This window comes from Schistocerca piceifrons, chromosome 2, assembly GCF_021461385.2.
Source record: "Schistocerca piceifrons isolate TAMUIC-IGC-003096 chromosome 2, iqSchPice1.1, whole genome shotgun sequence".
NCBI classification, from domain to species: Eukaryota; Metazoa; Arthropoda; class Insecta; order Orthoptera; family Acrididae; genus Schistocerca; species Schistocerca piceifrons.
The window spans coordinates 879,291,243-879,363,331 of NC_060139.1; the positions used below are offsets into that span (position 1 = coordinate 879,291,243).

General features: G+C 43.5%; 2 protein-coding genes across 2 annotated transcripts; one reads left to right on the forward strand and one right to left on the reverse strand.

Moving 5' to 3' along the window:
* Positions 1–27,738: 27,738 nt before the first annotated feature.
* LOC124777375 (cytosolic iron-sulfur assembly component 2A-like) lies at positions 27,739–28,366 on the reverse strand. The gene has a single exon (XM_047252763.1). It carries the CDS (start codon positions 28,339–28,341, stop codon positions 27,805–27,807), a length of 537 nt encoding a protein of 178 aa, XP_047108719.1. The 5' UTR covers positions 28,342–28,366; the 3' UTR covers positions 27,739–27,804.
* Positions 28,367–42,169: 13,803 nt separating this feature from the next.
* On the forward strand, positions 42,170–59,816 carry LOC124777033 (glutathione S-transferase 1-1-like). The gene is made up of 5 exons (XM_047252294.1): positions 42,170–42,282; positions 53,399–53,602; positions 53,837–53,978; positions 58,641–58,805; positions 59,503–59,816. The coding sequence occupies exons 2-5, from the start codon at positions 53,400–53,402 to the stop codon at positions 59,647–59,649; spliced, it is 657 nt and encodes a 218-aa protein (XP_047108250.1). The 5' UTR covers positions 42,170–42,282; position 53,399; the 3' UTR covers positions 59,650–59,816.
* Positions 59,817–72,089: the final 12,273 nt, after the last annotated feature.

Sequence of the window (72,089 nt, forward strand, 5' to 3'; positions counted from 1 at the left end):
TACCCCCTGCCCCCAATGGTAACGCGCATGGAGAACGCCTTGGTACTGCTAGCATTAAAGAGGAGTAATATACGAATATATGCGATACATATTAGTATCAAGGCGGTATAAGAAGAAGGTGTGTAAGACAGTCTTCCATTACTTCTGTTCAAACTGTACATCGAAGAACCAATGATGGGAACAGAAGAAAGGTTCACGAGAGGGAGTAAAATTCAGTATGAAAATATACCTATGGATTGAAAGTATACTGAAAAAAGTCGAAAATAATGGGGACCAGCAAATAAACTTTAAACTGGGTACCAGTGGACGAAGTGATGGAATCCTGATACCTTGGAACCAAAACAACGCTTGAGGGAGGAAGTAAGGAGGACATAAAAAGCAGAATAGCGCAGACAAAGAAGGTATTCGTTTCAAAAAGAGTGTACTAGTATCAAATGCATGTCCTGATGTGAGGATTAATTTCTGAGAAGGCAATTTTGGAGCACAGAATTATATGGTAGTGAAGCAGACATCTTTCGACGACCAAAAAAGAATCGAAGCGTTTGACACATGACGATATGGTAGGATGTGGAAAATTGGGACGACTGATAAGAAATGAGCAATTTCTCTGCATGGTCGGCTAGGAGAGGGAAAAAACTGATAAGAAGGGACATAATGATAGGATATGCGTTAAGACGTCAATGAATAACTTCCGTGGTACTACAGAAGCCATGGAGGGTAAAGTGGAAGAAAGAGATTGGAATATATAGAACATACAAGAATTGTCACTGAGGGCAAGTGCTACTCTGAGATGAAGATGATTACACAAGAGAAAATTCTTGGTGGGCCGCAACAAAACAGTCAGAAGACACTTGACACCCAAAAAAGTTCATGACTGCCATGGTGCTTTCATTTACTACTCCAGGTCTCATGGAAGCCCAGGTGAGTGTCTCCTACAGCATGACGCTGTCCCTACAGGTCTGCGTCCGTGGTATAGTACAAGTTTGGAGCAGCTATTCGACTGGACGACAACAAACGCGGACACGACTATTAACGTGGTGTAACAAAAAAGTTTCATCCGACCAGACGACACGTTTCCACTGATCCACAGTCCAGTTTCGATGATTCAGTGGCCACTGCCATCGTAACTGACTAAGTCATTGGATCAACGTGGAAACATGTAGGAGCTGTTTTCTGCAGCGTCAACGCTGAACAATATGCTCTAAAACATTTGTTCCTGCACCAGCACTGAACTCTATCGTTAGATCTGACACAGATCGCCGCGTGTACTTCTTTACAGAACGGTCAGAGTACAGGCCTCTGACCTCCACGTACTGTGATGAGGCGTGGGCGTGAAACACTTTACCGTCTACACATGGTTTCACCGTCCTTCAAACACTTCTCATAAACGCTCACGACATTGGCACGCGAACAGCCGATCAGTTTCGACGTTTCCGAAATGCTGGTTGCCAAGCGTCGGGCCATAACAATCTAGCCTTTGTCAACGTCGCTTATGTCAATGGATTTCCCAGTCTGAGGCCTGTATCGTCACTAGGCTCATTCCTCTGGTTACACACTTCCCTTGCTGTGTCACGTTCCGACAACCCCATCAGGCGGCATTATATCTCCCGGTGCGCAGGGGTCATAATGTCTTGGCTCGTCAGTGTATGTTCCGTAGAAAGCTGGATTTGGTATCCGCTCCTGCCGACAATGCCATGGGAACGGAGGACGCGGAATTGCCAAATAGCAGACAGCGAACTGGGTACGATGGCTGTCGACAGCGGGTGCCAGCGCCATGTGACCTGAAGAGAGCCTCTGGTTGCCGAGGCGCCAAGTCAAAGCGGCCGCCGACTCAAGCCAGTAGTGTGTTCACTAGCTTACCAACTTGACGTGTGGGTACTCGGTCACTTACAGGTTTGCGTCATAGGAAGAATCGCTTCTTGTTTGATCTCTTGATTGCATGGACAGTTGATGTTCTGGCTTGTGTTCTGATCTCAAACGCTTTTTGCTCTTCGGCCTTAAAATTCCCTCTGTTGGCGCCTCGATGCGCATAGGATATGAAGCACCTGTGATGTTTTACGTGGTTTCTGAAATTTTCTTATAAACGTATGGTTGAATTCCAGCTGAAGACGGTCTATGCGGCTCCAGTAGAGAGGCGCTACCACCATAGCCATGCCGGTCCTTTATGAGCAGCACGCAATAATGTGTTTAAAAGGCGTCCCGCTTGACCATCGACCAGCTACCAGCTTGAACACCGCTGTTTACTGAATACTATCTCACTCGGTTGTGCCCATCTTATGGATTCTTTGCAGTTCAGGCTTGGCTTGTAATTAGGTGCTCAGTTGACAGCTACGATGCTGTATTCAGACTTGCTACTCACGAAATGGAAAACTAGATTTGAATTGGTTGGTGATGACCTGTATGTTCCCAAGGACTTTACGTATGTACCAAGCCTTGTGTCGATAAACGGTGTTTTACACGTCTTTTAGAGATGTATTAGGAAAATGATACGGTGATTGTACTATGTCTCGATTTGTAAAGCGTCAGTCCGAAGTAGAGGGTATGGCATTGTTGAGCCGCTAGTATTTCTTGGTACTTGCACAGAAAACAGACTAGGACAGAATGGTACTACAGCATGCACGAAGGCTGGACAACTATGCGTCGAGAAGCCATGCAGTCTCATCTACATGATGCATCTAACGAACTGCTTTTGTACAACGAGTACTTATTATTCAATCTAACCTAGATGCTGCTTTCAGATGAATGTGTGGAACAGAAGCTCCTTTTCTCTATACGGTCAAAAAAGAACATTCGCTGTCATTCATGTGGTCTAAACGATGTGTGTCACACGCGATTCTGCTGCCCAATGTAATCGTTCCATGTACGGCAAAAGAATAATTATATTGGACGACCTCGACCGATCTCATAGATTACTACCTTCATTAATCTGTTTTAATAAAGGTCCCTAGCACTGCTTTGGCCCACGAGATATAGTTAAATAGAATCTGCTTCTAAACTACTTACCTTAACCCTGTTACTTTCTGATAACAGGTGGAATACTAGTGAATTAGAAATTATATTTCGCTTCTTATCTCAGCAAACATGGGTAAATGATCTCTCATGATAACAATTAAAAAGGATGAAAGATTACAATCACAGCAAGGGGAACACTTTAGTGTGCAAGAAAGTAACAGCATTTACTATTAGTTTATTAAATTCTAGCCGATTCAATTTTTTCGACCAAAGCCTTTTCCAGTAGCGTTTACTTTTGTAATCTGATTGACGGCTTCCATCGAGAAGCACAACACACCATGATCGGCTAACGTACAGGACTCGCATTCGGGAGGCCGACGGTTCAATCCCGCGTCCGGCCATCCTGATTTAGGTTTTCCGTGATTTCCCTAAATCCCTCCAGGCAAATGCCGGGATGGTTCCTTTGAAAGTGCACGGCCGACTTCCTTCCCCATCCTTCCCTAATCCGATGAGACCGATGACCTCGCTGTCTGGTCTCTTCCCCCATACAACCCAACTCCCACACCATGATCAAAATGTAATCACGTCCCTGCACTGCCCATTCCACATTAGCCCCCCTCTCCTCCTCCTCTAAGAGTTTTAGTCCTGACTGTACCTGTTCCTCAATATCACAATACTAAATTCCAAGACGCAGAAATAACCGAAAAACTAATCCACTCGACGGTTCAACCAGCCAATTTCTCTCCAGAATTCTGAGCCTGGCTCTTTGATATCTCTTGTCAATTGCAGCTTCTGAAACATCTTCAAGTGTAACCTCTCAGCCAGTCAGCATTACATTTACGATGTGATAAGCTCTTGTATGAGAAGAGACTCGTATCTACTAGGTGTTGTCCTCTGTTACTGCTGTTTGCATCATAACGTCTTGAGGGATGCTCCCTGGAGGAATAGAAAACCCACAAAAAACTAGAAGAGCCCACAAATCCTTACAACAGCATTTAGATTGGCTTGGCAACCTTCCAGAAAGGTTGAGAGTTGCTGGAGTATAAATTAGAACAGTCGTAGTTAATCACAGAAAATACTTTTCAGTGACTACCTCGGAAAAATATAAATCGGAGCATTGAAGTGAACCATGTAGCTAAAAACAGAAACACGAAACGATGGAAAACTACAAAACGGTAAGTTTTTTATGACATATCCAGGTGAAATGACTTCTGGCGTCTATGTCAGTTCTCGAGAACTGAAGGAAAAATATGTAAGACGAACTGTGCTATTGGTAATGCATTTAAGCACTCGTACAAGATTTCGAACATCCAACGAGTTACTCTATTATACTGTCGTGACTCTTATGAAGGAAATACTTTGAAATTCCAAGAACCAGTCCTTACGGAGCTTTGTAAAAGTAAACCCCTTTCCGGTCTGACGGTGTAACCCCACTGTGATTATAAAATGGCAGTGATTAAAGTGTGAAGAGAAGTGTGCAGGGAACCTGTGTTCACTCGCAGCTGTCTCAGACGGAACAAACAGGTGAGTCATGAGGACATGGAGTGAGAATAACACTGACTCTAGGCGTCTTCTGATCTTAGGAGACTGAATGCGGATGTGGTTTTGCAAATGGAACTGTTAGCAAACAGAAAAAAATGGCGGGAACAGTCTATCACCAATGTTAGAGGATATATCAGTGCTCTCTCTATAAATTTTAGTGCAACATCTTCATTCAGTAGAGAGCGCTCAAACATGTTGGAAATGACACGTCGAAGTCAAAGGCTGTAACGGCAGAACGTGAAGAGGCAAAATGATCGACCATGGGAAATGTGCTTTGCACATCGTACAAGGAGTGTTGCTACGTCATTTGATGCACATGTATAGATCCAGTGCTCTGAAGATACTGCACTGAGGCACTCAAAGCGAACGCACCACAGCCTGTTTGCCCCTAGTCATAAAGGACGATTTAGCTTCATTCACGGTGGTTGCTCGACGCTGGAACTTGATCAGGGACCTACAAACGTCTCAGTCTGGTCTGGGCTCGTGAATCCATCGCTGACGTGCTAAACTGAATTTTCAAACCAGTGTGTTGGACGCTACTGCAGTCTGGAGGCCAGCTGCGTTGAGCAGCATAAAACTTGCGATCTTGGTTGCTATGTCATGAAGGCAATCAAAAAAGCAATTGCTACATCAAGGAAGTAGGTCTCCTCCTCGGACAACTTAGTAGTGTGGTGAAGAACGTACAAGAACTGTCCGGACTCTGACGGATACTACCGCTTTCACATTCTCCTGGCTAGCATATGACTACTCGGCTGCTTGTTCGTACAGTCAAACAATCACTGTTGATAATTTATGGATTTAAATATAGTGAGCACTAAAAGACATGCCGCAGGAACATATCCATACCAGTAATGATTCATTATGAACTTGAAGGGTAAGACGTCAGCATATGGGGCTCCACACTATACTGCATTCTCAGAATCACAGATTATACACAGTTCTGTGATCTTATTCAAATGGAATCACGACGATGAAAATCTGTGCCCGACCAGGACTCGAACCTGGATTTCCCGCTTATAGCGAACGATAACCTTATTTGTCTATCCACGCCCGACTAACGGCCTGACCCAAAATTCCATATGTCGTTAACCACTTGTGTACATCCCGTACTCGTATAACCATTATGTACATCCTCGTACAGGGGAGAAAGTCACTTACCCGGTGTTGGCGGAAAAATACACACTGCAGTGCCTGTATTATTCCGAATTACGATGTAAAGTTCCTTCGGACATGCAGGCATGCAGTTTTGAATACTGGGCAAGCGACTTTAAAATAAATTGTCTCCTCTATACGGGATTGTACATAAATGATATACAGCTACAGGAATTAGACAAATGGTTGACGACATATGAAAGTTTGAGTCTGGCCGTGATTCGTGCTCGGATAGCCAAATGGTAAGCCTACCGCTCGCGACGAGCGGGAAATTCGGGGGCGAGGCCCGATCGGGCACAGATTTTCGTCGTCGCCACTCCATTACACAGCTGATGGTAGTCCATATTCGCAATAGCGAATACATTTCATGTATTTCATCACGGCTGCAGTCGCTGCAGTGCTTTACATCGTAATGCGGAATAACACAAGCACTGCAATGTCGCATTATTAGTAATTGGGTTTGTGGTACAAAGGGCGCACAGTTCAGTACACAGAATAGCCGCCTGTGGCAGCAACAATGACTAGCCTGGGTGATTGTCGAGTAGACGGCTACGTCATTCCGTGGTGCTTCCACTCTGTGGCAGAGTGTATCAGTCTTTGCCGTTGGCGAGGATAGTGCACCAGTCTCTCGACAACCAATGACCAAACGTTTTCGATAGTCATCTGGAAGATGTGTTGGCGAGTGGTATCGAGGTAGATGAGAACAACGTGGACAACATATGGTCTTGCGTTATCTCGTTGGAATGTAATATCACGGAGACATGGAAGACAGCGCCCCATCCTTGACCTTAACACGTCACTAAGGTAACGGCCGCTGTCCTGATTACCAGCAATGTAAACCAGAGTTTATCGCGTTATATACTCATCACGCCAGGTGCTGGGCGAGTATGTACTTGACGAAAGCAATGTCGCAATATTCCTACTCCTCAGAGTCTCCACAAATGGATACGTACATCGGTGAGGCTGTACACGGAAGTACCACTCCCCTGAAAGCACAACCTGTTGTTTTTCCAGTGATTAAGTTGGGCGCACCACTTTGATGGTGTCTTTCTCTGCTGCAGCAGCAACAGAAGCTGCAACAGTGCTAGCCGTGCTGAATGTGGTACTCTTCATGCCGTCACGTTGTCCGTGTGGCTACTTGTCCCGCTTCAGATAACTTAGTTTCACGACTCTAGTTACGTAACTTGGTCGTACACTCCTGAGTGACCGAGCAAACAGTATGTCTGACCTCGTAGGTGGTAATCACTTGGGGCAGCTGAAATCGGGCATAGCATTGGAAGATACCCTACTGAACCCATTGACCCCATGTCTATGACCGTCTTGGTACCCCTATCAATCCGAGCAGAAGCAACGCGGAAAGGAAACAGCATTCTTCATAGGCTACGATCCTACCGCTGTCGAAATCGGACTCCCGCTGTAGACATTTCCTCGTCTTAAACGCAGAATAACACAATCTTCACCACCAACATTCAAATGCAGTTCCCGAATGAAAAACTCACTGTGTAATACTCTCTTACACACAGAACATAGACAGTACTAAACCTACTTTATTTGGGCAGTTGAGCTGAAATTCTAGTGCTTTGCATATCCAAGTACGTAAAAGGAGATTATAATTAAAGCTCCATATTGAAAACGCTATAAAAAATAAACAAATAAATAAAATGCACTGCTCAGAATGACGTCAAATTTGAACGGAATATTATCGAAGTAGGAGAAACGTTATCGAAAAAAGAACGGAAAAAATAACGAACATTTTATCACTTTTGATCACTAAATCGCTCTATAAGACACAGAGCATAGGGCTGTTCCTCAGTTTGCGTCTGAGACGCCCAGCATGACTTTCTCAATGCAGGATCCCGTTCCATGCTGGTAAAGCTCTTTTACAATAACGGTGACTGTGATCCAGTAACTCTGCAGAATTCCCGAGCACTCAAGGGTATGAAAAATGCCATCGGAACGATGTGTACCAAGGGTCTGGAGAAAATGATTACGAAATTCGAAAGGACACGTTCTTTTAGACTGAAATGGGTCATTGGGTGGAAAACAATTGCCGACGTCTGTAGAAGATGTGGAAACAGCATTGCAGGAGGGAATTGTGTGCAGCCATGCAGTGATCTGGTAATTGATCGAACTTTGGACAGGAAATTCTACGAAATATCCTACAATGTTATCCATACAGTATTTCCCGTGTTCAGAAGTGTTTGCATGAGGACCTGACAGTAAGGCTCTAGAATTTCTTGCCCACAAGCAAGTGGAAAATGAAAGTCACGGACAGACGAAGCCTATCTCCATCTTCAGAGGTATGTCAATACACAAAACTCCAGAATATGGGCAACGGAAAATGCGCTTGCGAATTTACCGGTACCATTTCATCTTGCATAGATAACTGTTTGCTGTGCGTTGACAATATCGTTTATCAGAGGATCATATTTCTAAGAAGGGATGGGTTCTGCAAGTTCTTTTACGTGTATCGTCAGTGGTAAACTCTACGAAAGTCTTTTGCGCACCAACGTCATTCCAACGCTTCAATAGTGTAGATGTATAGATAGGATCATCTTTATGCAAATGGAGCTCCTCCGTATATTGCACAGCAAGTGAAGCAGCTGCTGCAGACGCATTTTGGAAATGCTTGAATTATCAGCCGCCATCTTTTTCCTACAGCCTGGCCATCCAGATCACCTGATCTTAATCCATGAGACTTCTGCCTGTGGAGTTAACTGAAAGATGCTGTGTTCAGTGCTCAGATTACAAATGTAGGCGAACTGAAGGCACACAGCCGGTCGCTGTGGCCGAGCGGTTCTAGGCGCTTCAGTCCGGAACCGCGCTCCTGCGACGGTCGCAGGTTCGAATCCTGCCTCGGGAATGGATGTGTGTGATGTCTTAGGTTAGTTAGGTTTAAGTAGTTCTAAGTCTAGCGGACTGATGACCTCAGATGTTAAGTCCCATAGTGCTTAGAGCCATTTGAACCAATTGATTTGAAGGCACACATTGCGCAATGCGTTCTGAACGTGACCCCTAAAAAACTCCAATCTATGGTGGAACATGCTGTTTCTCGATTTCAACTTGTGACAGAAAACGGTGGACAACATTTTGAAGATGTCTTGCGGCAGTCTCGCCACATTAAAAAACCGATTACATTGTTGCTTTTTACACGGTTTTTGGCCTTAGGACAGTTAAATTGTGATTTTTTCCACCCGATGTCCGACCTTTCCGTGGCGGATGGGCTTACGTAACTAACAGTGCCACAGTTATTGAGTGCCATATACGTGCAGTCATGCACATCGCACAGTTCGGTTGGTTTAATGTGCAACTCACACCTTAGCCATCATATTGCGATACATCTGTCATTTGTAGCCGGTGTAGCCGAGCTGTTCTAGGCACTTCAATCTGGAACCTCGCGACCGCTACGGTCGCAGGTTCGAATCCTGCCTCGGGCATGGATGTGTGTGATGTCCTTAGGTTAGTTATGTTTAAGTATTTCTAAGTTCTAGGGGACTGATGACCTCAGATGTTAAGACCCATTGTGCTCAGAGCCGTCTGAGCCATTTATAGCCGACTGCATTTACGTTATGACGCTTAGAGCGCCGTATAGTTGGCAATTTTCCTTAAATATTTTTTTTCCATAACGTTTATCCCTTCTTCAATAATATTCCGTTCCAATTTGACGTCATCCTCGACAGCAGTTTTTTTTACAGCGTTTTGAAACTGCTACTTGAATTAAAATCACCCTGTCGTATTATTCATATCAGTTCACGGCGTTGCAGTTTTTTTGGTCAGTGATTTCATTTACTAGTGTGTTATCCAAAATGTGCTTGTGTAACAAAAGATAGCAAATGGCAGCATTTGTACAGTTACAAAAAAGATGGCTGTGAGCACTATGGAACTTAACTTCTAAGGTCATCAGTCCCCTAGAACTTAGAACTACTTAAGCCTAACTAACCTTAGGACGTCACACACATCCATGCCCGAGGCATGATTCGAACCTGCGACCGTAGCGGTCTCTCGTTTCCAGATGGTAACGCCTAGAATCGCTCGGCCACTCGGCTGTTGCAGATGGCTATTAAAACGACAGCAGAGAAAAGGGTACTTTCATGTAGGCAAATGTATCCATTATTTCCTGGTGACACGTTTTACAATTTTCATTTCCAGCAGTGTAATTTAGTTGTGCATTATCCAAATATTACGTGTGTAGTAATAGTTAGGAAATGGTAGTATTTGTAGTGTTACAGCTGACGCTTTTGACGACAGTAAAGGAAAGAATGCTTGAGCATAGTTATTTGTCTTCAATACTTCTTGACGGACGACCGAGGCTAACGACTCCATCAGACAAGCTGATTACCATCAGTAATGTCAAGCTCCGTAATTGCCTACGACCGAGCGTTGTGACACAGCGGTAAGGCATACGATTCTCAAGGGGAGGAGTGTGACTCAAATGCGTACTCAACCTTCTTGATTTAGGTTTTCAGTCGTTTCTCTAAATCAGTTTTGAAGAATGCCGGACGGATGTAGTGAAAAAGTCACCACCGAATTTCGGCGAGCGGTTTCCTTGCCTGATCAGACAGTTCACGCAGCAGATCACAGCGGTTTCCTCCGTCTCCTTCCCTCTTCTACCTTCTTCACTTTCCGACTCAACCACTGCTCTGTGATTTGACTCCTTTGTACATGACTGCGGGAAGTAGCCTGACCGCTTCCGCAAAATAACTACACGCATATACTGTATATCCAGATACAAAGAGACTAACAATCGAGTAATCAGTATTTCCACGGAAAGAAGTGATACTGCTGTCTCTCAATAATCGAGGCTACGTAACTGAATGAGACATTTAGCTATGAAATGTCAGTAGTTTGATTTATTAGTTCTGTAAGTACAATCACTAATGGACACCGTATCGCAGACTAAAGGAAACAGGCGGGGAATTGTTTTAACCTCGACTTGAGCTGAAGCCGCCCACACATTCTTCGCGAACCTTGGAATTCCAATAGCACAATGGAATGTCAGGCGGTCGTGAGTGCCATTTCACTTCCTGCAACACAAGAGGAGAACCGTTGTTCGTCCCAGTATGTCATTAGCATACGTGAAACCGACGTACCTCCCAATAATTGGTACCTAGTTTTTGCCGCATATGTCTACGAGGCACGTGATCTACTGCTACGACTGAAATAAGACCAGTCGAAGATGATATTATTTATGATGTTAGACTCAGTCTTAGAGGAGTAGCTACACACAGCCAGCCCTCAACGAAATATTTTAAAGCCGCCGGAATCTTCGCCACCACAGGAAATGTAATCCGGCCGAGAGATGTGTATGACTAATTATTATCGTGGGTGGGATTCCAGGAGGCGCTGTACTGACTCACGCTATATGGGTGCCAAGCACAGATTTCCGTAACAGAAAAATAGCGTTTCACAGAAGCAATTTCCAAGTTTTTAGTTAACGTCACAACTGCGTTAGAGCGCATGGCCGAGTAGTAATTCGGGCTACAGTTATGTGCTTGTAAAATAAGATGTGAATAAAAAAAATGCTCTTTTCAAAGCTATTGGTCACATAGCTACAAAATTATTTCGTTAAATGGCCAACATACTATTAACAGTTCGTCACGTTACTGTATTTCCATGTTACTAGTGAAATGCTGTTTTTTATAAAGAATTGCGAGGCTCATAAGCTTCTGCACATCGATTTTGTTTTTAATTCAGTTGCGACTAGACATAAAATGAATCGTGCAAATGTTATAAAAATTTGAGTGAGAAGGTGCTACATTATTTACATAAAAAATTATTCAGCTGTTAGTCTAGCATTCAGTCGTATTCCACGTACATAGGCGACAATGTAATCGTTTGCAGCGGACATAATAAGGTAACTGATTGTTTATTTAAGACTTTCAATGAACTTCATGAAAAAATTAACTTCGCCTATGAACAAGAAACGAGAATCGGCATCTTAATTGCTCATAATTAAGATCTCTTTCGATATTTTTCTAAAGGAGACCAGTACAGATCAAATATTGCGCTCCAGCTCAACACATCCCCATAGTCATTAAAAAGACTTCTTCCATTCAGCTGTTCATCAGAGTGTTTCCACACCTTTACCTGCCGAAAAGTTTAAAAGCGTAATGATTTTAACAAAAACTATAGCAGTTTTTATAGTTATGAACCTGACTTAGTCTTTAATATTTTCAAAGCAAAAATTAACAGCAGAGTCATTACTATAGGCTGCATGCTAATAATGGCAGGGACAACAGCAAAAAATTTTCCTCGGTACCGTACGTAGGGACCATTGCCTTCAAAATTTGGTGTCTACTAGAAAAATTATACGGATACGAAGTCCCTTTTCCACTAATAACAGCAGAAAAATCTAATTCACAATTTGAAATCTTAGGTTACTTCTTTGCGTAATTCATGGCATCTTAAAATAATTCTAGAACATTACCTGTGACATTCGTCCAGTTTATTTCATAAGATAGATAAGGAAAGCCATCAGTGTCAGACATTAAGACCATTTATTAGGAAGAACAGGTACTAATGTACATAATTCGTCCTTTGCTGATGATGTGTTTATAACTGGCCACAAACCGAAGAATTGAAAATTTTTAAGCGTATGTCCGTTAATGATGCTCTGATTCTTAACGAAAAGCTGTAATCGCGAAATGAAATTTTTTTTAAAAATACTTGTTTTGTCCCGGCCGCGGTGGCCGAGTGGTTCTAGGCGCTTCAGTCCGGAACCGCGCGGCTGCTACGGTCGCAGGTTCGAATCCTGCCTCGGGCATGGATGTGTGTGATGTCCTTAGGTTAGTTAGGTTTAAGTAGTTCTAAGTTCTAGGGGACTGATGACCTCAGATGTTAAGTCCCATAGCGCTCAGAGCCATTTGAACTTGTTTTGTAAATAAAACTACCTTTTCCTGCTGCTAGTTATTTTATTTATCCCATACGCGTTTCGCCTTCTCCTGTTCTAAGGCATCATCAGTGGGATCTATAACAATACAGTTTCGTTAGTTTTAGATTATTAAACAGTTCACTTCGCGATTTTTTTGTAAAAAAATAATTACTCGCGACTTGCTGATCTGCGTTTCCTCCCATCTGGTCTAGAGGTTGCACTACCACTTTTATCACTGCCATACAATCACATCTTTGTGTTCTCGCCTTCCACACACTGTTCACCATGTTTCTCACTATTTTTTGTGGTGGACTGTTGTTCTTTTGTCAGTCGATACAACTATTTCGTCGTACACTGTTTTCACAACGTAAATATTGCGACTCCATTCCATTACGTGTTTCATCTTCTTTGATATATTTACCTATTTGTTGCCAACCTAACGAAGTATATGTTCGAGACTAACTTCTATTTATGACGTTTATGCCGTGTGTGTGTGTATGAGTAAGAGAGAGAGGGGGATAGAGCCGACGAGTTTTCTTTTTTGGTGACAGCTGATTTGACTTTTCCTTTCAATATTCTCTGGAGGGGTTCATTGATGAGTGAGAGTAAAGATGTTGGGTTCTATTATGATTATATTGGACAGTATCATCATATTAATACTTTTTGCGAGCGTTATTATATTATTTTATCTATTAGTGTAAATAATGAATTGCTTGGCACGTGTACTTGGTCATTCATCAGGATTTTACCCTCTGTTTTGGTTTTCTGTATGTGGTAGTTTTCTTGCATGGTTAGGAGGTGTTTTTTATTGTTGATTCTAATTATTTTCATGTCATCTTCTCTAGTGGTTGGTTTGTGGTTATTGTCTCTTAGATGTTCTGCAAGTGTGGAGTGGTTTGTCCCACATTTCCTGGCTCTCATGTGTTCCTTGTATCTGACATGAAATGTTCTCCCTGTTTGCCCTATGTGTGTGCCTTCACAAGTATTACACTGTTGCTGATATATACCTGCTTTCTGGTATATGTCTCTGTTTTTTGTCAGTTTTGGGGTGTATTTTTGTATAGAATTGTCTGTTGTGTATGTTGTGTTTATTCCCTGTCTTTTAACCGCTTCAAATGGCTTTTCGCAACTTTTTTGATATACTGCCGTTCTTTGCTTGATGGTCTTTATCCACAGTTCTGAAAAATCGTTTTCCTCCTCTTTTGATTGTATTAATTGCATTCCATGGCTGTTATTCCTACAACGTTAATTCTGTTCATTTCGAGAACTTTAATACTTTATGCACTAGACAGATGGCTAGAGGTGTACATGTCCCGCTTTTAACCCGCCCATGCTTGCCCGGTGGCCAGGCGGGCAGGCCGCCGCACGTTGTCAACAGAACGGGCAGGCTGCTTCACTCCCAGCCAAGCCAGGCAGAACCCAACCCGGGCAGGCTGCGGGAAACTTGCTTGCCTGCCCATATTACTGCTGAGCTGCGCTACGCAGCCGTTTAGTCTGCGCGCGTCATTGTCGTATTATGAACGTTAATCAAAAGTTTTTATTTTACCTGAGCACCAAAAGACAAACCCCAACATTATATATATATGTATTAATTTCAGGTAAAAAAAATATTGGTTTTATTTGTATATTCTTCCTTTACGCGTATATTTCGGGCTTCTTATCGATATAAATAAAAATTAATTGCCAAATGTGTTGATAAGCGTAAAACTCGAGAACGTCTGGACCAGTTCGGCAAAATTTTTTTTGCTGTGTTCGTAATTCTCAGGACAAGGTTTTTATGAAATAAAATTTTTCGAAAATCGACCGAAAAATTGGAAAATTTGACAAAAACTGAAAGTGCGTTTTCATTGTGTCCGTGTGTTTGTATTGCATACAATCTTGATGAAATTTTGCACACTATACCTTGAAACCAAGAGGAAGGTCACAGTCTACATAAAATTTCATATGGTGCATGGCAGAGGTTCCTTTACATAACGGAACTCGACAAATTGTACGTATTTATTCCGATCTTGAAGAAATTTTGCACACTTGACCATCAAGAGGAACATCACTGTCTACATAATATTTCGGACAGTACATTGAAGAGAGTACCTTACAAAAGATTTTGACATCGTTTGCAGGTTACCATGAAAGTTCACTATGTACGCATGTTTCCATGGAGAAGGTTTTTGAATATTTACATGTGCATGTATATGTATATATATATATATATGTTTATGTATATATATGTATATGTATATATATGTATATGCGTATATATATGTATATATGTACGTATATGTATATATATATGTATTTGTCTATGACTATATATATATATATATATATATATATATATATATATATACTCATAGACAAATACATATATATATGTAAGGTACTCTCTTCAAGATCATAGCCATTTCGTTTAAAAGAAATATATATATATATATATATATATATATATATATATTTCTTTTAAACGAAATGTCTATATATATATATATATATATATTTCTTTTAAACGAAATGTCTGTGATCTTTTTGAAATTTGAGAGCTGTCTGACACATTCACAGTCATCGTGTTGGACAATTCGCGCACAGCAAATGTCGTTTAACAGTTGCAAACCATTTTTGGTTGAGTGAACGTGTTATATTGGCTGCAAAAAACCTTGATGTTAACGAAATGAATTTTCAGATTCAAAATATGACACCTGGCGAATTGCTGACATACAAGTCGGTTTATTCCGTTACTAACCAAGATGATGTAGTCAACTATCCTACGGAATTTTTAAATTCGCTAGATTTCCCCGGATTACCGCCTCCCAATCTGTAATTAAGTCGGATTGGCAATCATGTTGCGAAAGGTAAACCAGCCACGTCTTTGTAATGGCACCCGGCTTGCGGGGAAGAAGTTAAAGAACAACGTAATCGAAGCCACAATTTTAAAAGGAAAGTACAAAGGTGAGGACAGTTTGATTCCAATATCACTAAGATTCCGACCGACATGCCATTCGACTTTAAACGGTTATAATTTCCAGTGCAGCTTACATTTGCCATGTCGATAGATAAATCGCAGGGGCAGTTGTTATATGTTTGTGGCATCAATCTTGAAAATCATGTTTTTCACGTGGCTATTTGTATGTCTTCATTTGTTTACGCACCAGAAAACAAAACTATCAATGCTGCGTATCAAAAAGTATTACAATAAATGCTACCTAGCAATAAACTTTGATTCACTGATCACCACAAAAGTTGACAGATATATATGAGTTTTCATAGATAGGTGAAGAGGAGATGAACTGAGGTGGCGGAATCCAACAGAGAGAGGTCGAGGAGAAGGATAGAGGGTGGCGGGGAGATGGGCCAAGGGATGGGTTCAAAAATGGTTCAAATGGCCCTGAGCAATATGGGACTTAACTTCTGAGGTCATCAGTCCCCTAGAACTTAGAACTACTTAAACCTAACGAACCTAAGGACATCACACATATCCATGCCCGAGGCAGGATTCGAACCTGCAACCGTAGCGGTTGCGCGGTTCCAGACTGTAGCGCCTAGAACTGCTTGGCGACTTCGGCCGGCCAAGGGATGGGGAGTGGGGGGGGGGGGGGTGGAGGTGATCAAAGAGATAGTGGGAGAGGACTAAATGGATAGAGAGAAAATACGGGAGGGAAGATGGACTACGAGAGTATGGAATAAATAAATGCCCAGGCAACGCAATGCAGTCTGTGCTGCACTTTTCAACACCGAAACGGATGGATATTTGTACTAAAGAAGTGAACCTCCACCCCCCAAAAAGAAGATTGGTCACCTCCCCAGAAGAATAAATTATCTACGCCCCTATTAACCACTGTACTGCAATGAGAACCAAATTAAGATTTTGGAAGTCTAGATTCTTTAACTTTAGTATGTTTCAGCCAAGTATGGCACCAATTATATAAATATTTAACTACGTTTCCAGGATGTATTTTACTGGTTCTGTGAATTCATTCGAAGTTGGAAAAATCATTCTAAATTGCCAAAATGCATTTCAACAAAATCGAAGGACATGTTTCGTATCCAGTTCGTCTAAAAACTATAGTACTAGGAATACAATGGTGACCCTGAGCCATTTTTCGCGGCTCCTACGTTTGCGTCATGAGAGTCCACACTTGTAGTCTAGGTCTGCAACATGAGGGACCATATTTCGGACCATCATGATGCAGACTAAGACGACGAGTGTTTACTTGCATGATGCAAATCTAAACGACGACTCTAGACCCTCATAATACAGACCTAAATGACGAGTCTGAATCCTCATGACGCAGATATAGACGCTGTGGAGAGTGGCTCAGAGTTTCCATTATATTCCTACTACAATACATTCATGGAAAAAGACGCTCTTCATTTTAGGAGTATTTGTAGTGTCTAGTGTGGTGTCACCGCCAGACACCACACTTGCTAGGTGGTAGCTTAAATCGGCCGCGGTCCATGTAGTACATGTCGGACCCGCGTGTCGCCACTGTGATCGCAGACCTAGCGCCACCACCAAGGCAGGTCTCGTGATACGAGAGAGGACTCGACCCCAGTTGTACGAGAACCAAGCTACCGACCAGTTGTACGCGAACCTAGCTATCGCCCAGTTGTACGAGAACCAAGCTATCGCCCAGTTGTACGCGAACCTAGCTATCGCCCAGTTGTACGAAGCCTTTCTCTCTCATTAGCCAAGAGACAGAATAGCCATCAGCTAAGTTAATGGCAACGAACTAGCAAGGCGCCATTTGTATCAGTGCCTATAGCTTACGAGTATTCAAGAGAGATGTATTCCAAGGACTATTAAAAAGTTAAGTAATAAGCATCTACATACTTTTCTTCTTATTCATTTATAAGTTCTCATGTTCCAGACTTCACGCCCGTCTGCTTTATGCCGTGCGTGCCCTATCGGCTACAGCGTTAGTCTAGCATTCATTTTCAGCCATCAACTTCACGGTGTCGGCCCAGCTCCCGACACAACATTTATTGGCGACGAGGGAACAGTGAACTTTTTCTGATTGCTTACATTTAATTGTGTCATGGCTTCGCCACATTCTCCAGATGTACTGTCCGAATTTTATCGTTTGCAGAATCAGCAGACGCAGGCGTTATTGGATGCCCTTGGACAGCTCGTCCAGGGTCAACGTACCATTCAAACCGATGCGGCCGCCGCCGCTTCTTCGCTACCGCTGCCACTAAACGCTGTTGCACCTCCCTTTCGACCATACGTGGCAGCCGATGAGACGTGGCAAGAGTGGTCTCGCCAGTTCACCTTCCACCTTGCTGCCTACAGAATTCAAGGTAATGAGCGGCAGCCGTTTTTGCTTTCTTGTGTCGGTGTGTCCACCTACCGAGTGATAGTGAAATTGTTTCCCCGACGAGACGTAGCAACTCTGTCCTACGAGGAAATTTTGTCTGCATTAGATGCCTATTTCAAAGAAACAGTTAATGTGGTTGCAAAACGGTATACGTTCTTTCGTACAAAACGTACGGCCGGTCAAACTAATAGGGAGTGGGTAGCAACATTGCAAGGACTTACTAGGGACTGTGCCTTTGAATGTGACTGTGGTCTTTCTTATTCAGATACAATGGTGCGTGATGCAATTGCACAGAACGTTTCTGATGTTCGCATACGGGAGCAAATTTTGAAACTAGTTAATCCCTCCCTTCAACAAGTGATAGACATATTGGATAGACAGGACACACTTGACTGTGCTCAGGACTCTTTTGAAACTTCGCCAGCCGTGTGTAACATTAACCGACCCGCTGGACGCGCTGCGCGGCCCGGTAACCGGGCCTTGCGCACGTCGACACAGCGACCGCCGCGTGCTAAGCCAGGTGTGCCGCGCCAGCCCACAAATGCAGTGAAATCATGCCCGCGGTGTGCTACTAGACATTCGCGTGAACATTGCCCGTCACGCCAAGCTATTTGCTTTTTCTGCAATAAGAAAGGACATGTTCAAAGTGTTTGCCAGAAAAAGCTCAGATCAGACAATCACAATCATTCCAGGCCCTTTGCTTCGCGCCGGAATCGAACCAAGGACACTCAGGCTCGTGGACCTTCGCCTATGGACATTCATGTCGTTAATTCCACTTCGTCCAGTGACACTTTCTCTAACTGTAACTGTGTTCGTCCCACAAAAACTGTGCGTCGACGTCGCCGGAAATCACGTCAATTAGCCAGTGATTCTGTACCAGTGTCTGTTCCAATTGCACAAAACAGTCGCTCTTGTCGTCAGCAGGACAATAAACTTTTTGTGGACTTAGACTTTGACGGCCAAGTGATACCATTCCAGCTCGATCCCGGAGCTGCAGTTTCATTGCTCAATCACGACACGTACATACAACTGGGCGCACCTCCGTTGCGTGCCGCAAATGTTAAGCTAACTACATATTCCGGACAGAAAATTCCTGTGTTAGGACAGTGCAGCCTTCTTGCAACATACAAGGGACAAACAAAACTTGTGTCATTTTACGTTCTTCGTTCTTCTTCTGCAGTGAATTTGTTTGGTCTCGATTTGTTTAAGTTGTTTAACATGTCTATTGTAAATCAGGTGCTCTCAGTGAATCAGACTGTGCCTACAGACAGTGTTTCTCGGCTGTGTGACGAATTTGCAGACATTTTTGCACCGGGCTTAGGTTGCGCTAAAAACTATGAAGCACATTTAGAACTGAAGGTAAACGCGCAACCGAAATTTTTCAGGGCGCGCAATGTTCCACACGCATTGCGTGATGAGGTCGCAAGAACGTTACACGATCTCGAATCACAGGGTGTAATTGAACGTGTGCAAGCTTCTCTCTGGGCCTCACCCTTAGTAATTCTGCCAAAACCTTCCGGAAAATTGAGACTTTGCGTGGACTTCAAGGCCACAGTGAATCCACAGCTAGTGACTGCTACTTTTCCTTTGCCCCGCCCGGAAGATCTTTTTGCTAAACTGTGCCCGGGAAAATATTTTTCAAAGTTGGACCTAGCCGATGCGTACTTGCAAATACCGGTGGACGACGAATCCCAGCGCGTATTGGTGGTTAACACGCATCTTGGATTGTACCGCTTCAAAAGACTGCCTTTCGGGTGTGCATCCGCCCCTGCCTTGTTTCAGCAATATTTACAAACTATTTGTGCGTCGGTCCCTACTGCAGCAAACTATCTGGACGATATAGTGATCTCCGGACAGACGGAAGAAGATCATCTTGCGAACTTACGAACATTATTTCAGGTCTTGCAGCAAAATGGTCTTCGCTTGAGGAAGGACAAATGTGTGTTTTTTGCTCGTGACTTACCATACCTGGGACATGTCATTAATGCCCAAGGCATACATCCGAGTCCAGAGCACCTCCGTGCCATACAAGATTTGCCTTCCCCTCAAAATCTGAAACAGCTACAGAGTGTGTTGGGTAAAATTAACTATTATCATAAATATGTGCGCAATGCCTCTTCCATTTCAGCTCCGCTTCATCGCTTACGCCGTAAAGGTGTTCCGTTCGTCTGGACGACGGAATGTGAACGCGCCTTTCGCCAGTTGAAATCGGCGTTGCTTTCTAATACTTGCCTTACGCCATTCGATCCCCAGAAACCCCTTTTGTTGATGGTAGATGCCTCGGATTTCGGGATCGGTGCTGTGCTTGCGCACAAAGTTGGCTCCCATGATCGCCCTATTGCCTTTGCGTCCAAATTGCTCTCGTCTGCGCAAAGAAATTATTCACAGATAGAGAAAGAAGCTTTGGCTCTCGTGTTTGGTGTTACTAAGTTCCATGATTTCTTGTATGGTCGTCACTTTACCATCATCACAGACCATAAACCTTTGACATCGCTTTTTCATCCGACCAAGCCTGTACCTCCACGTACAGCGCGGAAATTCATTCGCTGGTCTATTTTCCTCTCGCAGTACCGCTACGATATCTTGTATCGGTCCACTGCTAAGCACGGAAACGCCGATGCGTTGTCCCGTTTGCCTGTTGCTGAGGATAAAGCATTCGATTCTTCCGAACTTGCTTGCATGTTCATTGATTCGGAAACCGATGAAGTGGTCGAATCGTTTCCGATTGATTTTCGTCGTGTAGCTACAGCCACAGCTGCTGACCCTGTCCTTGCTACTGTTTTACGTTTTGTTGCTACGCAATGGCCTTTGTCAAAGTCTCGGATCGAGGATCCGTTGGTTCGCCGATTTTTTGCTCACAAGGAGAGGCTTTTTGTTCGACGTGGTGTTTTGTTGTTGCGTTCTGATAATGATCAGTCCAGAGTCGTGGTCCCACGTTCGTTACAGTCCTCTGTTTTACGGCTTCTTCACCAAGGACATTGGGGTATAGTGCGAACGAAACACCTTGCTCGTCAGCACTGTACTTGGTTCGGAATCGATGCTGCGATTACGACTATGTGTTCTTCGTGCCCGGCGTGTGCCGAACAACAATCCGCACCGCCGCGGAAAGTCTTTGCGTGGCCAAAAGCCACTTCCCCTTGGCAACGCTTGCACATTGATTTTGCTGGTCCATTCTGGAATGCTCGATGGTTGGTTCTGGTCGACGCCTTCAGTAATTTTCCTTTTGTTGTCCGGATGTCTTCCACGACGTCCTCCGCCACCATCCAAGCGTTGTCTGCTATCTTTTGCATTGAAGGTCTTCCGCAGACTATTGTTTCCGACAATGGCCCACAATTCATGTCCGCAGAATTTCAGTCATTCTGCCAGGCCAATGGTATTCAACATCTGACATCCGCGCCGTTTTCACCTCAGTCCAACGGTGCCGCCGAACGATTGGTCCGGACTTTCAAGTCACAGATGTTGAAATTGAAAGAGTCGCATTCTCGGGAGGACGCATTGTTGCTCTTTTTGTCTTCGTATCGCTCTCAGCCCCGAGATGGGCGCTCGCCGGCTGAGTTGCTCCACGGTCGTCCTCATCGCACCTTGATGTCTTTGCTGCATCCGCCGCATCAGGTTCCTGTGCAGCGGCAGACTCCTGCTTTTGCTCCAGGCGACGTTGTATTTTATCGCAACTATCGAGGTTCACGGCATTGGCTCGCAGGGCGCATTCTTCGCTGCCTCGGCCGCGCGATGTATTTGGTTTTGGGGGCCTCTGGTGAGGTGCGTCGGCATCTCAATCAGCTGCGCCTCTGTCGTCGCTCGGGTTCTGCCGCTCCCCGTCTGCTTTCAGCGACGGTGCCGTCCGGTCAGCGCCCTGGGGACCCATCTACTGGCTCGCCTCATCCCCAGGTGTTACCGACGATGCCTTCCATTTTGCCCGATGGCGACGCGCCGCCGCCGCCGCGGCAGCAGCAGCCGCCGCCGCCGCCGCTTGTTCTCCCGCCGGCGCCGCCCGCGTTCGACGCTTCGTTGCAGCCGCCAAGCGCCTCCCAGGGTCACGCGCCGCCGGTCGCTTCCCGTGACCAGCTGTCCTCCGCCATGGAACTCCCGCCCGCTCCGGACCACATGACGTCATCGCGCGTCGGCTACCCCGACGCAATGGAAATCGACCCTTCGGTCACTCCTGTCTCTTTACGGGCGCATACACCGCATGTTGACGTGCACTCTGGACTAGTTTTGCAGGCGTTTCCTAGCTCCCCTCGGACCGGATGGCCGGGTGCGGGTGGCACAGCCTCGCCTGTTGTTAGGCTCCCCACCTCATCGCATACGTCAACATGTGGTCCTCCCCACGGCGGGCGGAAGCCTTATCTCACGACCGTTCGCCGATTTGCGGGGGAGGAATGTGGTGTCACCGCCAGACACCACACTTGCTAGGTGGTAGCTTAAATCGGCCGCGGTCCATGTAGTACATGTCGGACCCGCGTGTCGCCACTGTGATCGCAGACCTAGCGCCACCACCAAGGCAGGTCTCGTGATACGAGAGAGGACTCGACCCCAGTTGTACGAGAACCAAGCTACCGACCAGTTGTACGCGAACCTAGCTATCGCCCAGTTGTACGAGAACCAAGCTATCGCCCAGTTGTACGCGAACCTAGCTATCGCCCAGTTGTACGAAGCCTTTCTCTCTCATTAGCCGAGAGACAGAATAGCCATCAGCTAAGTTAATGGCAACGAACTAGCAAGGCGCCATTTGTATCAGTGCCTATAGCTTACGAGTATTCAAGAGAGATGTATTCCAAGGACTATTAAAAAGTTAAGTAATAAGCATCTACATACTTTTCTTCTTATTCATTTATAAGTTCTCATGTTCCAGACTTCACGCCCGTCTGCTTTATGCCGTGCGTGCCCTATCGGCTACAGCGTTAGTCTAGCATTCATTTTCAGCCATCAACTTCACGGTGTCGGCCCAGCTACCGACACAACATCTAGGTTTTCAGCATCTTGACTCTGCATGTGGGATTCCCCTTAATATAGAAATACAAGGATAAAATTACATTTTGCAATGTGTGTGGAACTCAACAAAATAAATTGTAATTTAAACTCATAATGTGTATTGCCTTACTCCACAAATGAATATTTTATTTTGCAGAACACTTTTCAACATAAAATCTTTACAAATTTTCCTTCAGTTCCCCTGAAAGTATTATTTAGGCCAAACCAGATACTCCTAAAAATATTTGGCTACTTTTGCAAACCCAAGTAACAGAAAATGGTTTACAAACAATAATTAATGTCACTTGGAAGGATTGAAATCAAAAATTTTAGTCTAAAATAAAAATGAACTGTATGCATTACAAAATTTCTATCTCAGAAATTGACGCCCAGAAAGCACAAGAAAGAAATCTGCACTCTTAAGTAGTAAATTTGCGCTCAAACTCATAGTTTCCCGTTTAATGTTCTACTGTATTTTCAATGTGTCTGCTGATTAGTGTTTGAATTAATTATGACGAGATCGTTAAGTCTGTCTGCATTAAGACGTGATCGTTTTTCGCTAATTAGGTTTCCAGCGCAACTAAAAATTCTCTCACTAGACGCACTAGTGGCTGGTATATTTAATATTTTTCTTGCCACACACGCAAGTCGAGGAAGTCGTTGGGAGTTATTTTTCCACCACTGTAGAATATCTCCCTCGTTCACACAGTGTTCTTGCAAGTATCTGCTGACTTCATCATGTAGGAGAGGAGGCTCTTCTGCCCAGTCCTCAAATTTCGCCATTTTGTACGGCCCTGGATTTGTTTCTTGGTTGCTGTGATTGGGCACTTGTACTGAAACTGTGCAGGTTCCAATTAATATTTGCAGAATAATGTGAAGATCGTACTACACATAGTTGAAATTATAATAGGTTTTAGATGATGCTATCATTTATCTTCCTGTAAAGTCACCAGAAGATCAAAACTAACTGCAGGACGATTTAAATAAGGTATATATTTTTGGTGTGAAAATTAGCAGTTGGCAATAAATAATGACAAGAGCGAGGTTATCCCTGTGTGTACTAAACTAAGTCCGTTAAACTTCGTTTACAAGATCAACCAGTCAAATCTAAAGGCTGTAGATTCTACTTAATACCTCTGATTACAATTACGACCTACTTAAATAGGAATGGACACACAGAAAATGCTGTAGGCGTTTTAATAACAAAACACTCTTTTGGAGCATTGCTACGAAGTTGGAGAGCCTTAATATTGACGGAAGAGGTCGAAAGAGTCTAAATAAGGGCAGCTGGTTTGGTATTATCGTAAAACAGGGGAAAGAGTGTCGCGGAAATTACACAAGAGTTGGGGTGGTAATCATTTCAACAATGGCGTTTTTTGACGTGGCGCGATCTATATATGAAATTTCGATCACCAACTTACACCTCCGAATTCGAAGAGATATTGTTGAGTCCCATATACATTGGAAGAAATGATTATCAGAATAAAATACAAAAAAGCAGCGCTCAGACGGAGAGCTGTAGGTGTTCTATCCCGCGCGAAGTTCGAGAAAAGGAGACAAATAAGTTGAAAGTGGTTCGATGAACCCTCAACTAAGCACTTGCGTGTGTCTTGCAGAGTAACCATGTACATGTAGATGAAGAATATATGCATTATCTTAGGAGCTTACCTTCAGCACACATCTGTCGTGCTGCTTGGTAAACTTCAATTTTTTCATCCTCGGTTAACTTTCTTAATGTGCGGTAGTTAGCCACCATAAACGTTGCAATTTTATGCAACATACTAACGCACATTTTCTGTTCTAGGAAGGCAGCAGCGGCTTGTTTCAAAGGTTTCATGTCCTGAAAATACATTTTCTCAACATACATATTTCACAAGTGGTTCTATAATATTCAGATGGAATAAAATTACAAACCTCTTCATCGTTATCCCGTACGGTACAGTGAGTTTTTAAGGCATAAAACCACGGTAGAACTAAATGTAGGGTTGGATCCTTGTCACTCTCTAGATCAACTGTGGCTTCTTTAAACGGCTTAAGAAATTCTATAAGCTGGCCAGTTATATGGTGGTCATAACCCCGCATCTTATCAGAGGCACCTTTATTATGTAAAACAGCCTTCACTGAATCAATCAGAGAATGGACTGATACAAGCATGTCAAAATAACTATTCCAACGAGTTGAAACCCACTGCTTTAAAGATGAGTTAGTCTCACATAGAGACCTCTTCTCTTGAAGTACGAAACCGTAGCCCGCACTGTATTAAGAATGGCTAATATATTTGGAACATTTTCTTTCAAAAACTGTTCGCTCAGAACATGTTTCAAGACTGTGTTTATACTATGAGCCATGCATGGAAGACGCTGATATACTTCGAGAGCTTTGACAATGTTACTGCCCTGGTCTGTGACAAACGTAATTTTGGCAATGTCTTCACGAGAAACACCCATAGTTTCTAAGCCATCTTCCAACTCGTTTCGAATATTCGAGCCAGTTTTTGGGCAGTCAGGAAACGCAGAGCAGATTAGTACATATTTATTCAAACGCCAGTTTGAATTTACGTAATGCATTGTCACGGACATGTAATGCACCCCTTTGTAATTGTCTGTCCATAGATCAATTGTACTGGCACATATACCAGAACGAATCGCACGCACTATATCTGGGAGCATTTTGCTGCGCACTTTATCAGCTAAAGTTTGAACTTTCCTAGCTACTGTCGCTCGGGAAGGCATAACATTTTTAATATCAACTGAGCCATATTTTTTACCTATGTCGGTCAGTGTCTGCCCTAAATTAAGAAATCCTTCTCCCTCTATACTGCTAAATGGTCTCAGGTCCTTAGCACACATTTCGACGCACTTTTCGGCCACTAAATCTTTGTTCTCTTTCAAGATATTTACGGAGTGAGGGAACTGCTTGTCAAATTTTTTTTTTTTTTTTTCTTTATTGTATTTCAATTCCCCATCGGGGCGGGCTGGCAGCAGCATATGCGCTGCTCTTCAGCCGAAAGACATAGAACAAAACAAGAGAAGACATTTAAAAACAGCAAAGGAGAGAAGAAGGCGAACATACACTCCTGGAAATGGAAAAAAGAACACATTGACACCGGTGTGTCAGACCCACCATACTTGCTCCGGACACTGCGAGAGGGCTGTACAAGCAATGATCACACGCACGGCACAGCGGACACACCAGGAACCGCGGTGTTGGCCGTCGAATGGCGCTAGCTGCGGAGCATTTGTGCACCGCCGCCGTCAGTGTCAGCCAGTTTGCCGTGGCATACGGAGCTCCATCGCAGTCTTTAACACTGGTAGCATGCCGCGACAGCGTGGACGTGAACCGTATGTGCAGTTGACGGACTTTGAGCGAGGGCGTATAGTGGGCATGCGGGAGGCCGGGTGGACGTACCGCCGAATTGCTCAACACGTGGGGCGTGAGGTCTCCACAGTACATCGATGATGTCGCCAGTGGTCGGCGGAAGGTGCACGTGCCCGTCGACCTGGGACCGGACCGCAGCGACGCACGGATGCACGCCAAGACCGTAGGATCCTACGCAGTGCCGTAGGGGACCGCACCGCCACTTCCCAGCAAATTAGGGACACTGTTGCTCCTGGGGTATCGGCGAGGACCATTCGCAACCGTCTCCATGAAGCTGGGCTACGGTCCCGCACACCGTTAGGCCGTCTTCCGCTCACGCCCCAACATCGTGCAGCCCGCCTCCAGTGGTGTCGCGACAGGCGTGAATGGAGGGACGAATGGAGACGTGTCGTCTTCAGCGATGAGAGTCGCTTCTGCCTTGGTGCCAATGATGGTCGTATGCGTGTTTGGCGCCGCGCAGGTGAGCGCCACAATCAGGACTGCATACGACCGAGGCACACAGGGCCAACACCCGGCATCATGGTGTGGGGAGCGATCTCCTACACTGGCCGTACACCACTGGTGATCGTCGAGGGGACACTGAATAGTGCACGGTACATCCAAACCGTCATCGAACCCATCGTTCTACCATTCCTAGACCGGCAAGGGAACTTGCTGTTCCAACAGGACAATGCACGTCCGCATGTATCCCGTGCCACCCAACGTGCTCTAGAAGGTGTAAGTCAACTACCCTGGCCAGCAAGATCTCCGGATCTGTCCCCCATTGAGCATGTTTGGGACTGGATGAAGCGTCGTCTCACGCGGTCTGCACGTCCAGCACGAACGCTGGTCCAACTGAGGCGCCAGGTGGAAATGGCATGGCAAGCCGTTCCACAGGACTACATCCAGCATCTCTACGATCGTCTCCATGGGAGAATAGCAGCCTGCATTGCTGCGAAAGGTGGATATACACTGTACTAGTGCCGACATTGTGCATGCTCTGTTGCCTGTGTCTATGTGCCTGTGGTTCTGTCAGTGTGATCATGTGATGTATCTGACCCCAGGAATGTGTCAATAAAGTTTCCCCTTCCTGGGACAATGAATTCACGGTGTTCTTATTTCAATTTCCAGGAGTGTAGATATAAAAAGGGAGAACATCATGGAAGGCAATATACAAAAAAACGGGGTGACTGTAAAATGGAGATAAAAAACTTTTTAAAAGTAGCACACACAAAAAAGCCACACACTGCGACGATTAAAAGAACACAAGGCACAGTATGACTGGAGCATAAAGGTGTTGACGGATGGCATAGCACACAGCGTAACACTGACGGCGAACCTCAAGGCAGTACACAATTAAAATCACACCTCTTGACGCACACGGGAAACAGCACGAAACACAACACTGACGTGGCACACTGTTGATGAGCAATACAGAGGATCTGCCAGGTTCAAGGAGATGAGGGAGACCTGAATAAGGGAGGGAGGGGAAGAGATGGGGGAGGGGAATGGGGGGCGCTCGGAAGAGGGCCAGGTAGGGAGGGATGTGGGAAGGAGAGAGGCAAGTATGGGGGGCTTAATCAAGAAAATAACTTACATCCGCATTATTTTTTTAAAAAACAAAATCATCAGTCCATTTACAATATAACTTCAGTCTTTTTCATCATCAATGCAAGATTCAACAATTTCCCTTAGGTTTGGATTCTCCATTGCTGCAGCTATCCTTTCTTTGTCGTTGATTTGTTTATTTATTTCCCCTTCTGTAGAATGTGTCCCTTCTTTTATGCTGATATCCAGTTTGAATTTTTCTGTAAGGTTCCTTTCCAGTTTTATGCGAATACAAAGGCCTATAAGAGTAGCCAATGAGCAGTGAGGCACAGTAGGAATAAACTCAATATGAACTGAGTACACATCATTATCTGGACTAGATTCAACTCTTACACAATCTTCATCAACAACATGCAAATCTTCCAGGGTGGCTGGCCTCTCAGGATCCCGAATTGTCTTTATGTGATCGTAAACAATTTCCTTGAGTTGTTCGGTGGATATTTCCGGTGCAAATTTCGTTGTCTGCTTGGGCACATCATTCTGTTGTCCTTTTGCTCCTTCCACGGTGTTTAGTAAACCTTCTGTATTGGCTCCAACACCAAGCAACGCTTTAGACTTCTGAATTATGGATAACAACATCACACACAACAAAACAATAACACATTCCCCCCCGCTGCTATTACAGTACGTTGTCAAACTTGCACACATGTCGTAACATACTCGAGGTTCCCGAATAAGTACTTAAGAGCTTTTTACATAGTTTGCATTGAGACACACCTACCGATTTATTTGAAGCGGCCTCATAAAGACACGAAAACGTTTCCCATGCGGCACTTGTGCTCTGTTTCGTTACCAGCATGTATTCGCCAGTTGTCAATTTTTTTTCAATCTCACTCAAGTTCGACCTATTCATTGTGCTGCCTCCACCGTTGCGATAAATGAACTGCAGGCTAACTACCTGGCTACTCTAGCCACGGTAGCTTGACAGCGCAACCTGTTGTCAGGCGCAGCAAGCTGAGCGGGTCCCGTGAAGCTTGGCAGGCTTGCGGGAACCCAGGTAGCCCGGGCTTGCGGGAGCCCATATCGCCCGCATTGCCCACTATGCCTCAGTACACGCGCACTCTTGTGTTTACATGGCGGCAGGCTGACCTGCATGAATGGTTGCAGAGGTGCTAGGGGCAAGCAGGCTGCAAGGGGAATTTGTACACCTCTGCAGATGGCGCATATCAATTGCTGTTTCATTTTGTAGCATTTCCAACAGATGGCGCGCATTGCACTGTTTCAACGCAGCGGCGTATCGGTTGAGTACACTTTCAGACTAATCAAATGAATTCGCAATTGCGAATAAAGACTACCACCAGGTGTAGAATGGAATGATGACCGTGAAAAATTGTGCCGGACCAGGACCCAAACTGGTATTTCCCGCTTATCGCGAGCGGTCGCCTTACCATTTGTCTATCCATGCACGACTCAGAACCACACCCAAACTTCCATGCGTCTATGACCTGGACTCGTACTTCGATTAGTTACATTCCCGTAAAAGTCAGACCTTTTACTTGAAAGTCGCTTGCCCGGTATCGGCAGATAAAGACGTTATTGCAGTGCATGTGTTATTCTGATTACGGTGCACAGTTCCTTTCGGCACGCATGCATGTCCAAAAGAACTTTGCATCATAAACAGAGTAACGCAGGCACTGCTAAGCTACGCTTGTGTTTTTAATGTTGACATTACAAGAAAACTTTTACTTATTTGACTTGAGCACTTCAGCTCATATGGTTTTACTCTCTCTCCATGCAATGTGAATCTATATAAGCAATAGCTGTTCTGTTTTTAATACTTCTTGTACTACTTAAGGTTTCTGAAATGGTTCTTATTCTCATGTGTAAATTTAAAAAAAATTATTGCTAACTATAAGGTATGATGAAGATACCTCAGTCCGCAGATACCTTAGTTCCCGGGTTCGATTCCCGGCGGGGTCAGGGATTTTCTCTGCCTCGTGATGACTGGGTGTTGTGTGATGTTCTTGGGTTAGTTAGGTTTAAGTAGTTCTAAGTTCTAGGAGACTGATGACCACAGATGTTAAGTCCCATAGTGCTCAGAGCCATTTGAACCATTTGAAGATACCTTAGTCGGTATCCAAACCACGTCAAAGCAATAAAATTTGTGCAATCGGTTGTTTTCATTCTTCATTAAAATATTTCATAATTATTTAGAATCGCAACAGACTTCTTTAGACGGAATCGCGGAATTTGAGAGAAAAATACCAGTGTATTTTGATCTTTGTATTCCTCCATTAAGTTATGTTCATGGTCGTTACGTGCCTTCATGCTGGTTGCTATGCACCTTTAATGAAGCTCGCACCTAACATAGACTGCACGCTAGCGGAATGCAGAAATAGCGAAGGTGAAGGGCGAAGCTTGAAGGACAGCCCATGGAGAGAAGCCAACGACGTGCCTATCCTGTTTACTTAGTGTCAACTAGGTTGCGTTGTTAGTCCACCTAGTCTTCAAGCAGAGCAAGACAGTAACCTTATGGATACAAGAACAAAAGTTAGGTATCATAAAAACATAAGGAAGTAACTGTCACAGGCCTACAGGAAAACTGTAAACGCTCATCAACATTGATTTCAACAAGGACAAGGCGCAGGCCAAGACGAATGAGGACGGGGGTGGAAATTAGTCATTTATTTTTCATGGCCTCATCCCGAGTCTTCACAGTGTCAGTATGTTAATCTGAATTTGGTAGTGTTAGTGTTAATGTGAATTTGGTAATATTCGTGGGTGGGGGGTGGCGGAATTCCTTATCTCTCTGCCCCGCGGGGTAGCTGAGCGGTCTCGGGCACCTTGACACGGTCCACGTGGCTCCCCCCGTCGGAGGTTGGAGTCCTCCCTCGGGTATGGGTGTGTGTGTTGTCCATAGCGTAAGTTGGTCTAAGTTAGATTAAGTAGCGCGTAAGCTTAGGGACCGATGACAAAAAAAAGCTTCAAATGTGTGTGAAATCTTATTGGACTTAACTGCTAAGGTCATCAGACCCTAAGCTTACACACTACGTAACCTAAATTATCCTAAGGACAAACACACACACCCATGCCCGGGGGAGGACTCGAACCTCCGCCGGGACCGCTGACCTCAGCAGTTTGGTCCCATAAGACCTTACCACAAATTTCCAAATTTTTTCCTATCTCTCTCCCCACCCCCACCTCTTTCCTTCGACGGCAATTGTGTACCCCATCTCTCTGCGTCTAGTGCTAACCTACGTAACAGTTTGTGAATGTTTTCGAAATGTTCGCGAATCGTATAACTGAAGCAGAACGTGGGTACCAGCCCAGTATTCACATAGTTGGATGTAGAAATCCGCATGAAAACCATATCCAGATTTGCCAGTCCGAGCGAGGTGGCGCAATGGTTAGCACACGGGACTCGCATTCGGGAGGACGACAGTTCACATCGGCATCCAGCCATCCTGATTTAGGTTTTCCGTGATTTCCCTAAATCGCTTCAGGCAAGCGCCCAGATGGTTCCTATTAAAGGGCACGGCCGACTTCCTTGCCCATCCTTTCCTAGTCCCACGGGACCGATTACCTCGCTGTTTGCTCCTCTCCTCCAAATCAACCAGTCAGCCAACCATGCCTGTCGGCACACCAGCCCTCGACGTTAACCAGCCGTCGGATTCGACCCGGGTCCGGCGCTCCTCCCGAATCCCGGCAGCAGCGTGTTAACACTAACGACTATCCGTGCGGGTAGGGAAGAAAGTGATCACGCCCACACTGAATGCCCTTTCCTGGCCTTCGTAGATTCATGGAAACTACGGAATATCTAAAAGAGGATGGTCAGCCAGAAATCGCCTCAAATGCCTTGACCCTGCGCTACCTCGCTCGGTTTGCATCGCCAGTCCTGAAATTCGGACATCTGCCACAGCCGCTCTGGTGGCGTTATTTTCAAAGGGATTTGGACTAGTGAAGTCACGCATCGACCAAAAGAAACCGAGGTCAGTCGCTTGACGGCGCGTTTCGGAGCGGGCCCGCCCGTTGCCGGCGCGCCGTAAGGCACGGAGGCTCGCACTGGGGCGTATCGCTTTCCAGTCGGGCGTCCCGCGGCAGTCCTCACAGGGGAAGTGATGCGTTTCTTATAGCCTCTCCTTCCCAAGTGGCTCTTTCCGCCTTCCCGTGGTGCCAGACGGTAAGCTCGGCATTTTGCCTTGCGACAAAAGCGAGAGCTGCGACCCAACCCGATGCGAAAGCGAAGGGTGCATGGCACAGGAGGAGCTGTGTCGAGGGACCGAACACCAGTCCCTTTCTGTTCGCAGAGCACAGACCAGCAGGTGCTCTGCATGCCGGCGACTTCGTTTGTCGGCGTGGGATCACGGCGCGAATCAGCAAGGGTGCTTCGCCGCGCTCCTGGGGAACCGGGGCGTGTTCTGCCAAACCCAGGAGGTGGTGACATCGCCTGGGCTAGGTTAGATGGGCCCAGACCGCTGAACGACTGGGCGACCGACCCACCACCTGAGTAGGAGTGGGTCCTTGGCCTTCTGGTGGAAGCTCGGGCAAGTAGGCGGCAAAGGGCGAGGGGTGCATCCGCCTCTCCGGAGTGCGGGGTGCAGTTCCCGAGGAGCGTCGTGTGAAATCGTCGACGACGAGGCCATCAATGGGGACCAGTGCGCTGGCGACGGCGCGCTGAACCCGGCAGCTCTGCAGTGCCCTTGACCTAGGGGCGAGGTCGGTGGGCGAGCTGCAGAAGTCCCCCCCCCCCCCCCCCCCATGCCAGAGGAGCCGGTCCGGGGCAAGAGACGGGCTCCCACCTTTTTTATCACTCGTTCCAACCATGGCTACAAACGAAACGAGTGATTCGTGTGCGCCTTCACAGCCTTCCGCTGCGCCTGATCCCTCTCCCCAGGACGAGCAGGGACAGGCTGAGAATGAAACGGTAATGCAGAGGTACACTAGAATCTCGTCGCTCATGGAGCAACAAATAAAGAATGGCAAGATAAGCCAAGCAGGTCTTGCCATAATAAAAAATGAGCTGGCTGCATGGGCTATTGCTCACGCCAAACTTGAGGGAAGGGTAGAAGAGCTTGAGAAAGAGAACGATAGATTAAGGAGGCGACCGGCAAAGACGTGGGCGGCTGTGGCTGCGCAAGCGCCCACCAAGCGCCCACAAAGCACGACCAGAGACACCATTGATAAAGTCACAAAAAGAACAGACACAGCTGTCTTCCTCAGGACACTGCCTGGGCAGGACACAAGTGTCAAGAAAATACAGGAACTATTCACAAAAAATATAGACCCTGTCAAAGACAAAATCAAAATTAAAAAGATTAAACCGAGTAGAAATTCCGTGATAGTCGAAGTTGCCTCAGAGGAAGACAAAGAAAAGCTATTGAATAATCAGAAACTGAACTCGGTGGTCAAATGCGAACCACCGAGAAAAAGAAATCCTCTCGTCATACTATATGACGTACCTACAATTATGACAAACAAAGAACTAATAGAAACAATCAGGCAGCAGAATTTTGATGGAATAAATGAAGATGAATTCAAGAACAACTTTAAGTTGAAATTTAAGACTGGGCCGCGAGGTCGTGATGTTGTTCATCACGTCGCCGAAGTATCGGCGCCGATGTGGAAGAAAATTACAACAATGGGCAGATTGTATGTTGGCTTCCATGCCATCAACACTAGAGACTATGTCGTGGTACCTCGTTGCCACAACTGTGGTGACTTGGACCACATCCTAAGGCTGTGCACCAGGGAGCCGGCGTGCACTAAGTGTGGGGAAAAAGGTCACAGCCGCAAGGACTGCAAAGCGGCGGCAGTTTGCATACCATGCAAGAATCGAGGGAAGAAGTCTTGCGGAGCCGCAGGCAGAAATTGCCCGACATACAGAATGTTGGAGCACAGACTGATCTCTAGAACTGACTATGGCTGAGCCTGGCATACCGAACAGGATGCCAAAGCGAAAGTCCCTGAGCAAAAGGAGGAGGGATGCCATGCGGGCAAATAGATTCAAGGATTTTTTGAGGTCGCTTTCCGAAGCCACCAAAATTGAAACAAAAGACATGGCCATACAAACCGAATTTCCAACTATGGATATAGGCATTCAAACCAATCTCCCCCCCATGGCTGAAATTCCTTCCTCTGGAAGCCGGGAAACAAAGCCGAAACTACACCTACAACGGCAAGGGCATCCTGTGGCTCTAGCAACTCTCAGGGACAATAATACAAACGAACAACCAATACAAGAAAATATAGTGACGAGCTCAAGTACGAGCCCCACCACACAATGCACACCAATAGTTAGACTACCACCGGCCGATCCGGTTAGGGTGAACCCCAATTTGGAGTACACCATGCAACTATCTAGATTGGAGCAGCCGGCTACCCTGACCACTGCCTTACGGCATGTGGTCCGTGTAGGACACGAAGACGGCAGGAAGATAACTTTTTCGGTTATGGAGGCTGTTGACAGAATCCAGCTAAAATCAGTAAATCTCCCCACCGGCTTGGGAGCCTTGCGCGACTTGCTCAAGAAAGTATTCGAAAGACGAGGAGAGAAATTTGATCTTGACGATATTTACCAACAATCAGGAATAGCACATGGACGAATTGCATTTGACTGGAGTAAGACCTGGCCACATGACCGAATTCACACATACTTTCCATAATGACACAAATAACTATAGGACAGCTTAACACACACAACAGCAGACTCGTAATGCAGGAGCTCCGAAGGGAGGTGGAGGAGAGGAGATTAAATGTACTCTGTCTACAGGAGCCATACTCCCTGGCTGGGAAAATAGCATTTGCTGCTGCAAGCTGGCAAATAGTAGCAGAGGGGATGACCCGAAGGCAGCAATTATAATAACAAATAAACTCTTGAGAGTTACCATACTCTCACAGTTCACAACTAGCCACTGCAACGTCGTGGAGCTTCAATCCCCTACGGGAATTTTAACTCTCGTAAACATGTACTTTCAGTATGGGGACAACATTGAACTTTATATAGGCCACCTAGCGAGAGTTACCACGGCGTTGCGGGTAAGAAAACTCGTAATAACTGCCGACATTAACGCAAAATCCCCCCTGTGGTACAGTGGCACAAGAGATGCTAATGGCGAAAAGGTCGAAGAACTTATTATGGCATCACAACTTGTGGTGGCTAACAGACCCGGCAATCCTCCCACCTACGCTGCAGGTGGAGGACAGGGCACAAACATCGATGTCACCCTAGTAACTCCGAACACAGCTAATAATCTTCAAAACTGGAGAGTTACAGAGAATGCCACCACAAGCGACCATAATCTGTTAACTTTCACCATAGGAGAAAGAGAGTGCCGCTGGGCCACAGGGTGGGAAGTACAACTAAACTATAGAAGAGCCGATTGGGAACGCTTAGCGAGGGAGTGTGACATTCCTCCATCACCGGAAGATGACATGCACTTGGACATGGACGTAGACAAGAGGGCAGAGGAACTGGTGACTGCAGTGACAAGAGTGGTGAGGGCAGCCGTACCTACTGGGAGGAGGGCCATGGCGGCCTCCCCGTCACCATGGTCTGCCGAACTAGGAGAACTGCGTCAGTCTGTCAGAAGGCTAAGGAGGTATTATCAGCGCAGTGTCGTCTGGCAGGAACGACAAAGGTGGCAGTTGCTGTACAGGGAGGAAAAACGGAAATTCCAAAAGGAACTGAGGGAAGTTAGAATGAAAAGTTGGGAAAACTTTGTGCTCAACCAGCTAGTCACGGACCCGTGGGGGCTTCCATATAAGTTGGTGAGAGAAAAAATCCGCTCTCCTCTGGAGTTATCAACAGTCAGGTACGGGGATAGGATGACGGAGTCCTGGCAGGAGACTGCGGGGGTCCTCCTCCACTCCCTGCTGCCTGACGACAATGTGGATGGGGAGACAGAGGGACAGCAGCAACTCAGAGATCAAGACCAAGAAATATACACCAATGAGACGGCCGTCTACCCTTTCTCAGACGAGGAGGTAGTAACCCACATAAGGTCTCTGCGAAGAGGGAAAGCACCTGGGCCAGACGGCATTGTGGCGGAGGTGGTGTAGTTTCTGGCGCCTCAGCTGACTGCGCCACTAACACATCTGTACAATGAATGCCTCCGACAGAGGAAATTCCCCAAAAAGTGGAAAATGGCACATGTAGTTATCATAAAGAAAGGACCAGATAAGGATCCTGCAGAGGTGAAATCTTACAGGCCGATCTGCCTGCTGGTTATATTTGGCAAAATTTTGGAAAAATTGCTGGCTGACAGACTGACAGCACACTGAGTGTTGTGCGGGATGAGTGACAGGCAGTTCGGGTTCAGGCCGGGGCGGTCGACATCTGATGCAATCGCCCTGGCGGCCGAAGTCTGTGGCTCGACCCCGCACAAATACGTGGTTGGCATCATGGTTGACATCAGTGGCGCCTTCGAAAACCTGTGGTGGCCTTCGCTCTTCTCCTGCCTGCGGGAGAAAGAGTGTCCAGGGCCGCTATATGGTTGCCTGAGGAGCTATTGCGAGGATCGGGAGGTCTGGCTATCATCCTCTAGCGAAAGAGTTGGAAAGACAATTACTAAAGGATGTCCCCAAGGCTCCGTCTTAGGACCCCTCTTCTGGGACATCCATATGGAGCCCTTGTTAGATAGTTTACAACAGAGTGAAGAGGTGCTAGAGGTGATAGCCTATGCGGATGACCTCCTTCTGTTGGTTGGCGGCCGCAGCCGCGAAGACACCGAACCGAAAATAGAGACTGCATTAAACTCCAACAGTGGTGCCACATGACTAAAATGACGATATCGCCCAGCAAATCTACTTACCTCCTGCTAAAAGGACATCTCATTAGAAATCCGACTGTCAGAATAGACGGTTCACCAATTCTCAGACGACGTGAGACACGTTACCTAGTTGTCATCATTGACGAGAGGTGGAGTTTCGAAAGCACATTGATACCGTCACCCAGAGAGCCCTTCAGATACTAAACAATCTCATCTCAATAGGCCATAAAAAATTCCATCTTCCTCCACACCTAATTAGACTTTATCATAACAGCATCCTAACCTCAGTTGTGGGCTACGGCTCGGGAGTCTGGGCGCACAGGCTCACGAGGGTGGTGCCCGCCATGGCGGTGAGAAGAGTCCAGAGAAGCGTGATACTAAGAGCTGTGGGTGCCTACAGAACATCTCCAGGGGGGCCCTACTAGTCATAATGGGGCTGTGCCCTCTGGACATAAAGATAAGGGAACAGGCGGCCTGGTACTGGGCCAAAAAGGGTAATTACGAGAAGATTGTAGATATTGTGGGTATTAGGGTGGGGGATAAAAGAGAAATAAGGAAAAGAGGGGAGGAGCTCTGGCAGGAGACTTGGGTGATAGAAGAGGCTGGACGAAGAACCTTCCAGTTTCTACCTGATGTGAGGGAACGACTTGGACTGAAGTACTTCGAGCCAACACGAGGTCTGATTCACTTTCTCACTGGCCATAGACTCTACCTGACGTACTCATGTCGATTTGGGAAAAGGGCAACATCAGCGTGTGACTGTGGCGATGGGGAGGGTACACCCGAACATGTTGTTTACGAATGTCCCCTCTTCAATGATGTCGCAAATACACTACGAGACAGACTTCCCAACCATGACACGTATCAACTGCTCAGACGAGAGGAAACTTTTCAGATTCTAAACTCCTTGGCAAACGAGGTATCACGAAAGGTTCTAATTGAATATCTAAGAGAGATACCGTAAATAACAAGGACAATAGTCACCGATTTCGACCAAGAGCCCTATTCCCGTGCCGCCTGTGCGTGGACTGGCCGACCTCATCCGAGTTGGAATCCGCCATGTGCAGGACTAGGGGGAGTAGGGATCAACCACCGAATATGACACACACTGGACATGACGTAGGATAAGTTAGTTTGTAGGACTTAGATATAGGAAACTAGAATAGGTACTGCAGTGAATTATAACGTCGAGGCCTGCCCAGTGCCAGGGGCATGTTCTTCGGGGTTAGCTCGAAAAACAAGGCAAATATAGTAGGTTTATATTCTAACTGGCACACATGTGGCGCTGCAAAATATATATAAATTCAATTAGTTATAGGATTTAGGTATAAACAGTAGATGTAGATATTAATGCCCATTGTTGTTAGTAACTGTAGCTCACTATAAAACTAAAAAACTAGCTGCACAATTTAATAAAAATGTATAACTATTAGGACCCACTAATGAGCTAAGGAAGTGGGTTAATTTGTATTAATTATGATGGTTACCTTAATAAAGAATTTAAAAAAATAAAAAAAAAAAGAAACCGAACTCTGAAGACAGGGTGCTGCGCTGACGTAGGTTTCCTATAAATGCGATAAACAGAGAAAGGAATATACTTGCTGAATATTGATACTTCATGCCTTTCCGGAACTAAGGAAAGCTCAAGAAAAAGTTACATGGAAATAAGAAAAACGAAATATCATGCAGAATCAGTGTGAAATTACTACTAAGTAACTGCCGTATCTCTGGAGACAAGAGAGTGGCGGGTACACTCATTAAAGCTTACTAATTACTTTGCACCGACTAACAAGATGTGGACGGGAGTCACTCGCGGAAGCAATGAAAGTGAAACGGAAAATCTCGTGCCAAGGACATGAGGGAGTGCGGTGCTGAGCGGATCAAGCAAGCTGACTGGAACGAGTTATTGCTAACTGCACAGGTTGTCCTACCTCGCCCCTAAAGCCTGTAAATGTGGTTCTATAACAGCACTGCTTTTTTGATTGACCACTGTGTTTTTAAGATAAAGTTTGCAATGCCTGTCATTTATTTTTAGTTTTCCCTGCTCTGTAGCTCTCAATATGCTAAGTCGTACCATTCTTTGTCCTGTAGGTACGTACAATTGTCTCCACAGATGTGACTAATGCAAAATTTGCAGTACATTGAAAGTAAGTTCTCCAGTAAAGCTCTTAATTTCGGTTATAGCTCTGCGGAATTGTACCATACCCTAACGAATACTATTTCGTTTTTGTTACAGACTTTCTGATGACACCATAGAGGATGAAATGCATCAATAAACGTATTATTTCCGCTGCAACCAAGACTGTTTTTCTTTCGAAACGCCATGGAGTGCGAAGAATAGGGTTTATTTTTTTATTTTTTTTAATAGCGACTCATATCTGATTCACGGTGCAGAATAACACTAGTATCGCTGTCAATGTTGAAATTGAGAGGAGGTCATTTCTGACAGCAAAGCATGTCTTATTTAAGCTGAAAAACTGGATACGTTTACGTTTTGTATGGTATTAGACCAACAGGAGACAAGGGATTTTTGGAGGGTTGTTCATTGCTGCATAGGTGATGGCCAGTTGAATACTGCAAAACTGTCATCAGAGAACTCTTCTTACAGCGTGTTACAACACGCCATTGCCAGTGGTGGGCAGCGGCACTGGTTGAAGGAGACAATATCTTACTCTGCCAGCGAGGCAGCACATAGGCACAGCATCACTTCCACAATAATGGCGGGTGGCAGTCACAGGACTTAATCTGAACTGACATGGACCCCAAACATTCGATCAGCAGCCAATAACAGGTCGCATTAGCGTTCTATATGTGGTCTCCCACACTTTTTCAAAATTGTTCCAATAAACCGAAGCGTATCATTCGCTTTTCCTCCTAACCCCAAATGCTCATTCCATTCCATATCTTACTGCTTTGGAAAAATTCGTTAGCACTGATACTGAGATTTAACCATCCCAATCAATGACTTGTTTTTCAAGTATGACTTCCAAGAAGTGGGCTCGTGTTATTGACAAACACATACATATGTAGTAATTACTATTTCTTATACTACAATAATAATAACAATAAGAATAATAATTTATTCTTGTCTGCATTGCTTCTGAGATGTACTCGTTTTTTTCGTTTTTTTTTCTAGGTGCTATCAATAACAACGACAGTGGGGGAATGAATTGACATCACAGCTGCAAACATCCAACGGAATGATCTATTCTTCATCCCACCCCAGGCTACGATGCCTTTTTGCAGTACAATTTCATGCCTTATGTTACCAACTGTTGAGGGTCAGATAAGTGGGTAGTAATAGAATCATTTTTGCGCTTTAGAAGGACAATAAGTTTACACTTCCATTCATAGCTTAAGAGGCCTCTTTAGTTTCTAGGTACACCCAATAACGACATTGCCATGGACGAGATTGATCACCAAGCAGAGCTGGATGTTGCACTAAGAGGCAGCATCAATTGATGATGAAATGTGATCAATATATTCCAGGACAGAGGATGAAGAATTACTACGCAAGTACTAGATATTATTATTATTCATGCCTGCATACGTTGATAGTGCTTTTGGCATCATTAGGCCATACACAAACACACACACACACAATATATTTACCACTTCTTCCTTGCACGAATTTGGAACTGTCTGATGGTGGGCTTGGGCAAACAACATTGCAGGTAATTTGAAGAAAAGATCACCATACGCCGACGTCACAAATGAGACTGATCAGCAAGCAGAGCTGAATACGGTGACAAGATACAATATGGCAATAGGTGACGAGATGGAATCCACGTCTTTTAATAATATGGACACTGACAATATTCTAAGTAAACACTAGAAAGTAGTATTTTGCTATTTTGTCGAAAACTGACATTCTTGTGGCTGTATACAAAATATAAGCTGACTCTTACATCGAAGATAATAGCAACCAGCCACTTTTACAGTGCTGTTTATTTATTTAAACAGCGCCGTTTTCGGTTTCGAACATTACAGGTTCATCTTCAGACGGCTAGTTCACATTAAGATTCATCTTACATTAGCTTTCACTTCTTGTTTTCTCAGATGAAGAAATTTCCTTGAGGTTGTGGTGCCCTATAACCAAAACAAGATGTGAGACAATATCTTTTTAGCTGTAATTATGCCTCAAAACTATTTTAAACGATGTTAACAAATCGTTAAAGTGAAGATGTTTTGGTTACTTACGTTGAAAAATCCGCGCCCTTACATTTCAGTGCTGACTGTTTGTGATCATCTAGCAGCAAAGACTGCATGATGCACTTTTTTATGTATATGGGCACACATAATCTAAGGCACCACTCACGCATCGAGAAATTTCACCACATGGAAGTATGTGTAGAAAGATGGCGATATTGCGACCATAACAATGCCAAAGACTTCCACTCTTGGACATGTTTCGGTACATACATATATGTGACAGTAGGAATATATAAATTACTAATGTTCGATTACTTACTATTTGTATTACAAGAGAACTGATTAAAATTAAGATAAACAAATAAATCAGTCAATTTGTCATGAAGTGATACTACAGTAATATTATGTAAATTTTATGGTATACATTACTTTGGTTTCAATGTGTACCATGATATTTACATATCACTGTAGTAACACTTTACGACAAACTGACTGGTTTACTTGTTTATCTTAATTGTAAGACATTACTTCGGTCCCAGTGTATACCATAATGTGAATTTAAGTGGTTGTTAATTAGCCAGATAAAACTTAAGACTCTGAAAGCGTTACATCCAATTGATTTAAAAAAGAATTACACATCCTTGTGATATACTTAACAAGACATCCACGTGCTACACAGTGAGATTATTTAATAATAAGAAACACACGAATAAAATTGGTGAATGAACAGGCTTCCATACGAAGGATCGAAATGGCGTCGTGCTGCTCCGCCTTGCACGCTAGTCCAACCCTTAATTGGAACCAGCTTAATAGAGACAAGGAATAACGCAATACGCTGCTTACTACAACACAGCAAAAAGAAACAGTGACCAGATTGGCTATCACAGCACGCAATAGGTACTGCGGAACTGACGAAGCAAAACGGACAACAAAACCTTTAGCAGTGTTTTGTACAACTGATACTAAAAAGTAGCTGAGGCAAAACACGAATTCAGCTGGCAGCATGAGATTTATTACACGCTTTTTCACTGGAAAAACTTTCTCTCAGTTTGTGGAATAACCCCAAAATATGATAACATATGACAAAATTAAAAGGCAAAAGTCAGCAAACTATGAGAGTTGATTTTTTTTTCATTATGCCTCCATTGTCACCCACTCCAAGAAGATGCGAAGTAGAGGTGCACGTATAATTTATTGCAACTAAACCTCCCTCAAAATCATGGTCAGATGCTGGTCATCTACCTTGAAACCATGATCAAATGTTGGAAGCCCTTGTTAATATCGCGCAACATTTCTGGGCAATGAAGGTTCAACGATTGACTCATCGGAGCACGCCTCGCAACCGGAATCAAAGCTTCAGTCCTCCCGTATCCTCCCCTACTTACGCCCTTTCATTCTGAGTCGGCTGAATCGCCTACGCGCCCGCCGTATCTCGACTGCCTGTGGGGTCGCAAAGTCATATGTCCCGCGGGTGATGCCGCCACGTGGTTGGTCAGCGTGCTCCCCCTCCCCTGCCGCGGTCCACGGCTGCTGACCATCGCCGCGTCATCACATTCTCCTGATACTGTTCTATATTTAAGAGCGGCAGCAGGCACGTTAGTTCTACAGTTGGATCGGCGGTGATATCAACGCAGTGCACTGTCGTAGCAGAATTCATCACGTAAGTGTTCACTTCTGTTGCTGTTAGTGAAATCTGTCGCGTTTCTACGTCACCGTCTGACGCAGAATGAAAATTTACTGAACGTTTGCGAGGGAGTGTGCGCGTGTCCCAAGTCATTGCTGAACGACGGGATGTATTGGTATCAAATGGTTCAAATGGCTCTGAGCACTATGGGACTCAACTTCTGAGGTCATCAGTCCCCTAGAACTTAGAACTACTCAAACCTAGCTAACCTAAGGACATCACACACATCCATGCCCGAGGCAGGATTCGAACCTGCGACCGTAGCGGTCTCGCAGTTCCAGACAGTAGCGTCTAGAACCACACGGCCACTCCGGCCGGCTGTATTGGTATCATACGTCCTCACAACACTTAGATTCGTCCCGGTGTACCTCGTACATAAAAGAGCGGCGAATGGAATACAGCCCATATGTTAGGGATGCTCCAGTTTAAGCCGTGCATGATCTCATATAAAACATTATTAACCTCTTCATTTCCTCCGTCTGAGGAGCTGCGCGGTCAGCGCGGCAGATTGTTAAATGAAGGGATGCCTGGCGTGGTCGGAAATTTTCTGTGTGTAGTATTCTCCTTACGTTCGTACAGTCATAACTGACATTACAGTGTTGAGATGGCTATATGAGCCCGTCCCGAAAGCCAATAAATTTTTAAAAAATAAAATAAAATAAATGAAAACATATTCAGTTCTAGTGCTTATTTATCCGCTTAATATTTCTGTTAGTTGTAATTGACGATACAGAGTGCCGAAAGTTGTTGAAGTAGATAGTGGCACATAGCAGAACGTAAACAAATCATTAGCGCTTGTATCTCTGTACGCAGATACACATAAGGGAAGCGAAGAGTTTAACATCAACCGAAACGTCTTTTCATATGATGCTGTTGAACTGCTATCCGATAAAAAGCTGCATAAATATTCACAAACACCTTCATCGGATTTCTAATTTGTACACAGATTGGCAGATCAGAAATTTAAACGATCAGAAATTTAAAATTGTGCTCTTCACAAGAAGCAGAAAAGAAATTTTCCTATGATTATAGTATCAATGAGTCACTGTTGGAATACAGTCTGAAGAGATATGAAATGGAATGGTAACATAGGTTCATTAGCAGAAAATTCTTTACAATAACTCGTGCGACCCCGTCTATTGCTCAAACAGAACTAACGGGAATATTGAAAGTTCAGAGGATGACAGTGCGAATGGTTACACGTTTGACTCCCTGGAGAGTCACAGAAAGCGCGTTTTCACGGCCGGTATATGTATTATTGCTGATAATTCCATTACGGGCATTAAGTAGCGGTTCAAGGAATAATTATCTGTCTGGCGTTTCGTCTTTCCATGCTGCCGACATCATCCGCGGCTTTAACGATTCAGATAGGTGTTACAGTCTCAAACAAGCTCAGCAGCCCGAACTGTCTGTATGTATCCACGCAACGGTCGTTTAGTGACGTCATCAGACTGCTGTCTAGATGGCGGCATCGTGCCGACGTATGCTATGGGGCAATATTGATAGGAGCTGGGAAGTGGGTGTGGGGGGGGGGGGGGGGGAGGGCGAGCTGGCACTCTGGCTCTTCAATCCACTCTCTGTACATCCTAACGTAGTAATTACATATTAGATCTTGCTAAAACCATAGTGTCGGAGAAGGGTTGGTTGGTTGTTTTGGGGAAGGAGACCAGACAGCGAGGTCATCTGTCTCATCGGATTAGGGAAGGAGGGGGAAGAAAGTGGGCCGTGCCCTTTGAAAGGAACTGTCCCGGCATTTGCCTGGAGAGGTTTAGGGAAATCACGGAAAACCTAAATTAGGATGGCCGGACGCGGGATTAAACCGTCGTCCTCCCGAATGCGAGTCCAGTGTCTATCCAGTGCGCCGCCTCGCTCGGTTCGGAGAAGGGATTTTGTGCTTTCCCAGTCCTAGAGCGTGATCTACTACTACTGATTATTCCGTCTTACTCAGACGACAATTGCTCCTGTAATCGGTAAGGCGGGTGTTAATGCTTCTTTTCGTAGTTCTAATCTATACTTGGTCGCAAGTGCGAAGGGCTTTATGTACATCTTCTGTGGCGAGCGTCGTCCGTAGATTCTTTGCAGTGTTCAAATTTAGCGCACCTTTCTTGTTCGTTTAAAAACTGTATCAATACCATGTTTTCTGAGTGTTTTGCTGATGCGATCTGTGACAGTTTTTACAAATGGAAGGAAAGCTTCCCTTTTACTGTTTTTTTGTATTGGAATTACTACGCCTTTTAGGATACAGTTCTGGATTTATTTCTTTGTATGAGTGGTCGTTTCTTCTGCAGGCCACTCTTAAATCAAGGAGATCTTCTTCCAGGCCTGTAGTTCTTAGTTTATTTCAGCCCGGTACACCAATGTTTTGATCACTCCTCTTTTCTGCTTGCGATGATTGTAATTTCTGTCAAGGTATCCAGTACTGGAAGACAAAACGCCTAGACTGAAGACTATGCCTTGGACCACAGCCTAATGCCTATAATATAAATATCAGCAACAACGCAAATACCTACCAGGAAGCCCTGCAGTGTATGATTTTGCAACTTTCTTATAGACAGGTGTGATCTGTGTTCTTTTTACAACTAGGCACATCTTTGTTCAAAGGAACAACGCTAAATCATGGTTTAAATGGAAGCTAGGTCAGTTGCAAATTCTGAATAGAATTTAACAGGGATCCCGTTATAAAAGATAAAGCCTTCCCACCACCCGGTAAAGATCGGAACTTTACTATAAAATGCGGCTTTGAAAGGTGTACGTATGGTTTTCCCGTAGCGCCCGCGCGACTAAGCTGGCACATTGACGTCGAATAAGATGAATCTTGCAAGAGTGCCATTTAATCAAGAGTTATAAAGAATTCAGCCGTGTGCTGCTACAGCTACAGCATACCAGCTGAATATGTGTGCAAGGGAAATCGTATTCACTTTACATGGCAACTATTGGCAATAAGGCAAATAATCGTATGTTTTTACAAAATGCTGAAGAATGCAGAGTTGCTTCTTGTAACAGACCTGAAGGTATCCCATCTGCTTCTCTGTTTATATAAAGTAACAACGTCAAGGAGACAAGATATTAGGGCATGTAAACGGAGCGAATAAAGACGAATAAGATATTTATAACGTGCAACAGCTGAGTGCTGCTGAGCTCACGTGGGACCAGGTGGTTCAGTACTTGTGACACCATACTCGTATTTTGCAGACGTTTGGTTTAAATCCCCATCAGATCATGATAGGTAAGTTTCCCTGAAGTCGGTTATCTACATACAGGTTGTTTCACAATTCATGTTACACATTTATAGAGGTTGTAGAGAGGACTTAGTAGATAACGTTTTACATAGAAACCCATGTCCGAAAATGTCATCCAACGACGCTACATAGCCTCAAAGGTATAAGCGCTGGCGCCTGCAAATGTCGGTTACATACTTTGTGATTCCGTGCTGATGCTACAAAATTTCTAGAATGATGGAGAAGGATAAATCTATCAATTTGAGGTAGGAGTCCTGTACCGGAAAAGAATTAGTCGAAAGTTATAAGGGAAAACCGTTCTGATACCTCTGACATTGGAATACATGTACTGGTATTGTTGTTGTTGATAAGATTTTAGGATAAGTAACTTTCAGAAGTGGTAGTACAGACCAAAGCAAGAAAAACTGTCCCGTGAACATGGGCTCTAATATGCATAAAAAAATGGCTCTGAGCACTATGGGACTCAACTGCTGAGGTCATTAGTCCCCTAGAACTTAGAACTAGTTAAACCTAACTAACCTAAGGACAGCACAAACATCCATGCCCGAGGCAGGATTCGAACCTGCGGCCGTAGCGGTCTTGCTGTTCCAGACTGCAGCGCCTTTAACCGCACGGCCACTTCGGCCGGCCTAATATGCATACCTGAGAAGTTAAGAGCACTTGTTCAATAGGGAAGATACACTACTGGCCATTAACTGGCTACACCACGAAAATGACGTGCTACAGACACGAAATTTAACCGACAGAAAGAAGATGCTGTGATGTGCAAATGATTAGCTTTTCAGAGCAATCACATAAGGTTGGCGCCGGTGGCGACACTTACAACGTGCTTACGTGAGGAAAGTTTACAACCGATTTCTCATACACAAACAGCAGTTGACCGGCATTGCCTAGTGAAACGTTGTTGTGATGTCTCGTGTAAGGAGGACAAATGCTTACCATTACGTTTCCGACTTTCATAAAGGTCGGATTGAAGCCTATCGCGATTGCGGTTTATCGTATCGCGACATTGCTGCTCGCATTGGTCGAGATCCAATGAATGTTAGCAGAATATGGAATCGGTGGGTTCAGGAGGGTAATACGGAACGCCGTGCTGGATCCCAACGGCTTCGTATCACTAGCAGTCGAGATGACAGGCATCTTATCCGCGTGACTGTAATGGATCGTGCAGCCACGTCTCGAACCCTGAGTCAACAGATGGGGACGTTTGCAAGACAACAACCATCTGCACTAACAGTTCGACGGCGTTTGCAGCATCATGGACTATCAGCTCGGAGACCATGGCTGCGGTTACCCTTGACGCTGAATTACAGATAGGAGCGCCAGCGATGGTGTACTCAACGATGAACCTGGGTGCACGAATGGCTAAACGTCATTTTTTTCGGATGAATCCAGGTTCTGTTTACAGCATCATGATGGTCGCATCCGTGTTTGTCGACATCGCGGTGAACGCACATAGGAAGCGTGTATTCGTCATCGCCATACTGGCGTATCACCCGGCGTGATGGTATGGGGTGCCATTGGTTACACGTCTCGGTCTCCTCTTGTTTGCATGGATGGCACTTTGAACAGTGGACGTTACATTTCAGATGTGTTACGACCCGTGGTTCTACCCTTCATTCGATCCCTGCGAAACCCTACATTTCAGCAGCATAATGCACGACCGCATGTTGCAGGTGCTATACGGGCTTTTCCGGATACAGAAAATGTTCGACTGTTGCCTTGGCCAGCACGTTCTCCAGCTCTCTCACCAATTGAAAACGTCTGTTCAATGGTGGCCGAGCAACTGGCTCGTCACAATACGCAAGTCACTACTCTTGATGAACTGTGGTATCGTGTTGAAGCTGCATGGGCAGCTGTACCTGTACACGCCATCCAAGCTCTGTTTGACTCAACGCCCAGGCGTATGAAGGCCGTTATTACGGCCAGAGGTGGTTGTTCTGGGTACTGATTCCTCAGGATCTATGCACCCAACCTGCGTGAAAATGTAATCACATGTCAGTTCTAGCATAATATATTTGTCCAATGAATACCCGTTTATCATCTGCATTTCTTCTTGGTGTAGCAATTTTAATGACCAGTAGTGTATGTTTCGCTGCAGCGAGGAGGAAGAAGTGCTCATAGATCCTCAGGTATGCATTTTGGAGCCCATTTTACTGGACATTTTTATCTTACTTTGGTCCATACTACCATCCCTGAGAATTACCTACCTTACAATCTTGACAACAACAGTAACAATATATGTAGTCAATCGTCAGAGGCCGGGTTCGATTCCCGGCGGGCTCAGGGATTTTCTCTGCCTCGTGATGACTGGGTGTTGTGTGATGTCCTTAGGTTAGTTAGGTTTAAGTAGTTCTAAGTTCTAGGGGACTGATGACCTCAGAAGTTAAGTCCCATAGTGCTCAGAGCCATTTTAACCAATCGTCAGAGGTACCAGAACGGTTTTCGCTTATAACTTTCGACTCGTTCTTGCCGGTACAAGGACCCTTACCTGAAATTGATACATTTATGCTTCTCCATCATCTTAGAAAGTTTGTACATCATCACGGTATCACCCTGTATTGACATATATTCACTGGCTCTGTAGCATCGTTGGATGAGGCTTCCGGACATAGATTCCTGTGTAAAACTTGATCTACTAAGTCCCCTATACAACCTCTAGAAGTGTGTCACGTGAGTTGTGAAACACCCTGTATATAGTTTGCAAGGCCACTACACAGTGCATGTCGTAGGGTACTTTGTACCAAGATTAGTATTTTTGTGTCCCATTCCATTCGCGTATTGATCGAGGGGAAAATGATTGTTTGTACTCATCTGAGTGGACCCCAGTATGTCTTATCATCATGATCCTTAAGAGAAATATAGGGTGATTGCAGCAGGTTTGTTACACGGTTTACACGGTCTTCCTCCAATGCTGGCCCTTTAAATGTGTCCAACAGACTCTCTTGAGAATGTCATCACCTTTAAATGCATAGACTTCAATGGCCGGAGTCATTTGGCATAAAAGTTTTCTGGGTATGGTACCACACAGTATGGAGAACAACAGTCACTGCAACCATGGACAAACTGGTCTCATTCAGTATCAATTATTTTCCAATATCACACTCGCCATTCTCCTACAGATTCCCATTTAAGCTTCCTAGGAATCAATTCCTTCTCTCTCTCTTTAATTTCTGTCTGTCTTTTCTCTATCTTATTTTGAACTAAGAACTTGTTATGAGTCTAACAGGGCTTGTTTTAGTTTGTTCTGGGTCTGTTGTCATGCCCACTTCGTCGTTACTCTTCACATGAGATACACACTCCACACTTGGTTGTTTGTGATTTGCGTTACAGAGTCGTGACATTTTCTCAAAACCTTTACAACTAATCTAGGTTTTCCATCGATTTTCCTTATTAGTGACTTCACTTGTTTGTCATATTTCATCTCACTGCTTAGCGTTAGCCATAAATATGTAACTGATGTGATAATTATTTGAAAGCTGGGATGGTTCCTTTGAAACAGACACTGATGCTTCCCTCCCAGTCCTTGCCCTGTCAGAGCTAGCACTCGGTGTCTAATGACTTTGTCATATTCCTTCATTTTTTCCTTTGCTATCTACACAGTAAATATTAACCGTTGACAAAGGTAATAAATTAAGTTTAGTGTCCTATTTTGAGTTTTTTATATTCATACCTGCAAAATTTATAATTATTCTGATGACTCCACAAAATTCGTTTAGGCTGTTGTTGAGTATCCTCAGCACTCCAGCTGTGCTAGTGCAGTAAATAGAAAAGGTCTTAGAAATTGTGCTTATTAACATAGATTTGTTAAGAAGGTACCACAATGTTCGCTACACTGACAGATTTTTTTGCACATGAATAATACTTTATTACTGGTCTACTACTTGAATTTCAATAAATTCCCAACAAAATAAATGTTTTAGGTGTAACTTATTTTTTCAAATATCAGTACAAGCCAAATTGCCCACACCCATTTCTTTGTACTGGAATTAATGGCAGCACTTCAGAACACGTTGTTGCAATCTGTTTGTTATATGCATGTACTTTCAGGTCTATTATTCATTATATTTTTGAAAGTATTTTATCAACTGTGTAGGCAGGGACATGGTTTGCAACGAAGTTGCTTTATGGCACTGGAACAGGTGATTTTCTTCAGTCCAGGTGTCAGTGGAAAAGTTACACTTCATAAAGAGAAGCAGTTGACATAATATATGGAATTTTGTTGATGTTCGGAACATACAAACATGTTCAGTTGTACTGTATTGCTTTGTCTAATTTTCACCCAGACAACATAACAATCAATCTAATACTTTGAGACTAATTTGTTCATTTGCTCCTGTTAATACTAAACTTACTAAATTAAGCACAAATTAAGTGATTACTAAATTCTTTGGCAAAAATCTGGATCCATAATTGCAACGAGTCACCTTTATATTGTTTCCTGGTCATCCTAACTTCTGTAATGTCAGTTCAATATATTACACTGAGGTGACGAAAAATCATGGGATAGCGACATGCGTGTATACAGATGGCTGTAGTACCTCGTAGACAAGGTATAAAAGGGCAATGCATTGACGGAGCTGTCATTTGTGCTCAGATGATTGTTGTGAAAAGGTTTCCGACAGAAATCAACAGACTTTGAACGCGGAGTGGTAGTTAGAGCTAGATGCATGAGACGTTCCATTTCGGAAATAGTTAGGGAATTCAATATTCCGAGATCGACAGTGTCAAGACTGTGTCGAGAATACTAATTTCAGGCATCACTTCTTACCACGGACAACGCTGTGGCCGCTGGCTTTCACTCAACGAACTTGAGCAGCAGCGTTTGCATAAATTTGTCAGTGCTAAATAGACAAGCAACATTGCCCGAAGTACCCCCAGAAATTAATTTCGAACGTATGACGAATATGTCCGTTAGGACAGTGCGGCCAAATTTGGCGTCAATGGAGTACGGCAACACACTACCGACGCGACTGCCTTTGCTAACAACACAACATCCCCTGCAGCGCCTCTCCTGGCTCGTGGCCATATCGGTTGGACTCTAGGCGACTGGAAAACAGTGGGCTGGTCATACGAGTCCCGATTTCGGTTGGTAAGAGCTGATGGTACGGTTCGAGTAGTGTGTAGACCCCAAGAAGTCATCCTCCCAATATCAACAAGGCACTGTGCAAGCTGGTGGTGGTTCCATAATGGCGAGGGCTGTGTTTACATGGAATGGACCAGATTCTCTGGTCCAACTGACCCGATCATAGACTGGAAACTGTTAAGTTCGGCTACTTCCAGACCGTTTGCAGCCATTCAACGATAGATTTTTTACGTATGACAATACGCCGTGTCACCAGACCACAACAGTTGGCGATTGGTTTGAAGAACATTCTGGACAGATCGAGAGAATGATGTGGCCATCCAGATCGCCCGACTTTAATACCGTTGAACATTTATGGGATATAATCGAGAGGTCAGTTCGTGCACAAAATCCTGCACCGGCAACGCTTTCGCAATTATTGACAGCTATAGAAGCATCATGTCTCAGTATTTCTGCAGGGGACTTCCGACGACCTGCTGAGTTCATTCCACGCCGAGCTGCTGCACTAGATCAGGTTGTCACCTCACTGTATACCCTTTGATTACACATTGTTTTCTTTCAGAACGATGTAGTCAGTACCATCTTCCTTCCTCTCTAAGGCTTGGACTAGTGGTGCTCTAGAAGCACAGCATTTAACATGACACTTAAAATTGTGTATCAAATGTTAGTTACTATGACTTAGTTACTATGACTGGGCTCACAGAATTTGAGAAGGCAACCTGATATCATGCGAAATATTTTTGAAGGTGAGAAGGCAGAAAATGTGTTGAGTTGGAACTAAATGTTTGGCTAGCTAGGTGGAATGTTACATTGCTTAATGGGAAACAATGTAAGTGGCCAAGTGGACATAATTATAATATGGCTTTATATCAGTTAAAAGTTTTGATTGTGTGCAAATGTTTGAGAAGAAGATTACTTAAACTTCTCTACAGCCGATTCACTGCTGACAACCTAGATCGGTCACAAGACGTCGATTCTGGCTTCACTCGCTATGAATAGTTACACTAGATAGCATAAAGTAGCTACCTATTCAGATGGCTCATTACTGTAGTTAGACTTTCCAGCCGTATTCATCACAACACTAACAGTACCAGATATCCATCTAACTTGCATGGATAAACTGCTAAGCCCGTTCATTGTACTACTGACAGTATGTTATCCATAGTAGCAGACAGTAGATGATACTACAAAGCAGTTACCTAAGTAGTTCATGTTCACAGACAGAAGAAATAATTTGGCTGTCCAGAAGTCTGTGATGCTTGTGACAAGTGCTTACTTCTTTGGTGGCTGATGGTAATTGTTTTACCAGCTGATCTGCAATTTGCATCTCATGTACTTCTTTCCATACTGTATGATGTTATTGTCAATGTTCGTGTAGCACAATAAATAATTAAGATGACTTATTCTCTGTATCAATGGTAAATGCAGTTGTAAATGTGGAATACTCAATTCTAGTAACACGTAATGATTTTCTATGACATGAAAGGTTACAAATTAAAAGTACAACACCATTAAAGCATCCTTAATTAAGCTTTGCTATTTTCAATAAAAAGAAATGTAATTTTTCTTTGGCGCTTTGGCCCCATACACTTTAGTTTTTTGATAACCTGTCATTATTAGAATATTATGTTTCACGTACCTTTCGTCGTTTGCAGACTCGCAGCGCCGCTCTGCAACACGAAGCTGAAATGCTGTGTTAAAGTGCACCAAAATCTTGACGGTTACGTGAAAGGTTTTGATTGTTGTGCACGTAATGTTAATTTCTTTTCAACTGCGAGTTTAAGCAGTCTAGCATGTTTGTGTTTAACGTATAAGACATGAAATGTAGCAAAGCTAAATGTCGCGCGCATTAAAATCCGACCAACTTCATTGTTCTGTTAATGAGAAGAGACTCTGGGATTTCTGTGAGGTCAGCATTGAAATCTTGTTATAGAACTGATTAAAATTCTTCGAAAGCGAGTGACTTCTTATTTTTAAGACGAGTGGCGTAATGAAAAACTTAAAATTATGTTCTCTTTCGTAATGGCGTCGTTGAAACAAAATCAGCTCAATACATGAAAACTGCAAATTGTTCAGTAATAATTATGAGATGCCTTTCCCTACACTGCTGAAAGGAAAGCACAAGTTAACGCATTTATAGAATTAATTATTATTATCATGAGAATTCTTTTTCTTACACTATTAGTAATAAACGCATACCGGTACCATTCTCATCACGAATCATCAATGGTGACCTTCTACAATGAAGAAAAAAACGAAGAGAGTTTTTTCTCTTTCTTCCTCGTTAGAGGACTGTCTATTCATTTTTATCTTTGTTCACAGATTATCCTTGAAATACAAAGTTTTCGTATTTCATAGTTCTTTTTCTATATTATTTTACAGTATTTCGTAGCAATAATTAGAACACATCGTCTTTATGGCTTTTATCAATATTTTCGTTATTACGATTGTTTTTATATCGTCGTAAATTTTCGTAATAACGTCATGGGGAAGGCACACACAGTAGTCAACATTTCACTACCACGCTTTCTCTCATTTATGGCATTACTGTACTTGATCTTAACAGTACATTCTAAATAGAGCCCTGCACCTTCTTTAGTTTATTTCATTTCTACGACTATCAGTATTATTACTAGATCTCCTACTACTACTGACAGTGTTGAGTTTCCACAAGGTAACAAAAGTTTTAGTAGCAGAAAATTACATGCTAATATAATGATTGAAACATTAGGCAAACATTTTAACATTGTCCTATTTCCCATTCCAGTATGCCATCTATGGACTTGTATTATGTTCCGGGCAGTGCTCCTTGCAGAGCAGTCCAGATGGTTGCAAGAGCTGTGGGTGTTGATCTCAACTTGAAACATGTGAATCTCGTGGCAGGTGAACAGCTTCGACCAGAGTTTCTGAATATGAATCCCATGCACACAGTTCCTACAGTTGATGACAATGGCTTTTACCTTTGGGAGAGGTAATTATCTAGTTTTCTATTTTCTTTAAGTTGATATAAATAGGTCAGAGACGAAATTCTTAATGCTACTGTAAGGCACATATAGGCTAACTATAAAATAATTGTCTTGTTACAGTTAAGGAGCAATGTATACCTGTAAGAGAGTGATAGTAATCTATTTGAATACAATCCTTAGATCTTTGTGTTTGAACTTTGCATTTTGTGACACCCTTCTTACACCATAATTTTCAACAGCCGTGCCATAATCGGTTACCTGGTGGATAAGTATGCCAAAGATGACTCACTATATCCTAAGGAAGCCAAGAAGAGAGGATTGGTGAACCAAAGACTGTACTTTGATGTTGGGACACTTTACGCTAGATTTGCTGATTATTATGTAAGTCATCTCTGATCCTTGCACCTAACAAGGTGCCTTTTTATAAGGCATAATGAAAGTATTGTTAGTATGTGAATAGTACCAAATTCTGCAAGCCATACCACAATTTATAATTGTCGTCTGGTAGAATATAACATTTAGGACAGGGTGTCAAACTTGATGTGTAACAAAACCTTTTATTTACCAAATGCTACTAATCTACAAATACCAGCCCCCTCCCTCGCAGGGGGCTCACAGCTCTCTTTCTGAATACCTGTGAGACAAGCATTTGGCTCCTATGTCACCGTGTACTTTTTCTGTTCCATTCCTGTGCTGCAAATTGTACTCACTGATTGTATTGTTTCTTCAACTGATTCTCTAGAAATGATTCACTCCTAAAACCTAACTTGAGTATAGGACATTGATTCTGTCTTTGCCCACTATGTTCCATTACTTTACACTAAATATTTGAGTTAATTTATGTTTAGTGTCCATGTGGGGAAGTATGCGCTGTACCCAGAATGTCTGGGTGCACTAGATCTCTGGGCTCTAGCCACCATGCCAAGTAACCAGCGTTGTGTGGTGTCTAATGGAAGAGTCCCCATTTGAAGTAGGCGGCATTATGGCTTATATTTGATGTCGTGAAGTGACCATTGTTATCAGCTATTAACTGCTTGGCCCTGCAGTCTCTTCAAAGTGACCACAGCTCAGCACCGGCTGTTATGACCCTAGGAAGGTTCACTCCAAACAATATGTAGGTAATTATTCCTCTCAGTTCATGGTTTGCACCTGAACAAATAGAGGTCCTCTCTCTCTACTAAAACAGAGTAGTTTTGTGGAGAATACTGAAAATGTATTTGGTGGACGCTCTTCCCTTAGCAAAGTACAGAATGGTTCCATCGTAATTAAGATGGCAAATCCTACCAGATCTGGATATTACTCTCTTGTAAACAAAAACCTCAACAAGGTGCAGGTACTAATTCTTCACTGACATCTAAAGCTGCAGACAGATGAAGAACTATGCAAACACTTGAAGAGGTGAGGAACCAACTTCATATTTCCTGTATGTCAACAATACAGATGCTTTCATCCTCATTTTTGAGGGGGATTCTCTTTTTGAACAGAGCAAAATCGTATGTTACTACTGCAGTGTGAAGCCATATTTCCCACCTTGATGTGGTTTTGTAAATACCAGCACTTCAGGCATACAGCTTCCCAGTGTATTTATGATCCAATTTGTGGAGACTGTGGCCAGTCATTTCACAAAACTTAGCGATATATACAACCAACTGTCTGTGTCAATTGCAGGAACAGCCACCATCCTCAGTCCCAAAATGTGCTAATCTGCTCAAGGAACGTGAGAGACCTTTGAATCTAGTCTCAATGATATCAACTTCTGCCACCATTGTAGCCAGGTTATCAGCAGTACCTGGTGTATTCACTCCCCTGATTTCGACATGTGGTAGTCATACAAATAAACCCGACTGTTGGTATGACATGCCCTTCCCTTTCATGGTTCCTGTGGAGACATCTTTGGGAACCCTCCCTGCACCTGGCTGGAGTAACAGCATCCTCCTCCAGTGACTAATGATAACAGAGTCCTTCTTGGGAATTCTGTAGGCAGATATCTTCAGAGACCTGAAACCAGGCCACGACTTTAGAACCACAGCCTGAGGGTCACTGTGGTGCCATTCTTCTTCCATTCCCACACCCAAAGCAGATAAGCTCTGACAAGAATTTAGACAGTCAAAAATGATGAGTGAGGACAAGAAAAATAAATCTTAGGAGAAACCTACTCCGATGACCCCAGAGGTATAGAATTCCCGCCCTCTTCCCCCTCCCCCCCCCCCCCCCCCCCGACTCGCACACCCACACACGCTGCCAATCTCGGAGGTGACGTTCCTTGCTCGTCGTTTATGTTATTCTACCCCAAAAATGACAGGCAGCATTTCTGGGGCATGACGTGTCCTCTTGGACCCTTCACACTTGACCAGAACGTCTCTAACATATTGATCCAATGGAGCTGCAATAGATATTACTGTCATCTGCCAGAACTACAACAACTACAACTAATTTCTTCTTCAACCAATAATCATTCTCCAGCTCTTTGAGGTTACTGTGCATTTTGTCGGAACTGTACTGTTCCTGAGAGAAAATCTGGAAGTGTCTGTACGTTGGTTCTCATAGATGTCATCAGTGAATAGGTTCCTCTCTGTACTGTGCTGGAAACGATAGCAGCGCAAGCGCAACAGACTCCAACAGACATTGTCTGTAACATTTATTCACCTCCAGATGGGAAATTTACTTACTTTGAAATGACCATCTTAATCCAACAACTCTTCCCCCTTTCTCGCTCTTGGGGATTTCATTGTGCTCCACCTCTTGTAGGGAAGTACCACTTCATCAGGTAGAGGCCTTTTGGCCTACCAGCATCTTTCCAGTTTTGATCTGCAGATCCTCAATAAGGATACTCTCACCCACTTCAGTGCAGCCGTAGCACGTTTTTGAGTATCGACCTTACAATCTCAGTCTTGTAAATTCGCTACAGTGGTTCTGACAGTGACCACTTTCCAACGACACTGTCACTTCCCTGTAGCTGCTCAGTAAACCAAGTACCACTTTGGGCTCTTGAAAGAGCCCAACATGGTAATTGATCCACTGGCAATGTATACTTCTGCTGTCGCCTTTGCCTCCTCTCTGTGAGATTGCATCGGCAGGGTTGTGGGAGGCGTCTGTGATGCGATCTCCCATGCCACTGAAACTGCTGTTTCCCTTTCTACAGAATTCGCTCCCCCTTTGCCCCACTGCTATTCAGAATTGTTGACAGGTCCTGTAATGCCTCAGCGACACCCTTTCACAGACCATCCTCCTCATTTTTAAGCAACTTCATAAAAATGTTTACTGTTTAATTAAATACAGTAAGGAGTAATGTTGGGCACAATACATTCCCTCGTTGAAAGCATATCCCTCTTTATCCCAGATGTGGGCCAAGCATTGTAGTCCTCTTGGTCGGAAACGATGAAAAACTGTTCCAGATCTCCTCCTTCATGGTGATATTTTTACCAATGCATCGGTAGTTGCTGAACACCTTGTGACCCATGGTGGGACAGCGTTTTGTCGTCTTCTTAGCCATCTACACTTTGAATAAATGCCAAGCTGAAGATATCTTCTTATCCGTCACCCCTCATGTGCCAAATTAAATAACGAAATTTCACTGAATAGAAGTTGCTTCAGGCTGTTGATTCACCATGCAAATGGCCCCAGACAGCATCTGAATGTTACTGAAATACTCCATCCACTCAGGATCTTCAACTGTATTTGGCTAAATGTTGTTTTCCCATCGCAATGTATCATCATCTCAATCCTTAAACCAAATAAAAACCCAGCATCTGTCTGCTAGGCTTCTCTAAATACCAACACCTTACTGCAGTCTTTTTGACCTACGAAAGGCATATGACACCACTTACCATCATCACATTTTACTTACACCCCATGGCTGGGGCTTTCAAGACACCCAGCTGCCAGTTTTCATCCTACCACTTGTTTTGGGTTACAGTTGCTACAAATTGCCTGGTATCTGTGGACAGATTACACACATATATGTTTTATGTACTGCTAAAATTTCTGATCAAGGTATCTGTTAGAGTTTCATTTATACTTTTCACTGATTCTTTTATTTGAAAAAATTCCTTGCAGGATTCCAATCGCGATTAACTCTGTTTTTTTCTTTTATTTGTAATGCTATATACTGTGATATTTTCAGCATTACACTTTTTATTTTAGTTACAATGTGTAAAATTAGTGAGTTTACACTCTACTTTATTCTTATTATTTAGTAATTAGGCTGTAAGTGTTCATGAATTCGCATGTTTTCAGATCTTCAAACCATTTAAATCAAACTGAAACCTCCTGGGAGATTAAAAATATGTGCCAAACGAAGACTGAAGCCGGGGAACTTTGTCTTTCATGGGCAACTGAGCTATCCAAGCATGACTCACAACCCATTCTCACTGCTTTGCTTCATCCAGTACCTCATCTCCTACCTTCAAAACACCATCAAAGTTCTCCTGAAAAATTTGAAGGACTAGTATTACCAGTAGAAAGGGTATTGCACACACATGGCTTAGCTACAGCGACGAGGACGGTTTCCATAATGAATGCCCATGAAAGGGAAAGTTTCCAAGTTCAAGTCCTTTCATCTGCCAGGAAGTTTCATACCAGCACACACTCTGCTATAGAATGAAAATTTACTCTGCACATAAAGCAAGCTGAACTTAAAATAAAAACTCACTGATATGTATTTGATTCTCATATTTATTCATATTATACTTTCAGGTCTAAAGAATGACTGTATTCATTACTCTGAACTTCTGCATCTAACTGATGTGACCCTCTAGATTCCTTATTTATATTTAGTCTGCTAGACATCTGTACTATCCTTTGAACCATCATACTATTTCTGTATAGATAAGACAGCATCTGCATTTTGTAAATTATAACAATTGCTTGTGCAGCAGGACTCCACAGATCACTATCACACTCATCAGATAGTCATAAAAACTCTAATTTGAAGGCCTCAAAAATACAGTGAGCTTTCTGAATGTGAAAAATTCCTAGTTATGATATTTATAGGGTGGGTCATTGATTAATCTCTGCCACTATTAATCTAATACATTGTTCTAGTATCCTGTAATTTTCGCTGGAGGGAGTTATAACCCGGAGAATTTAAAGAAACTGGAAGAAGCATTTGAGTTTCTGAACAAATTCTTAGAAGATAACGATTGGGCTGCTGGTAACTCCATCACTATTGCTGATTACTCCCTAATGGCATCAGTCAGTACAGTAGAGGTAAGAGCTTATTTGTAGGAAGTGAAATATTACTTATGTTTTGCTATTTTTTACGTCACAAACTTGAGTAGCTTTTGAAGAATTCATGCATTTGAGCTATTTTTTATCCCTTGCCTTATGGATATGCGTAGTATTCAACCAGATGAGTATCGATCTTCTCATTTTTGTGTATCAGACTTTTATTGGAACGTTCTCTTGAGAACTAATATGTGTACAATGTCCCAACCACAGTGGAACATTAAAGGACAGAAATAAAATTTGAATGAATTCTATTTAAACTGCAGTCATAACTGAAAGAAAGAAAAACAAAACATTGTGACCGCTTTTTATTAATAGGTTCATATAAACATGATGTATGGAAAATATGATGATTAAACATCGTTCCACAGTGTTTGCATGTACTGCAGTTACAATATTATTTTACATGCTAAAAATTAGAAGACATCTCCTTACATAGATACAGTCTTCAAGGAATGAAATTTTAATTAATTGTAAGATTATGAAAGAAGCAATAACCAGTATAAACATTTTCATTAAATTTCAATTTCTGGACGTTGCCATAGGATTCCAATAATGTTAAGCATTAAATGGACGTTAATTGTATTCTCATATTGACTTAGAATTAGCATTTTAAACTGACTGCTCGATTTATGAACATTTCTGTGTCAATATGCCGCATTATCATTTCTTTTTCCAGATTCTTGGCTTTGATATAAAAAAATACTCTAAAGTTGCATCCTGGTTTGTGCGTGCAAAGAAAGTAATTCCATCTTATGAAGAAATTAACCATGCAGGAGCCTTAGAATTTAAGAAACTGCTTGATGCAGCGATTATCAAAAAGTAAGACTGAAACTACAGAAGAAATTGGTGAAAGACTGTCAATGCAGATACATCAATTTCATCGCATAACATTGCGATTTGAGATCACAAACATTGTATTATACTCCTATTTACTTTATACTGATAATACAAGGAACAATTAAAATATATTTGATGTAACTTTTTTAAAAATTGATGTTCAGTGAAATGTTATTTCATAATCACTAGTCAATAATCCTGGGCCTGGCCACTGAAATTTTTATCACAACTATTGGGTTGATCAACTTGAAACATACAAGGAATACTTTGATCAGTGAATAGGGTGTTCACTATGAGATTTTCAGCTAAGAATAATGATGTAATGAAGGAAATATGAGAAACATGCTGAGAATGCTAATATGATACAGCTCTCCATGCTAGTCACATCTGTGAAAGGATCTTCATTTCTGTGTAACTAGACATACATGCTGTTGCCTAAAGCTTTCAAGCCTTAGCCTCCCTGCTCCACTCCCTGTTTCCACCACTAGCATGTTAAATTCTGTGAGTCCTTGATCATATCCTATCAACACATCCCTCAAGCAAAGTCATGCTGTAATTCCTTTTGTACCTTCTCCTGTGGCACGTATGATCCATAACTGTTGTAGCTTGTCCTTGATATACTGTATACTGTAACTGGGGCAGTGTTGATGTCCAAGCTGGTTATACACATACTGCATTCAGGACATGTGGGGATCTATCTGGCCATACGAGTGTGGCAAAATGTGGGAGAAAGTATTTAGAGACACATGCCATGGGTGAACAAGCATTGCACTATTGAAAAATCGCAACATATACTGTCACATGAAAGATGAGACATTACAACTCAAAATGTCCATGATGTGCTTTGTGCTGCAAGTGTGCCCTCAATCACAACCATTCATGACCTCAATTAATACCTTATGGCCCCCCATAGCCTGACGCCAGGAGAAAGACTGCTATGCCTCTTCCAAGAATTAGAAGAATGGAACCTTTCCCCAGATGACCATCATACTCATCGGTGATGGTCAGCTAGGTTGGCATAGAACCATGACTCATTGCTGAACATAATGTGATGCCATTCATCAGTGGTTCATGCTTCCCATTCACAGCACAGCTTCATACACAGCCATTTATGTTGTGGTGCTAATGGCAGCCTACAAATGAGATGGCAATTTCCTAACCTGGCTACTGATAGTCTCCAACCAATGCTGTGGGATGACACAGAATGTTGCAGGGAGTCCATTAACTGCCCTCCGATTGCTGGTGTAGATGTGATGGACAATATGGCTATCCTCACTTGCGACTGTCAGACATGGCCAACTGGAACCTTGACAATGAGTATGCGTGACCCTATGTTAGCATGCAGTCAACATTGCCCACAAATCCTGCTATTGCATGATTCGGCTATCTGACCAAATACAGATCCACAATCAGGCCCCTGACACTTCCAGGTGCTGATAACACTATTTTACACAAGTATGCAGCATATCCATGTCACTCACAATGATCGCTCACTACCTGACAGTTTACATGCCGCTTATATACCCTACCAGACCTAGCACCAACAATAAAAATGAGCAACATTAATGCACTTTAGTGGCCATTGTGTCATAGAGAACTGCAGCTCTAAACATTTACACACCCACCAATGGTGTGAATGTGTATGACACTATGTTGACATCAAACCATATCTTCTGGATGCTTTTGTTGTAAGGCAGTGTATGATATTTCTATTTAATTCCATCCCCAAATGCTCGCAGCCAAATTTAAAAAGACTGTTATTGGTGTACTGCTTTTTCTGTTTACTTAGAATAAATTTTTAATATTTCCCCAATTACCAAAACGTTTTACAGAAAAATTGGAAATTGATAAGACCTAAAATTTAAATGATCCCATTGTAAGTACTTCAGTTTGTTTTAATGCATAGTATATATGTACAGAACAAGGAAACAAAACAACAAATTCTCTTGTCAGTGGTCAGATTATTAGAGATGGAGCCCAAAATGGAATTCAATAAGAATTAGGAAGGCATTCACTTGTGGTCATGTCGAAATAAGTCATTTAAAGGAGGTGAATCTCAGTGATAAGGGCACAGTTCAATCCAGCATGTCGAAACCTGCCCTGAAATTGTTTATACAGGAAGAATACACCAAAATAAACACAATGTCAAAATTTTAACTGCTAAGACACACTACAAGTATTCTTTAAAAATGTTGAAAAATTCCAAATTTGTAGATTGCCAGTTGGCTGGAGAAATGTACACCCCTACTGTAGTTGTATCAGGCAGTGCAAGTGCAAAATGTCAAGCATACAGTCTCAATTAATGACACATTGGTAAACAGATAACAAGGCACAATGTGATCGTTAATTGCAAAGCAAATGCCACTTTCCATCGTTAGTTTCAGTGACTCAAGTGTTCACGGTAACTGTTCACTCGAATTTGCAACTCATTTAATACATGTAATAATTAGCAGTTGCCTTTGCAGTATCACTAAGTGTTAAAGTGGAGGTGAAAACTGGTTTATTTTCTTTCTGTTTCCTTCATACATCCTTGCTAATAGCATCTGTCTTTGTGCAAGTTACGTAGCTTCACAGTAATGTGTCAGTAGAGGTACAAAGCAGGCATCAGCACAATTTGTTAGTGTGGGTTGCCTACATTCAAGGACAAGTATACATTCAGAGGTAAACCTATTGTTCTCCTTTGATTGACAGGTCCTTAACCTACTGTTCTGCAAAGAGGATTATGACCCTGTGGGGATAATCCTTCGTTTGATTGTTCCTCCCCTTACCCTCCTCCTCCCAAATCCCCACGAAAACTCCCCCTCATCGATACAGGTTCACTATCTGGCCTGAGTTATTCTAATAGCCTCTTCTGATGCTATGAATTTGATTAACTACTTGATTAAATTGATCTATTAATTAACCCCTCCCTCTCTGACAAAACCCCATCCCTGCCCTTCTAGCCCCACCCCCTACCTACAAATTGGTGGCTCTATGCTGGAGAGGAAGGATCTCATGACAGGAAATTCAGTTACATAGCAGAGGGTCTACAGTTTATTTCTACAAAAATTCATTTTGCAGGGAATGAATCTCTCTTGCTCATCATTCTCTGTTGTTTGGGAAGATACAAGCATTGTAAAATACATCGAAAAGAAGTACATACAGTAAAGCGATTGCTTTTTTTTATTCCAATTGCACACAGAATAGCACCATGAAACATGTCACTCGTAAGTACGCTGTTACAAATCTTTCAATCACAAAGCATGCACCATCCACTGTCAGCCATCCACTAGCCCAAACAGAACGCTGGCCCGCGCCACCACACTCACAGGTCACTCGGGGTACCGCAAAGCGATGCATATGGCAGTGGCTGCGTCACGCGCCAGTGTCCAAGAAGTGTCCGCTCAGGCCCTGCGACTGACAGGATGCCACGCTAATCCCCGAACAAAAGCACCCAAGAAATTTCTGTCGAAACATGTTCTCTCTCTCTCTCTCTCTCTCTCTCTCTCTCTCTCTCCCTGTCTCTCTCTCTCTCTCTCTCTCTCTCGTCCCTCAACATGCCACTACTGGGCCTTCACGCGCCGTCGGTTGTGATCGGACCGAACTCCAAATAAAGCACTGTTTAGCCTGGGAACCGCTGCGGAATGCTGGCCCGCAGAAGGGACTGGGAATCGATCCAGCAATGCTGCTGAAGTTGATAAATAATTAATTCCCGGTCACATGATCGTGATGTAGGGGAGGAGGCAGTAGCTATTTCACACACACACAAATTGGCGATGCCACAAAGCTAAAAGCAGGCCGACTCGAAATATACTTTATAAAAAGATTGTTGCGTACAAAGAGAGAGAGAGAGAGAGAGCTGTAGTTTGCTTTTGCAAATGACATAGGGACTAGCACGGGATATTTCATTCCGCCACGGACTCTAAGCTGCCTAGGCCTTCGTTGTGCACTTTTCTTGTGCTGCATTTTACGAACTGCTTCAGGAATTGTTAAATCTGGTGCAAAATATCACATTTCGAAGATGTCACAAATGGTGCTTCGGAAGATGTGGCATGGGAAATATTAATTAAATCGTTAATATAGCACTGAAACAACGTGCTTCACACAGTTTAAAACTACTTGAAATTTTTTTTAAAAAAAAAAGAGATAGAGACTACACAGTAGTTTGTGTACATAAATAGTTTGTGCGGATAAACAACTGTGTTATATTTTCGATGAGAAATTTCATGAAATAATCCAAACCAATTACTGTTTGATGTCACGATTGGAAGCAGTGATGTATGAAATGATGGTTGGAATTTTAAATTTCGGCGTGAATTTGTATCGTCACGGTTATAGGGTCCCTGACCACTATAGACCTACTAAGTGTAGTTTCTTTTTGAAAGTACTGTAGAGATCCTAACTTGACTGGTTCTCTCAACTACACCATGACGAAGTCGGAGGGAGGAAAGTGTGTACCGGCTGATAGGATAGTAACAACAACAACAGATAACAGCTCGATGAATTGAGAAACACGATCTATTCACGGATAGATGACTGAGATCGTTAAAAACATTTTTACATCGCCGCACTCACCTTCCGGACGCCCGCACGCACTGGCCGCAGTACTGTGCCAGCGCTCGGAAAAAAATGGTTCAAATGGCTCTGAGCACTATGGGACTCAACTGCTGAGGTCATTAGTCCCCTAGAACTTAGAACTACTTACACCTAACTAACCTAAGGACATCACAAACATCCATGCCCGAGGCAGGATTCGAACCTGCGACCGTAGCGGTCTTGCGGTTCCAGACTGCAGCGCCTTTAACCGCACGGCCACTTCGGCCGGCCCAGCTCTCGGAGATAAGCGATAAACGCAGCCCAGGACCGCAGCCCTGGTAGCGCGTGTGTCAGAGGCAGGCCCACAACAGGAGGACCTGAGTGGTAGGACTTACAGCGCTATCAATACTCCTAGCGCAAACACTCATCATATTGAAACTTCTCAAATTTCCAAGCAGTATACACGCGACACACGCGGTCCCGAAAGCGGCTCAACGCAAACTGGGTACTAGTTCACTCTTAACCCGTCCAGGGGGAGCTGTGAACCAAATCGTCTTATGCCGAAAGCTGCCTCTGTCTCTCCGAACTGATGCACAAAGCATGGGCCAGACCCAGCCGGAGTGGCCGAGCGGTTCTAGGCGCTACAGTCTGGAACCGCTCGACCGCTACGGTCCCAGGTTCGAATCCTGCCTCGGGCATGGGTGTGTGTGATGTCCTTAGGTTAGTTAGGTTTAAGTAGTTCTAAGTTCTAGGGGACTGATGACCACAGAAGTTAAGTCCCATAGTGCTCAGAGCCATTTGAGCCATTTGAACAAAGGCGTCTGCTGAGATGGTGTTTCCGGCTCCGACCTACTTGCTTGCTGTTAAGCTTTCTACAGCCATCACCAGACTCACAAGAATATTGAGAACTAGGCACATATTTAGTCAGTGTGATTACAATTAAATGTTACGATTGCAAACTGCAGGCTGACACCGATCAATGTACTGGGAATATCTTCTCTTGACAGCTGTGGTTCTGGAACGAATCTCACTTTGAAATTTCAATATTTGTAACGCGCATTATTTTCCACGTAAAATCTCTCTCATACTCCTACGGCTATCGATGCGCTGAATCTATACCTTCCTCCCCATAGGACACACAGTCTTTTTCTCTGGACATGCTTGAACATAAGCCACAGTAAGTTTACACTGCCATATATACACATTTCACACAAACAGTGCAGTTATCGTTTATACGTGTACAGCACCAGAAAAAATTATCATATGCCCACACTCACACCAGCTACGTGTCCCGATTTTCCTCAGTTCTAGGGAATTATTTGACGTTTAAGTCTTCCTGTCAGCGCTTCTAGAAGGTGTTGCATCTTGCCAAGACTCTCTCAAATAAGTGCTGTAAAAACACAGGCGTCCAGTAGTGCAGTTATCGTTTATATGTGTGCAGCACCGGAAAAAATTGTCATATGCCCATACTCACACCGGCTACGTGTCCCGATTTTCCTCAGTTCTAGGAAATTATTTGACGTTTAAGTCTTCCAGTCAGCGCTTCTAGAAGGTGTTGCATCCTGCCAAGACTCACTCGAATAAGTGCTGTAAAAACACAGGCGTCCAGCACTATGCAATAATCAACAGGTTACCTGTGGATGATAGTGTTCGAAAGACATCACCTATATGGGCTGGTGTACTAATCTACGCCGGAGTCGATAGTGTAACAAGAAAAACGCGAGGATACGCTTAGGGGTGCCGCTGAGGGGATGTTTCGTTATAGCTGTAGTCCCCGTCATGTTTGTATACTATACCAGATCCAGTTGAACTCTTCCATTGCTATATTGTGCAGCTGTTCACGAAATGAATCAACCACCCCTTTACGTTCGGTTATACTCCTCAATGCCTTGAAATCACATTTCACCACTTCAAATCTATCCTTCCCTTACGACTAGACATACGTATTTTTTTTTTTTTTTATCTGAGTAGTAATTTGATTACTTCGCACAAGCGTCTGGTGATATGCCAGAACATAAGCCATTTTAGGTTCTAGCATAAGCATAACATATCTATAATTTATAGGTGTATAAAAATTATGATACATCTACACTTGCACCAGCTGGGTGTCGTTTTCGCACTGCAAAAAAAGCCTCCCGCCATCACAAATTTGTCAATGAATAAAGGACGTACATACAATTTAAAAAATCACCACAGTCCGTTTGGTTTATCAATTTCACCACTTCCACGAAATCTTTCTGTACTTTTGATACCTGTAAATACAGACAACACACAGTGGCGTCTTATATACAGGGTTATAACAAATGATTGAAGCGATTTCACAGCTCTACAATAACTTTATTATTTGAGATATTTTCACAATGCTTTGCACACACATACAAATATTCAAAAAGTTTTTTTAGGCATTCACAAATGTTCGCTATCTGCCCCTTTAGTGATTCGGCAGACATCAAGCCGATAATCAAGTTCCTCCCACACTCGGCGCAGCATGTCCCCATCAATGAGTTCGAAAGCATCGTTGATGCGAGCTCGCAGTTCTGGCACGCTTCTTGGTAGGGGAGGTTTAAACACTGAATCTTTCACATAACCCCACAAAAAGAAATCGCATCAGGTTAAGTTGGGAGAGCGTGGAGGCCATGACATGAATTGCTGATCATGATCTCCCCCACGACCGATCCATCGGTTTTCCAATCTCCTGTTTAAGAAATGCCGAACATCATGATGGAAGCGCATCGACCATCATCAGTTATTTGGCTCCCCAAATAGCAAAACTCCTTTACTACTTTAAGTGTCTCATTTCCTAATCTAATTCCCTCAGCATCACCCGACTTAATTCGACTACATTCCATTATCCTCGTTTTGCTTTTGTTGATGTCCATCTTATATCCTCCTTTCAAGACACTGTCCATTCCGTTCAACTGCTCTTCCAAGTCCTCTGCTGTCTCTGACAGAATTACAATGTCATCGGCGAACCACAATGTTTTTATTTCTTCTCCGTGGATTTTAATTCCTACTCGAAATATTTCCTTTGTTTCCTTTACTGCTTGGTCACTATACAGATTGAATAACATCGGGGATAGGCTACAACCCTGCCTCACTCCCTTCCCAACCACTGCTTCCCTTTCATGCCCCTCGACTCTCATAACTGCCATCTGCTTTCTGTACAAACTGTAAATAGCCTTTCGCTCCCTGTATTTTACCCCTGCCACCTTCAGAATTTGAAAGAGAGTATTCCAGTCAACATTGTCAAAAACTTTCTCTAAGTCTACAAATGCTAGATACGTATGTTTGCCTTTCCTTAATCTATTTTCTAAGATAAGTCGTAGGGTCAGTATTGCCTCATGTGTTCCAACATTTCTACAGAATCCCTGAGGTCGGCTTCTATCAGTTTTTCCAATAGTCAGTAAGGAATTCGCGTTAGTATTTTGCAGCCGTGACTTATTAAACTGATAGTTCGGTAATTTTCACATCTGTGAACACCTGCTTTCTTTGGGATTGGAATTATTATATTCTTCTTGAAGTCTGAGGGTATTTCCCCTGTCTCATACATCATGCTCACCAGATGGTAGAGTTTCGTCAGGGCTGGCTCTCCCAAGGCTGTCAGTAGTTCTAATGGAATGTTGTCTACTCCCGAGGTATTGTTTAGACTTAGGTCTTTCAGTGCTCTGTCAAACTCATCACGCAGTATCCTATCTCCCATTTCATCTTCATCTACATCCTCTTCCATTTCCATAATATTGTCCTCAAGTACATCGCCCTTGTATAGACTCTCTATATACTCCTTCCACCTTTCTGCTTTCCCTTCTTTGGTTAGAACTGGGTTTCCATCTGAGCTCATGATATTCATACAAGTGGTTCTCTTATCTCCAAAGGTCTCTTTAATTTTCCTGTAGGCAGTATCTATCTTACCCCTAGTGAGATAAGCCTCTACATCCTTACATTTGTCCTCTAGCCATCCCTGCATAGCCATTTTGCACTTCCTGATGATCTCATTTTTGAGACGTTTGTACTCCTTTTTGCCTGATTCATTTACTGCATTTTTATATTTTCTCCTATAATCAATTAAATTCAATATTTTTTTCTGTTACCCAAGGATTTCTACTAGCAGAGGTAACGGATGTTTTTGAATGGTTTCCATGCATGTGGGGCCGTGGTGGGGCCCCACTCAATATTTACATGGAATGTGAGTGTAGGCTTCAGTTTACAATGGCCGTTCCCCTCCAGCGCTCGCCATTTCCCCTACAGCACCTGAAAACTACCCCCACCACCATCGTTCTCCTCACACGTGCCCTCCTGTCTGTGCATCTGCCGTCCATGGTATTCTGCGTGGACTCTAATTCCCTAATCTAGTTGCTGCTAGTCTCCAACCAGTGGAGCAGGATGACCCAGAATTTTGCAGGAAATCCATTGCTGTTTTCAGATGGCAGGCACAGATGTGAAGGTATTAGGATAATCCTGGTGCACAGTGCTGGGATCCACCCTTGTAGTGGTCCGACATGGTTGACCATAAACTTGACAATGAGAATGCTTGCCCTCACATTCGCAAGCAACCCAAATCAGACTACTGTCACATGTGAATCCCCAAAAATCTGGATACTGCATGTGTCGACCAGCTGACCAAATGGAGACCCACAATGAAGTCCCTTTCAACCAGTTGTCAGCTGCTGACAACGCTGTCTCACACAAGTACACAGCGCCTTTGTGTCCTTCACAGTGATCACTCAACATCTGTCGCTGTTCATACCCCATATATACCCTAGCAGACCTGGCAACCGCGTGGCCGCTACGGTCGCAGGTTCGAATCCTGCCTCGGGCCTGGATGTGTGTGATGTCCTTAGGTTAGTTAGGTTTAAGTAGTTCTAAGTTCTAGGGGACTGATGACCTCAGAAGTTAAGTCCCATAGTGCTCAGAGGCATTTGAACCATTTGAACCAACCTGGCAACCACACTAAACAGGAAAAATATTAATGCAATCTTGTGGCTGCTCTATCTGTCAGAGAGAAATGGAGCTCAATTCTCTTACATACTCGCCGATGGTGTGCATGTGAATGAAGTTACACAGACATCTGACCATGTGTTCTGGGTGCTTAACTCTTTTTGTCAGGCAGTGAAGCTTTGGCTCACCTTCTGCCACTGAACCTGACAAATAAATAGACAGCACCTTTATTGTGAGCAATTTTGAATGCAGAACCAACGAATACTACACTTTACCTTCACAATTATGGTTTGTTCTCCATCAGCAATCACAGACATGTGGTAATGGCGTGTTTGTAGTGAAGAGCAATTGCTAACAAAAGTAACTAGTAACGAACACTTTGCATGCACAGATGACTCGACAGTAGTGAATACACACAGTTTAAATTTAAACTGTTACCTTTGAAAGGCTAGCGTCGCGACAGTACCCATCTGACAATATTAACGTTCGCTAAAAGGACTGTAAATCATGAGACCATCTATGACTTTCGCACCTGACTGCAATGACAGATTTCGGTGCTTTCCTCCCCCTGGCAGTGGCTCTTTTAACCAACGTGCACTTGGACCCAGCGAAAGCTGCCTGCATTAATGGAGCGTTAATGTATATACAAAAACTCAAATATTGTAAAGTATTTTCTCATCGTGACCCCTTATTTTACATTGTCATGATCATCAAGAAAAGTTGCATGTGACTTTAAATGATGGGGTAGTCAGAAATTAAAATATTGACATTAACGTTTATTTCTAAAAGCGCGCAGGGATTTTCCGTACCTATAAATCACGAGAACTATTCAAGAATCAATTTTTCACTGTGCGGCGGAGTATGCGATGATATGAAACTTCCTGGCAGATTAAAATAGTCTGCCGGACCAGACTCGAACTAGGAACTTCTGTGAAATTTGGAAGATAGAAGATAAGGTGTTGGCGGAAGTAAAGCTGTGAATATGTGTCGTGGGTCGTGATTGGGTAGCTCGGACTTGCTCATGCAACTCATGTACTCAGAGTCGTATTTCAGAACTGCTTACTACACTTTTTACGAATAGCTGCAGCGGTGAAGCGGTGAGCTCTACTGCAGCATGCTGTTTGCAAAATATCTTTCTCAAAAATCCATAGTCGCAGTTTTGAAAAGACAGTATGGTTACATCGTTTCCGTTTCTGGTCATTGACACAGCCTGGTGCATACCCACTCCTCCTGAGTTGGCCTAACACTATAGACGAAGCGTGGTGGCCGTTATGGCCATGTATTACGAAAAACACCAAGGGGGCCGTCAAGCTTAACGTCCCCATCCGATGGATCACCAGTGTCACAAGCCCTCACTTCATGAGACATTGCGGAGTGATTTGGTATCTAAACCACGGCATTAACACGAAGTCTGTTGATCAGGAACTTTATGCCACCACCCCCTCCTCCACTTTCCGGCCAAATACTGGCAGAAAAATCAGTAGTAACGTAAAAACTACACCACATTTGTCTTCCTTTAGTTTAGTTAGTTAATTAGTTAGTTACGTATTCCATTGATCAGTCTCACAGTAACCGTTATGACGTGGAACGTCTCAAGTGCATAAGAAATGCACACATAATCAAGTTTTTTTTTAAGCTTAAAATTTTTATTACCTACCCCATTCCCTTAAACGGCACAAAATGCATATACTATACTTATAGATTTATTTATTCCCATTCAAGACTTCATCTATGGTATAGAAGGAGTTGTCAAGGAGATACAATTTCAATTTATTTTTGATACTGTTATTGCTGTCTGTCAGACATTTTACTTCATCTGGTAATTTATCGAAAAGCTTTACAGCAGCATATTTTACCCCTTTCTGCGCCAAAAATAGGTTAAACAGTTAAACAGAGGATAGTGTAAGTCTTTCTTTCTTCTGATATTGTAATCATAAATGTCACTGGCTTTTTTTTAAACCGATTCGTGTAGCATTCAAATTTCATTATTGTGTAAATGTACGGTGAGGCTGTTGTAAGAGTTCCTTACCTTTTAAACCCTACAAGATATACGACAATGAGCCCCACACATTTTTCTAAGCACTTTCTTTTGAGCAGTGGACACTTTTTACCTAAGTGTTGAGTTACCCCTAAATATTTTTCCGTATGACATCAGAGAGTGAAAGTATGTTAGCTTACTAATTTTTATATCCCCAAGATTGGCAATTCTGATTGAAAATAATTATTGGCCAGTATCCTACCTTACAGCATTCTCAAAAATCTTCGAGAAAGTAATGTGCTTAAGAGCGGTTAGCCATCTCAACAGTAATGGGATACTTAGTAAATCACAGTTCGGATTTCAAAAATGCTGCTCCACTGAGACAGCAATACACAATTTCACTGTCCACATAATAGAGTCTTTAAATAGTAAAAGTCACCAATATGAATTTTATGTGACTTGTCCAAAGCATTTGATTGTGTGAACCATGACATTATGTTACAGAAATTACAATTCTATAGTATAAATGGAATAGCATATGAGTGGTTTAAGTCATACCTACAGAACAGGAAGCAAAACGTTTCCTTATATGGGTCAAGGGATGTAAATAAGTTTGCCACTTCATCTAACTGGAGTGAAGTTACATTACGTGCTCCACAGGGTTCAATCATGGGTCCCCTTCTGCTCTTGATCTATGTGAACAACGTTCCTTCCTATCTGAAACAGGAAGCTGAACTGACACTGTTTGCTGGTAATACAAGTATCATTATTAATCCAGTAAAAGAAAGTCCAATTGAAGATGATACAAATAAGGTCTTTTGAAAAGTCATTAATAGGTTTTCTGCAAATGTGCTTGCTCTAAACTTTGAAAAAACACAGTACATCCAATTTTCTGCTGCAAAAAGTACAGTTCCTTCAATAAATATAACACATCAACAGAAGTCAGTAGACAGGGCAGAGCATACAAAGTTTTTGGGTGTACATATAGAAGAGAATCT

What these genes read in the sequence shown, in the direction of transcription:
- LOC124777033 (XM_047252294.1), top strand. Translation starts at nt 53,400, where the DNA reads ATGCCATCTATGGACTTGTATTATGTTCCGGGCAGTGCTCCTTGCAGA. An exon ending in CTAGATTTGCTGATTATTAT is followed by an intron (nt 53,979 to 58,640) that starts GTAAGTCATCTC and finishes ACATTGTTCTAG; the next exon opens with TATCCTGTAATTTTCGCTGG. An exon ending in CATCAGTCAGTACAGTAGAG is followed by an intron (nt 58,806 to 59,502) that starts GTAAGAGCTTAT and finishes TTCTTTTTCCAG; the next exon opens with ATTCTTGGCTTTGATATAAA.
- LOC124777375 (XM_047252763.1), bottom strand. Translation starts at nt 28,341, where the DNA reads ATGTTGTTATCCATAATTCAGAAGTCTAAAGCGTTGCTTGGTGTTGGA.